The sequence below is a fragment of the Diaphorina citri genome, unplaced genomic scaffold, assembly GCF_000475195.1.
Source record: "Diaphorina citri unplaced genomic scaffold, Diaci psyllid genome assembly version 1.1 scaffold409, whole genome shotgun sequence".
NCBI lineage: Eukaryota > Metazoa > Arthropoda > Insecta > Hemiptera > Psyllidae > Diaphorina > Diaphorina citri.
The window spans coordinates 1-69,828 of NW_007377844.1; the positions used below are offsets into that span (position 1 = coordinate 1).

General features: G+C 40.5%; 7 protein-coding genes and 1 long non-coding RNA gene across 9 annotated transcripts in view; 5 read left to right on the forward strand and 3 right to left on the reverse strand.

Moving 5' to 3' along the window:
• Positions 1–785: 785 nt before the first annotated feature.
• Positions 786–15,330, forward strand: LOC103508552 (semaphorin-2A-like). The gene is made up of 13 exons (XM_008473107.2): positions 786–955; positions 5,418–5,550; positions 6,801–6,810; positions 7,078–7,308; positions 8,151–8,387; positions 9,088–9,264; positions 9,638–9,759; positions 10,850–11,016; positions 12,301–12,492; positions 12,896–13,022; positions 13,789–13,842; positions 14,260–14,322; positions 14,662–15,330. Exons 1-13 carry the CDS (start codon positions 786–788, stop codon positions 14,686–14,688), a joined length of 1,710 nt encoding a protein of 569 aa, XP_008471329.2. The 3' UTR covers positions 14,689–15,330.
• A 5,751-nt stretch (positions 15,331–21,081) lies between these two features.
• On the forward strand, positions 21,082–23,913 carry LOC103508554. Its single transcript, XM_026823126.1, has 4 exons — positions 21,082–21,217; positions 21,945–22,107; positions 22,700–23,033; positions 23,802–23,913. The coding sequence occupies exons 1-4, from the start codon at positions 21,155–21,157 to the stop codon at positions 23,911–23,913; spliced, it is 672 nt and encodes a 223-aa protein (XP_026678927.1). The 5' UTR covers positions 21,082–21,154.
• Positions 23,914–24,744: 831 nt separating this feature from the next.
• On the forward strand, positions 24,745–26,225 carry LOC113467131. Of its 2 annotated transcripts, none has more exons than XR_003391310.1 (3): positions 24,745–24,832; positions 25,325–25,469; positions 26,161–26,225. It is a non-coding gene; the product is annotated as an uncharacterized LOC113467131 (long non-coding RNA). The 2 variants fall into 2 exon arrangements; XR_003391309.1 differs by lacking the exon at positions 26,161–26,225 and adding an exon at positions 25,930–25,991.
• A 36-nt stretch (positions 26,226–26,261) lies between these two features.
• Positions 26,262–32,016, forward strand: LOC113467128 (TRAF3-interacting protein 1-like). Its single transcript, XM_026823127.1, has 11 exons — positions 26,262–26,280; positions 26,340–26,530; positions 27,491–27,761; positions 28,367–28,731; positions 28,868–29,369; positions 29,516–29,991; positions 30,172–30,442; positions 30,813–30,936; positions 31,046–31,424; positions 31,511–31,735; positions 31,948–32,016. Exons 1-11 carry the CDS (start codon positions 26,262–26,264, stop codon positions 32,014–32,016), a joined length of 2,892 nt encoding a protein of 963 aa, XP_026678928.1.
• Positions 32,017–33,206: 1,190 nt separating this feature from the next.
• On the reverse strand, positions 33,207–36,462 carry LOC103508556. Its single transcript, XM_017443810.2, has 4 exons — positions 36,328–36,462; positions 35,016–35,229; positions 33,353–33,932; positions 33,207–33,223 (listed from the first exon to the last, which is right to left on the reverse strand). The coding sequence occupies exons 2-4, from the start codon at positions 35,181–35,183 to the stop codon at positions 33,207–33,209; spliced, it is 765 nt and encodes a 254-aa protein (XP_017299299.1). The 5' UTR covers positions 35,184–35,229; positions 36,328–36,462.
• A 3,997-nt stretch (positions 36,463–40,459) lies between these two features.
• Positions 40,460–40,743, forward strand: LOC108252315 (acetyl-CoA acetyltransferase, cytosolic-like). The gene has a single exon (XM_017443811.1). The coding sequence runs from the start codon at positions 40,465–40,467 to the stop codon at positions 40,741–40,743; it is 279 nt and encodes a 92-aa protein (XP_017299300.1). The 5' UTR covers positions 40,460–40,464.
• A 16,747-nt stretch (positions 40,744–57,490) lies between these two features.
• Positions 57,491–65,568, reverse strand: LOC103508557 (protein CLEC16A-like). Its single transcript, XM_026823129.1, has 7 exons — positions 65,363–65,568; positions 64,230–64,358; positions 63,650–63,783; positions 62,525–62,738; positions 61,089–61,240; positions 58,633–58,828; positions 57,491–57,740 (listed from the first exon to the last, which is right to left on the reverse strand). The coding sequence occupies exons 1-7, from the start codon at positions 65,434–65,436 to the stop codon at positions 57,491–57,493; spliced, it is 1,149 nt and encodes a 382-aa protein (XP_026678930.1). The 5' UTR covers positions 65,437–65,568.
• Positions 65,569–66,840: 1,272 nt separating this feature from the next.
• LOC103508559 overlaps positions 66,841–69,828 on the reverse strand; it is a 4,057-nt gene continuing 1,069 nt past the window's right edge. The window contains exons 3-5 of the mRNA XM_026823130.1: positions 68,801–68,922; positions 68,554–68,616; positions 66,841–67,154 (exon numbers count right to left, since the gene is read on the reverse strand). Coding sequence (XP_026678931.1) covers positions 66,841–67,154; positions 68,554–68,616; positions 68,801–68,922 — 499 coding nt within the window. The remainder of the gene's footprint in view (positions 67,155–68,553; positions 68,617–68,800; positions 68,923–69,828) is intronic.

Genomic DNA, 69,828 nt, shown 5'->3' on the forward strand with positions numbered 1-69,828 from the left:
ACATTTACAGCTAAAAGTTTCTTTTTACTTTTTCCTCCCTTCCCTCTTTCACCCTTAAAAAATCCCTCTCTCCTCTCATCCTTCAAAAATCCCTCTCTCCTCTCACCCTTCAAAATTCCCTCTCTCCTGTCAAAAAAATCCCCCTTCCCCCAGAGAACTTTTCTCGTTTTTTCCCTCGGAGGGACGAAATTTACATATTGTCACCGCACTTCCTAGCTGGAGGCTAATTGAATTTTTACTTTCCCTAGGTCCCCCTCCCCTCAGTGTAATTCTTCCCTTCCTTGTTGTAATTTCTTACGCCCTCCAAGGGTTTAAAAAAAAAAAAAATATCCTGAATTCTTTAAAAAAATACCGTATTTCAGGAATAACTACCCTAAATTCTTCAAAAATCATTCTATTTCAGGGGAAAAAATACCCTAAATTCTTTTAAAAAATTACCCTATTTCAGGAAAAAAATTACCCTAAATTTACCTACCTTCTAATAGTTCTAATCCTCTCTCTTCTTCTCCTCCAGATACCGGCCGTGTATACAAGGTGGTTCAATGGTACGACGAATACGATGAGCCCCATTCGTCCCTTCTCGACATTTTCGACGTCACCCCTAACGAACCGGTTCGCGTGATGGAGATATCCCGTACGCATCGCTCCCTGTACGTCGCTAGCGACGAACGCATCAAGATACCGGCCGTGTATACAAGGTGGTTCAATGGTACGACGAATACGATGAGCCCCATTCGTCCCTTCTCGACATTTTCGACGTCACCCCGAACGAACCGGTTCGCGTGATGGAGATATCCCGTACGCATCGCTCCTTGTACGTCGCTAGCGACGAACGCATCAAACAGATTGCGCTCGTGATGTGCGCGCACCGCTACGACAACTGTTTGCGTTGCGTGCGCGACCCGTACTGCGGCTGGGACAAGGATAGCGGCACGTGTAAGCCGTACCAAGTCGGGTAAGTAAGACTAACTGTTTTTTGTTCGAATCTCCGCTAGGCCAGAATAGAAGGACCTTGCACCGTTCGGTCATAAATTCACAAAGAGATACAAAAACTTGCCTAGTGTGCGATTACCTTCAATATGTTCACTGTAGTGAGTTGGTATTCACACTTAGTCACTTCACCAATGCTATCTGAAAACGTACCTATACATAAGTAAAGTGTATGGACGTTTTATTTTTCGGGGATGAGAATTGAGTGTCATAAATTCACAAAGAGATACAAAAACTTGCCTAGTGTGCGATTACCTTCAATATGTTCACTGTAGTGAGTTGGTATAAAAAAAAACACTCGTATTTATGAACAAGAATGATCGTTCTTAGATCAGTCTCAAGTCAAAATTGACCAATCAAATGCCATTGAGCTTTGAAAAAAAGTACTTAAGTGCGCCTTTTTTCAATTTATCGAAAAGAAAATGCAAGCGTTTTCCACCCCCCTGAAGAAATTGTTGAAATGGTAATATACTTTCTAACTTCCCTTAATTCGAATGGTTGTAAGATGCAAGGGATCGATTTTTTTCTTGGTACTTTTTTTTACATATTTGGTTTTTTGAAGGGATATCATTGTTTTTCACACTGGATCCAAACACCAGAGGCGGATGTAGGTATGGCTCATAAAAAAAAAAACCGCTCTCTCTCTCTCTCTCTCTCTCTGTACCGTCTTCTTGAATGAATCTCTCCATTTTGTGATCATTTGTTTTCACTAGACTTCAGAATGAAGAGAGAGAGAGATTGTCTGAGGGGGAAGAAATAGGTATCTAATGGAAAGAGATGGGAAGACGTTAAACGTGAAATAACTAAGTACCCACTTAAATACCATCAGAGGCGGATGTAGCTATGGCTCATAAAAAAAACGCTCTCTCTCTCTCTCTCTCTGTACCGTCTTTTTGAATGAATCTCTCCATTTTGTGATCATTTGTTTTCACTAGACGTCAGAATGAAGAGATAGAGAGAGATTGTCTGAGGGGGAAGAAATAGGTATCTAATGGAAAGAGATGGGAAGACGTTAAACGTGAAATAACTAAGTACCCACTTTCATCCCCATCTCTCTCTCGCTCTCTCTCTCCCTCATCTCTCTCTCTATCATTCTTCGTTGTAAATGGCGGAGGATAGAAGATAAATCATAATATAAACCAGAGTGCAACGCCATTTCCCATCTCATCTTTTACTTAGTGTCTCAACCTCTCACCTTCTCTCTCCCTCTCTCTCTCCCGTACCCACTTTCATCCCCATCTCTCTCTCGCTCTCTCTCTCCCTCATCTCTCTCTCGCTCTCTCTCTCCCTCATCTCTCTCTCTTTCCCTCTCTCTATCATTCTTCGTTGTAAATGGCGGAGGATAGAAGATAAATCATAATATAAACCAGAGTGCAACGCCATTTCCCATCTCATCTTTTACTTAGTGTCTCAACCTCTCACCTTCTCTCTCCCTCTCTCTCTCCCTTCCTTTCTCCTTCTCTCTTTCTTCCTCCCTCTTTCGCAGTCTCTTACACTCTTACCAAAATACGACGTACAGAGAAGTAGGCAAAAGTGATGGAAGGGAGAGATTGGCCTTCCCTCCCTCTCTCTCTTCCCCTCTCTCTCCCTTCCTTTCTCCTTCTCTCTCTCTTCCTCCCTCTTTCGCAGTCTCTTACACTCTTACCAAAATACGACGTACAGAGAAGTAGGCAAAAGTGATGGAAGGGAGAGATTGGTTGGGAGGGGGAATAATGGGGAAAAGTGATAGGAGGGAGGAATTAGGTGGGAAATATGTCGTGAGAAAACAAAAGCTTTCTAAATCACCTCATATTAAACGAGAAACTGGAAGGAGAAAAAGGAGGGGAGGGGGAAACTAAAAGAAAATAGGAAAAGAAGAAGGTAGGAGGGAATGAAAAAGGAGGAAGGAAAAAAGCGAACTTGAATTTTTTTTTTTTTTTTTTTTAAAATCCAGGATTTTCTTTTCATTTTCTGAAGGACATTAAGAGCCATTCGGGTAGGTACCATCTACCTACATATATTCGGTTTCTGTGCTAGACTGGTAATACTGGTATAGAAATCATAGGTAGAAAGATATTCACTGAATACTGCTGTATCACTTCACTGAACTTAATATACAGAATACTGAAGAAGAAGAATCATTTTATCATTTCAGCTGAATATGTATCTGAATATCTAACTTACTTTGCTGTATTGCTGTCTCATAATTTTGTGCCCTCAATCTCTCATACATTGAATTTTCAAATTTTCAATTTTTCACCGAAAGCTGGAGCTATCAGACTGTCTGAGCTTTTCATTTTTTCCAGCTTTTTCTTTTACTGTAAATTTCTTTATATTGAATTCATTTTCTGACAATCATATAGAGATTACTGTAAGTTCTTCTTTATATATTGACTTCAATTTTTTTTTAATCAAAGCTTACTGTAAATTTCTTTATATGTATTCAAACTTCAAGATGTCCAGACTATTTCGAATGGTATTTTAAGAGAATATTTATTTAATTTATCTTTTGTTTGTTGCTTGTCAATTGTCATTTTCCCTGTTGTTAAAAATAAAACAAAGTATCTTGTTTTTTTTTTTTTTTTTTTTTTTTTTTTTTTTTTTTAAGAAAAAAAATTGAATTATTTTTCTGAAATTCATAAACTTTTGCTGCTTTTATGTTACCTGTTTATAATGATGAGGGCTTAAGTGTCAACTCAGCAAATTCACTCTTAGTTCATCTATTCCTTCCGAGATAATATATCGAAGGTAGGTAACTTCGATTACTACCTTTATAGCTTGTGACTTGCAATAACTTTTTTCAACACCTATGTACCTATAAATCTGTTTGCCATGATTGTCATGAACAATTTGAATCGCAAACGATTGCTCCGTTTTTGACATACGGTTGCCTGCCTGGGTGGTGTAGTGGTCAAGGCGCTCGCCTGGTAAACAGGAGGGCGTGGGTTCAATCCCAGCCGAGGTATGGAATACCTACCTCGGTGGTGTAGTGGTCAAGGCGCTCGCCTGGTAAACAGGAGGGCGTGGGTTCAATCCCAGCCGAGGTATGGAATACCTACCTCGGTGGTGTAGTGGTCAAGGCGCTACCTACCTCGGTGGTGTAGTGGTCAAGGCGCTACCTACCTCGGTGGTGTAGTGGTCAAGGCACACAGCCCAGGCAAATAGGGGAAGATTGCCCTCTTTGGCTCCTCTTGGGCGTTCTGGGGCCCCGTAAAAAAAAGGAGCTCTTTTTCTGATTTCTGAGCGAGATCTATAGAACTAGGTTTACACTGTAAACTTTACAGTTCTCTAAACTAGTAAAGACCGGGGCCGCAATCAGAGTTTCAAATTGGTTTAAGTTCACTTGATTCAGCAATCTGATTGGCTGAAATTTTTGAAATCAGCCAATCGGATTCCCCAATCAATGAGTTAAACTTGAACCGAGTTTAAACTCTGATTGTGGCCCTGGGCATAAATTGAAAATGCCAAGGGACCGCACAATTCCTCCTCTAGATATTCAAAACACATCTTCCTCGCTAATTTATTCCCGCGGGGAAGCACCACATAATGTGGTGTCGGTTGAGACTTCAGACCTTCAGAGGTTAAAACGTATAGTATTAGGGTGTACTGTATAAACTTATATATTATAGTGTATAAGTATTAGGGGATGAGTGGGTATAAGTGAGTTATGTATACTCTTGTAGATGTATATTTTAGGTGAAAATGGTTTTGTCAAACTAACCGAAACCGTGGAAATGTCTCCCTCTCTCTTCCCCCCTATCGCTCTATCTATCTCTCTCTATCTCTCTCTCCCCCTCTTTCCCTCTCTTTTGTTCTCTCTTTCTCTCTCTGCCTTTGCCTCTCTCCCTCTTATTGTCTCCCTCTCTCTCTCTCTCTCTCTCTTCCTCCATCAGTCCATCTCTCTCTCTTCCTCTCTCTCTATCTGCCTCTGCCTCCCATTTCTCTTTCTATCTTATTGCCTCTCTCTCTTCCTCCATCTCTCTCTTCCTCCCTCTCTCTCTCTCTTTCCCTCTCTCACACACTCTCTCTTTCTCTTCCCTCTCTCTCTCTCTCACACACACTCCCTCTCTTTCCCTTCCCTCTCTCTCCCCTCTCCGTCTCTCTCTCTCCCTCCCTCCTGTCTCACTCTCGTTGTGTAAAAGCTATTGTGTAACGAGAGAGGAAATGTGAGTCATATATTCCCCTGAGGGTTCCATAATGCACACCTTCCCCCTACTACTTCTACGTCATCTCAATTATAGAGAGAGGTGGAGATGAAAAGAAAGAGAAAAGAGAACGACATAAGAAAGATGGAGGGAGAAAAGGGACACAGAAAAGTAAGATAGAGCGAAAGAAAAAAGAGAGAAAGATAAGAAAAAAGAGAAGAAGGAAAAGAGAGAAGTTAAAAAGAGGGACAGGGAGAGAGAAGAAGAAAAAGAGAATCCGCCTTAGGCGAACTCTATCCTCAGGAATGGAATGGAGGTGAAAGGAGAGAAGAATAATGGAATGGAGGTGCAAGGAGAGAAGAAGAATGGAATGGAGGTGCAAGGAGAGAAGAATAATGGAATGGAGGTGAAAGGAGAGAAGAGGAATGGAATGGAGGTGAAAGGAGAGAAGAATAATGGAATGGAGGTGAAAGGAGAGAAGAGGAATGGAATGGAGGTGAAAGGAGAGAAGAATAATGGAATGGAGGTGAAAGGAGAGAAGAGGAATGGAATGGAGGTGCAAGGAGAGAAGAATAATGGAATGGAGGTGAAAGGAGAGAAGAGGAATGGAATGGAGGTGAAAGGAGAGAAGAATAATGGAATGGAGGTGAAAGGAGAGAAGAAGAATGGAATGGAGGTGCAAGGAGAGAAGAATAATGGAATGGAGGTGAAAGGAGAGAAGAAGAATTGAATGGAGGTGCAAGGAGAGGAGAGGAATGGGAATAATGGAATGTAGTGGCAAGGAAAGAAGAGGAATGTAGGGGTTTAAATGAAAAATGGGAGGGAGGAAGCATAGGAGGGAATGGTTTAGCATAGGAGGGAAGGGTTTAGCATAGAAGAGAAGAGGAAAGTAGTGGAGGTGCAAGAAGAGCAGACAGGTTTAAATGAAAAGTTGGAGGGAGCAGAGGAGTGCAAGGAAAGAAGGGGCTTAAATGAAAAATGGGAGGGAGGAAGCATAGGAGGGAATGGTTTAGCATAGGAGGGAATGGTTTAGCATAGGAGGGAATGGTTTAGCATAGGAGGAAAGGGTTTAGCATAGAAGAGAAGAGGAAAGTAGTGGAGGTGCAAGAAGAGCAGACAGGTTTAAATGAAAAGTTGGAGGGAGCAGAGGAGGGAAGGGGTTTAGAGTGGCAAAAGCTCTCGTCATATTAAAGGCTTTACTGTTTAGTGCTCTATATTTGCATACATCATATTACGTCCCTTATCCCTGGTATAATCCGCAATGATTGGCAGAGACTGGAGTTAGAGTGTTTGTTGTGTATGGGAAGACTCAACAACTCATACAGGGTAGACTCAACCAGATTTTTTCTTCCTAATTTTTTGCCGGAATTTAGTTTAGTTTTTTTTTTCGACAATTTTCCTGGAAAGCGGAAAATTCGAATGCCGAAAAAGCGCGATTTCGTGAACTTGTTAGGCCAGCCACTCACTATCAGGTAGACCTGACAGGTACCTACACTTGATGCCTGATGAGCACACAGACTATCAAGTAGACCTGACGGGTATCAGGTAGACCCGACAGGTACCTACACCTGATGAGCACACACTATCAGGTAGAGCTGACAGACGGACCTGATCAGGTGTATACCTTTCAGGTCTACCGGATAGTGAGTGGCTAGCCTGTCAGGTTCTTAGGGTTGAATTTTAGAGATTGCCCCAGGTAATTATTTCGCCCTTTGTTTGTAATTTCTTGTATTTGTGTACTTTAAAGAATCTAAAATCTAAGTAAATCTAAACTGTTTAAATAAGTAAATAAAAGAGTACTTTAAAGAATCTAAAATCTAAATCTAAACTGTCTAAATAAGTAAATAGAACAAGATATTATATCCTTCTTTTTCCTTGTTATGTAAAATTTAGTCTGTTGATCTTGTTCCATGCTATTTGATTTTTTCTCTAATTTCCCCGTCTGTTTTCATCTCTTCCGCAGAACCTGACTTCGTCGGCTCGTACGACATCGGCAAGTACGTCTTCTTCTTCTTCCGCGAGACCGCAGTCGAGTACATCAACTGCGGCAAAAGCGTGTTCTCCCGCGTGGCGCGCGTGTGTAAGCGCGACACGGGCGGCAAAAACATCCTCAGCCAGAACTGGGCGACGTATCTGAAGGCGCGCCTCAACTGTAGCATCCCTGGAGAGTTTCCGTTCTACTTCAATGAAATCCGTGAGTTTGAGTTTTAAGTTTTTATTACTTTCCTTATCCTATAGGAAGGAAAGTAATGTAATCGGGTCAAATTTTCGATGGTCAGATTTTAGTGCCAAAACACGTTTTGGGGTCCCTAGAACCTAAATCCAAAGTTTCAGCCATTGGTCCGTGTGTGTGTGTGTGTGTGTGTGTGTGTGTCTGTCTGTCTGTCTGTCTGTCTGTCTGTCTGTAAACAAAATATCTCGAGAACGGTAAGAGCTAGAGACTTGAAATTTGGTATGTGTAGTCTTTCAAATGTGATCATCATTATCATTATCATCATTATTATGATTTAAGAAAATCGTTAATAAAAAAAAAAAATGCTAGAGGGAACTGTAAAGGTGTGTCCAAACTAAGTCGACCCCGTCGATCGTCATCGACTGAAACCATACTCTGCCTCGACAACATAGATTCACCTCTTCACCTTGACGGAGACAGCTTAACAACGGAGATCTTATCATCCTAAAATCGAAGGGAATAGATGGAGAAAGTCAGCCGTTCCGAAAACGAACCTTATCTGTGTAAGAAAGTTCGCCCCGGACGAAAATCGAACCCTTCGTGTAGCGCTCACAAGGCAGACGCGCTACCCTCCAAGATAACTAGGCTGGTTCGTCGATTTTGGCAGAGCTTTTGAGAAGGTTCTCAGTTTTTTTTTTTTTTTCTCGATTACTTTTTGGGAATCATTTGTTTCTTCCTTTGTTTTGTTTTGTTTAGTTTTTTTTTTCTCGGTTATTTTTTGGGAATCATTTGTTTCTTCCTTTGTTTGTTTGTTTGTTTGTTTTTATTTATTTATCTAATGTTGTCTGTCTCTTTCTCTACAGAGGACATCTACAAGGTGCCCGGGGACGACACCAAGTTCTACGGGGTGTTCACGACGTCCACCACGGGGCTCATGGGGTCCGCCATCTGCTCCTTCTCCATCGAGGACATAGAGCGCGCCTTCGTCGGCAAGTTCAAGGAGCAGGCGACGTCAACGAGTGCGTGGCTCCCCGTGCTGAGCTCCCGCGTGCCGGAGCCCCGGCCCGGCCAATGTGTCAATGATACGGAGACCTTGCCTGGTGAGTAGATGTTTCGAACGGAGTGAGTTCTGAGTTTTAACTCGACGATTTTTCATTAGATTTTGATGATATTTGGAAATTTGGAAAAAAAGACAATTATTATTGATGCACTTCGGATTTTGGGATTGGTCCTTTTGGGTTCCCTTAAGATTTTTTTTTTTTTTGCCATAACTCGCGAACGGTTTGTGCGATTTTCATGCCATTTGGCAAACTTGTTCAAATACTCGATTAAAGTACCAAGTAACATTGTGAAGGTCCATTTCAAGTTCCTTCCAACGATGAAATTTTATGAAAAACAAATGAAAAAGGACCTTCTCAGCCGTGCTTGTCAAGTCTATCTGATAGTGAATGGTAGGCCTTGGGATTATTGAGATGTTTGGAAAATCCTACAATGCTGCAGTGAGCACCAAAAATTGTGACAAAATAACACAATGCATTTATTTATTTCCAAAGGTAGAAACACACTACCATCACGTCACGTCACTTCACCTGAAGTAATGGGGAGTCAGGAAGATGTAGTTCAAAATTTTCCCATTAAATTGTAGGTAATTACGTTCAGGACAACCACACTAATATCACGTTAAGTGACGCACCATCATGTTACGTACGACGTAATGTGATGGTAGTGTGTTTCTTACCTTAAAGATCACCGAATCTCCAAGTTAGGTATTATTTTCATCTCATCCATTTTCATTTCCAGACTCGGTTCTCAACTTCATCCGATCTCATCCGCTCATGGACGAGGCAGTCGCCCATAGGGACAACAAGCCCGTGTTCTATCGCCGAGATCTTCTATTCACTCATCTGGTAGTGGATGTGGTCCAATATGAAGTGTTTGGTACCACGTCCGAGTACATTGTCTATTTTGCCGCTACGAGTAAGTATCAGTGTTGCCACCGGTGGATGTGGTCCAATATGAAGTGTTTGGTACCACGTCCGAGTACATTGTCTATTTTGCCGCTACGAGTAAGTATCAGTGTTGCCACCAAGGTTAAAAATATATATATATATACACCTATATCCTGAATTCTTAAAAAAAATACCGTATTTCAGGAAAAACTACCCTAAATTCTTAAAAAATTACGTATTTCAGGAAAAAATACCCTAAATTCTTCAAAAATTGTTCTATTTCAGGGGAAAAAATAACCTAAATTCTTTAAAAAAAATTACCCCATTTCAGGAAAAATTACCCTAAATTTACCTACCTTCTAATAGTTCTAATCCTCTCTCTTCTTCTTCTTCTCCTCCAGATACCGGCCGTGTATACAAGGTGGTTCAATGGTACGACGAATACGATGAGCCCCATTCGTCCCTTCTCGACAATGAAGTGACTAAGTGTGAATACCAACTCACTACAGTGAACATATTGAAGGTAATCGCACACTAGGAAAGTTTTTGTATCTTTTTGTGAATTTATGACCGAACGGTGCAAGGTCCTTCTATTCTGGCCTAACGGAGATTCGAACAACAAACAGTTAGTCTTACTTACCCGACTTGGTACGGCTTACACGTGCCGCTATCCTTGTCCCAGCCGCAGTACGGGTCGCGCACGCAACGCAAACAGTTGTCGTAGCGGTGCGCGCACATCTACAGGTTATTATCATTATTTAATTATTTATTGTACCGAAGGAGAGCAAAAAAGGATCCAAGCACCCAAGTCAGCAAAAGGAAGGAACTATGAAGCCAGCCAGCCTAGTTGGCTTGGTTGGTAGCGCCTCTGCCTTGTAAGCGCTAGGCCGCGGGTTCAATTTATGCCCGGGGAGGATTTTATCCTCAACAGATAAAGTTCTTCCTCGGAACGGCTAAATTCTTTCAAAGGAACTTTCTCATCAAATTTCAGATTTGCAAGTTGTCTTTTCAGTTGCATCTGTTCTGTTAGTGATTTTCTAGCATAATTCTGTTTAAGTTTTTGATGATGTCGTATGCTGTTTCACATTCTTTTATGAGATCTAAGCACTCATCTGACATACATTGGATTAGGATTGATTTGGCAATAGCATTCTTCTTCTTACATTTGGCAGAATCACTTTCTTTCATAGGTTCCTCAATTGCCTCCTTACAATCATTTTCATCTAGAATTGCCTCAATTCTGTACAAGAAATAATTCTCTCTTCGATTTCGGGACGTTAAGACCTTAGCAGTTACAGTTCTCTCTATCAAACATCTTTTTTTTATAGCAGATCTACAGCAAGGTGGAGTTGTGTATGCATCCTAATACATCTATGTAAGTGTTATAATTTGACCGCTGCATTATACTTACCGCTTCTTTCTTCTCCCAGGTTTTCATGGCACTCTTGTACTTCTGGAACTCGTGACACCAGAGGGCGTACGCTTTCTGGTACTCTGTCTTCTGACCTGGGGGTGAACATCTGAGGAGGAGGAGGAGGAGAGATCAACTCACGGATTTCATTGAAGTAGAACGGAAACTCTCCAGGGATGCTACAGTTGAGGCGCGCCTTCAGATACGTCGCCCAGTTCTGGCTGAGGATGTTTTTGCCGCCCGTGTCGCGCTTACACACGCGCGCCACGCGGGAGAACACGCTTTTGCCGCAGTTGATGTACTCGACTGCGGTCTCGCGGAAGAAGAAGAAGACGTACTTGCCGATGTCGTACGAGCCGACGAAGTCAGGTTCTGCGGAAGAGATGAAAACAGACGGGGAAATTAGAGAAAAAATCAAATAGCATGGAACAAGATCAACAGACTAAATTTTACATAACAAGGAAAAAGAAGGATATAATATCTTGTTCTATTTACTTATTTAGACAGTTTAGATTTAGATTTTAGATTCTTTAAAGTACTCTTTTATTTACTTATTTAAACAGTTTAGATTTACTTAGATTTTAGATTCTTTAAAGTACACAAATACAAGAAATTACAAACAAAGGGCGAAATAATTACCTGGGGCAATCTCTAAAATTCAACCCTAAGAACCTGACAGGCTAGCCACTCACTATCCGGTAGACCTGAAAGGTATACACCTGATCAGGTCCGTCTGTCAGCTCTACCTGATAGTGTGTGCTCATCAGGTGTAGGTACCTGTCGGGTCTACCTGATACCCGTCAGGTCTACTTGATAGTCTGTGTGCTCATCAGGCATCAAGTGTAGGTACCTGTCAGGTCTACCTGATAGTGAGTGGCTGGCCTAACAAGTTCACGAAATCGCGCTTTTTCGGCATTCGAATTTTCCGCTTTCCAGGAAAATTGTCGAAAAAAAAAACTAAACTAAATTCCGGCAAAAAATTAGGAAGAAAAAATCTGGTTGAGTCTACCCTGTATGAGTTGTTGAGTCTTCCCATACACAACAAACACTCTAACTCCAGTCTCTGCCAATCATTGCGGATTATACCAGGGATAAGGGACGTAATATGATGTATGCAAATATAGAGCACTAAACAGTAAAGCCTTTAATATGACGAGAGCTTTTGCCACTCTAAACCCCTTCCCTCCTCTGCTCCCTCCAACTTTTCATTTAAACCTGTCTGCTCTTCTTGCACCTCCACTACTTTCCTCTTCTCTTCTATGCTAAACCCTTTCCTCCTATGCTAAACCATTCCCTCCTATGCTTCCTCCCTCCCATTTTTCATTTAAACCCCTACATTCCTCTTCTTTCCTTGCCACTACATTCCATTATTCCCATTCCTCTCCTCTCCTTGCACCTCCATTCAATTCTTCTTCTCTCCTTTCACCTCCATTCCATTATTCTTCTCTCCTTTCACCTCCATTCCATTCCTCTTCTCTCCTTTCACCTCCATTCCATTATTCTTCTCTCCTTTCGTCAGCAACACTTCGGACAGTATTTGTGAAAGTTCGGTGGGTCGTCTGAAGCAAACAGTCACTTGGGGTCAGAGTGTACATCTGAGTTGCTTTGTGATACACCCTGTATTTCATTCTATTCTTTTCTATTCTATTCCAGTCTCCTGCAAGACGTGAGCAACACTTCGGACAGTATTTGTGAAAGTTCGGTAGGTCGTCTGAAGCAAACAGTCACCTGGGGTCAGAGTGTACATTTGAGTTGCTTTGTAAAGCTTCCGGCTTCCATGGCCAACCAACCAATGTCCTGGTATCACTACAGCAAGGATAAAGGTCGTTACCAGATCAAATTCAGGTAAGAAGAACTTTGCCCCATTTTCTATTCGCCAATGCACATTAGCATTAAGTTAGTGGGGGTAAAAAAATGGTCGATTAAAATATCAGCTGGTAAAATTTTAAATTTTACCCAAAACTTCCTGTATTCCTAATGCGAAGCTCAACCTCGTAAGGAAAATGAGTATCTATGTAATATGACTGTCCATACGTCCATAGTGACCGGTGCCAACATGGAGCATGGTAGGTAAACATTACCTAGCTGTTATAGGATTTATTGAGATAGTTGGAAAATCCTACAATGCTGCAGTGAGCACCAAATTTGTGATATAATAACACAAAGAAACGGCATTTATTTAATTTATTTATTATTATTTTGGTTTTCCTACGGCTAAATTTATTTTTTTTTTCTCCTATGTTGCCAGATCGGACAAGTTCATAAGAACAGTGGATGGGGGCCTGGTGATCATGGCCGTGGAAGAGTTGGATGCCGGGAAATACGACTGCTGGCTTGGCAACACTGTATTGTGCACGCACAACCTCACTGTAGACGCTCATAGGTAAGCATTTGGTATGGTAGAGCCTGTACTAAACCATTGGACATCTGCCATCTTGAAAAGTAAAAATCGTTTCCGAAAGGAAATACACTTATTTTTTTTTTCATTTTATTATTATTATTATTATTATTTCTCTCCTTTCACCTCCATTCCATTCCTCTTCTCTCCTTTCATTCCTATGGTATCATCACCACCACTTTTCGTTTCCACTCGTCCGCTTTCCACTCCTCTTTCTAGTTTATTGTCTCATTTTCTTCGCACTATTTTCTTCATTATCATTCTTTCCATTTAGGGATTTTAGGGCATCAGTTTGAGCGAAATTAAAAAATAAAATGGGCGGATGAGTGCAGTGCGAAGGGCGTTCACTCGTCCAAATTTTTGGAGCCAAAGCCAAATGTCAACCCAAAGCAATCACCCTAGTTAGGGCTGATTGAAAGGCTGACGATACACGCCGACCCCGTCCGAACACGGGAAAAGGCGAGGAAGAAGAAGAACAAGAAGAGGAGGAGGAAGATGAAGAAGACAAAAGGGTGTCATTTACTCCCCTTGAGATCAAGGACCATCGGTGAAAGATAAAGGAATGGAGGTATTTTAGATAAGAAAGAGGAGGAGGAGGAGGAAGAGGAGGAGGCAGAGGGAAAGGAATAGGAAAAAGAGAGGTATAAAAATTAAAATGTAAATTTGGTGTCTCCGGTGTTTTTTTTTTTTTTTTCTTTTCCTCTTGAAATAAAAAATAAAATATCAAATAATTCCAATAATAGCGTAATAATCAGAAGTACAAGAGTGCCATGAAAACCTGGGAGAAGAAAGAAGCGGTAAGCATAATGCAGCGGTAAATTTATAACATAGATGTATTAGGATGCGTACACAACTCCACATTGCTGTAGATCTGCTTGTAAAAAAAAGATGTTTGATAGAGAGAACTGTAACTGCTAAGGTCTTAACGTCCCGAAATCGAAGAGAGAATTCAGACAGGATAGGAGAAAGCCAGCCGTTCCGAGGAAGAACTTTATCTGTTGAGGATAAAATCCTCCCCGGGCATAAATTGAACCCGCGGCCTAGCGCTTACAAGGCAGACGCGCTACCAACCAAGCCAACTAGGCTGGCTGGCTTTATAGTTCCTTCCTTTTGCTGACTTGGGTGCTTGGATCCTGTTTTTGCTCTCCTTCGGTACAATAAATAATTAAAGAAATAATGATAATAACCTGTATTTATTTTTTTTTCTTTTCCAGCAATGTGGCCGACGCACCAACGAGACTCTGACAATAGGCGGCCAAAACACGCACCCCAACGAGATCTTGATCATCAAAACACTTAAACAGAATTATGCTAGAAAATCACTAACAGAACAGATGCAACTGAAAAGACAACTTGCAAATCTGAATTTGACGAGAAAGTTCCTTTGAAAGAATTCTTCATCCGATTTGATGCATTGATCAGAGATCTCAGAGTGGTATTCCTAAGGAAATGTGGCATGAAACCCTGATAACAGCCACATACTTATTGAACCGGAGCCCTACAACTTCAAATTGCTAAAATCTCCATAAGAAATACACAGAGTGCAGACTTGCAGAGACTGCGGGAGAGAAAACTTTTCCTCGCTCGCCTAATATTTGAGTTTTGTTTATGACGAGATCTTTCACGGGAGTCCGATAGTGTAAATGCTTCCCCTAATGGGGGTCCGATAGTGTAAACACTTCCCCTATTATTCCTCCCGCTACGAATGAATCCTTCGGCTGATTCCGACTGAAAACGAAGTGTAGTTCCGAGTTTAAGCGAAACGTTTTTCCGAGTTTAAACGAGGCCTAGTTCCGAGTTTTAACGAGGCCTTTTGGACACCGCCCTTATGAGGAATAGGGTAAAATATTCATGTAGTTATGAAAGTTCTATATTGTATTTCTATGCAGGACTGTTTATTCTCTATGTATACTATTTGATAAAGGGACTACATGTCCTAATTCGACAGTCTAAATAAATACTCGTACTATGTTTTGCAAACTCGTGTGATCACTACAGCCGATGTCCCCAGACGGGCACCCATCTAGATAGCAACCACGTACGACGTTGCTTAACCTAGGTGATCCGTCTGGAACTGGTGATGCGTTTTATTTGACATAGCTCATGACTTTGTAATACTTTGTATGGTTCAAACGAATACATACATAATTGAATACTCAATAAACTTTATTAATGGCCGGTTCCACAAATCTGAGTTTAAACTCGGTTTAACTCTTGGGTTAAGCAATAAATACAAATGCAGTTTCTTTGTGTTATTATATCACAACTTTGGTACACACTGCAGCATCGTAGGATTTTCCCAATATCTCAATAAGTAATCCTAAAATCCAATGTTTACCTACCATGCTGGCACCGGTCGCTATGCGCATTATATTTAGGTTTGATAGAGGGAATTGTAACTGCCAAGGTCTTATCGTCCCGAAATCTAAGAGAGAAGGAAGACAGGATAGGAGAAAGCCAGCCGTTCCGAGATATGCGCATTATATTACATAGCTATTCATTTTTCTCACGAGGCTGAGTGGGCCCCGCAACAGCCAGGCACGGAGTCAATCATTTGCATGATGCAAATTTCTTGACCCCGCCGGGAATCGACTGAATTAAGCAATATAATTGGTTGATTTCAATAATTTCAACCAATCAGAATACTTAATCCAAGAGTTAAAGTTAAACCGAGTTTAACTCAGATTGTGGTCCTCATGGCTATTTTACAATATTTTATTTTTTATCTCTGTGTAAATTTGTACGATTCAGATAATCCACATGGAAAAACATCTCATATAAAATAATATTATTTATATCTGTGATAAATATTAAATCATTTTCAGTTCATTATGATTTCTCGATTTTTTAAAGTATTTTTTTTTTATATATAATTTCATTTGATTTGATTTTTTTTTTTTTTAGTTAAAAAAAAGTAGGTACTTTGTGCGAATTATAGGTACTAATAGAGAATTCTCAATTCTGGATGTTGACTAAATATTGTTAAATAGGTAGGTACCTATACCTAACCGTTTTGAAATTGCAAGACGGAATGACGGAAATGAAATTTGACAGATTTTCATTGATTTTTGAAGGTAAAAATGTTCACCAATTCACACCAGAATTTTACAATCATTGGACAAAATAGTTTTTTTTTTTTTCGTATTAATTTATTTGGTTTTTCTAATTTTTAGACGACAAATGTAATTTTTTCCATGTTCGATTTTTTTTTATTTTATTTATTTATTTTTTTTTTTGCCATTTTTTATACGTTTTCGAAGTGTACAAAATGTTAACTTTTAGTTTAATTTTGACTTACTTAATTTTATTTTTGTATTTTTTATTTTTAAATTAATTATTACATTTCTTAATGTGAATCCTAATTTTGTATTTTACAAATAAATATTTTTAAGCTTGTATAAAGTTATTTTTAAGGATCCCTAAATAAAGTATTAAGTATCTACTCGTATTGTAAAGGTATACAAGCGGACAAAATTAGAGGAACACTATTAATACTAAACTTATGCAATAAGTGTACTTAGAATTTGTATAGCATTTCTCCCACCTTTATGGCATTTCCTCCATTGTTGTAAAATTTTAAATCAATCACCAGTGTTTCGTAAAAAAAAAAGATTTTTAAAGATAAAAAGATTCGTAAAAAAAGAATAAAACAGAAGAATCAATTATTTTTCACATCACAGACTCGACTATTTATTCTAATGTGAAAATCAAGAAAACCGATACAACCCTGATAAAATCTGAGCTTTCTGCTAATTTTGTCTCGCAGCTGTGTAGTATTTTAAGAAAATCATCAATATTTGAATATACCTACCCATCTAGGTTTTTATCGTTTAGCCTTTTTTTGAATCATTTTATACAAACATCTGAAGAAATTAGCCTTTTAGTTGTCTAATTTACGTAGTGTATTTAATCTGAAATGGTCGTTCTGTTAGTCGTTTTGATGAAAGGTGCTTTTGTAAAACAGAGAAATCGAATTTTCCTTGTGGAAGATAAGTTGAATTTTCCTAAGGCGGAAAGCGCCAGACACCATTTTTTTTGCCATCGTGGGTGTCTTAAAACCCCGAGTCTGTCTCAAAGTAAAGGAGAAAAATGAAGCTTGAGGGGGAGGGGGGTCACGAAATCTCGCGAGTTCTAAAAAAACGCTTCCACACACTCTGTTTTTTTTTTCACACTCCTTCCTCGGGCCCCCTCGCCCCCCTCCCTAAATACGACCCTGATAAAGCCGTATTTCCCTTTCGCAATTTCCCCTCTTCTGGAGTGGGGAAATCGTTCCCCCTTCCGTGAAAAGAAAATACACCTTAACTCAAGTTACAGAAGAAGAATCCGACCAGACACGGCAGCCTCATTGGAGTCGTGGTTATGTACAGGGTTAGGCGTAGACATGCCTGTCCCGGTGGAGCACACTAAAGAGATAGGAGCCTCTCATATCATATGAGGGGCTCCTATCTCTTTTGTGTGATGCACCAGGACAGGCGTGTTCACACCTAACCACTGGCGTAGCGTGGTCTAAATTCAAGTGTAGGGCCTTGTAGGGCTCATGCACAGGTCTACCAAGTCCCATCACAGTACATGCCATCAATATTTATGACTTATGAGCATTAGAGTGAACTTTTGAGTTGTATGGCCGCCATACATACACGCTACGCCACTGCACCTAACCCTGTACATAACCACGACGGAATCCACGATTTCCATTCTTTTTTATAGTAATAAACTTTTAAACAACTTTATCCAATCCAACTTTGTTCTGATTTTTACTACTTTTCTTAGTCCCGACGTGTTAGACAAGCAATTAGAATGCACATAGAAAAAACAAACCTTCTTTCCTTAACCGAGTGTTCTAAATGTTGCCATTTCTTTTTTTGGTGTTTTTCTAAGGGGCCACAATAAGAATTTAAACTTCAATCTGATTGGTCCACTTCAAAGTTGTCAGCCAATCAGATTGCTTGATTCAAGAGTTAAACCGAGTTTAACCCTTGATTGTGGCCCCGGCCATAGATGTCTTCAGTCTTTTAAATCCCCAAAAATACGAGGAAATCGACCTCTTTTTCCACCCCATTTAAACTCTTCTTTAGCCAGGACCTCTATGTGAGGTTAAGTTTAACTCTTTAATGAAGCAATCATATTGGCTGAAAAGTTTGAAATCAAGCAATCAGATTCCTTGATCCAAGAGTTAAACTTAGGGCTATAGTGAACAAAATATCTACCTTTACAAAATGGGGTGTAAAAGTAAGTTTAAATTCAGTTTGTAGTCCCGGCCATTCGTCTCCCTCGTTTATTTATTTTTTAAAACTCTTTATTGAATATAAATGATAAATAATTATAACTATATTGTACATTTTTATAGTGAAAAGATGAAATTGCCTAAGATAATGACTAGATACCTACCATAATCCTCCTTACGACATCGGACGAAGTTGGGGCTGACAGGTACACCTGATCAGGTCCGCCTGTCAGGTCTACCTGATGGTGAGTTGGTGAGTGGCTGGTCTATCTAAAAGGAAAGTGATAAACCGTTAGATTTTGTTTTTGTCTGAAAGGGAAAGAAAGGACAGAAAAAAGAAGAAGGAACAAAGAAGGAAATTGGTTTTTGTGACTGAAATAAATGAAAAGTTGCCAGCCTAGTTAGCTTGGTTGGTGGCGCGTCTGCCTTGTAAGCGCTAGGCCGCGGGTTCGATTCTCGCCCGGGGCGGATTTTATCCTGATGGGATAATGTTCGTTCTCGGAACGGCTGGCTTTCCTCCTATCCTGTCTTCCTTTTCTCTCTTCGATTTCGGGACGATAAGACCCTAGCAGTTACAGTTCCCTCTGTCAAACCTCTTAAAAAAAGGAAAGTATTCTTTAAGAGAGAAACAAAGAAAGAAAGGGAAAAGGAGAAGAAGGAAAAAAGAAAAGTTGCCAGAAGACGAAGGGTTTTGCTCTGTCCCACCACTGCGTGTTTGGAACAAGACTTTGTTGATTTGCTCCAAATTTACATAAGATGTCATTGTAGATATTGTGTAGGCCCTTACTCTAATAACTATTTTATATTATAACTACCCAAATCAATCATTTTTAGAAATAAATTGAAAAAAAAAACATCGTTTGTTAATGTAGAGTTATCTATGCTAAAAAGTATCGAATATTGCCGCAGAGCGCAGCACCGTACGGAGGAGGTTTTTTCATTTCTTGTTTTGATTATAATTTTGAAGATGGCGGAGATGGCCGCTTGTTCTTTGTGTGTGACTGTGCGGCATAACCTGTTGTGAATACCTATAATTAAAATAACCAAAGGCCAGATTAAACTTCAGAACTTTCAACTTTATTTTAGAAAGACACAATTCAAATTACACAAAAATCAAACGCTATCATGACGCACAGTCACACACAAAGAACAAGCGGCCATCTCCGCCATCTTCAAAATTATAATCAAAACAAGAAATGAAAAAACCTCCTCCGTACGGTGCTGCGCTCTGCGGCAATATTCGATACTTTTTAGCATAGATAACTCTACATTAACAAACGATGTTTTTTTTTTCAATTTATTTCTAAAAATGATTGATTTGGGTAGTTATAATATAAAATAGTTATTAGAGTAAGGGCCTACACAATATCTAGAAGGACATCTTATCAAATCTTATGTAAATTTGGAGCAAATCAACAAAGTCTTGTTCCAAACACGCAGTGGTGGGACAGAGCAAAACCCTTCGTCTTCTGGCAACTCACCCTGTATAAAATTCCAAAATGAACACCCTGTATGTTTTCAAGATTTCCATAAATGAATAATTAAAAATAGGTACATTAATCTTACTTGTACAATAAAAATGAACTTAATTTGGTAGTTAATAGTTAACAAAATACAAAAAATATTATAAAATAAGCTGAACAAACAATCAAAAAATATCTATCAAAAGATATTAATTCTTGATTATAGAATTTCTTACTTGATATTTTCTACACCCAACATATTTCTAAATTTCACAAAGTTTGCAATGGATAATCCCTTGAATTCTCAAAAATATCTCAGATACCTATTGAACCAAAGCTTAACTTTACTAATATTGAAAAGTCATCTGGAAAACCCTATAGAGAACTTATAGGATCTCTTTTGATTGGGGAATCCGATTGGCTGATTTCAAAAATTTCAGCCAATCAGATTGCTGAATCAAGTGAACTTAAACCATTGGTATTGGTACAGGTATTAAACTCTGATTGCGGCCCCGGCCGGCCTTTACTAGTTTAGAGAACTAAGTTTACAGTGTAAACCTAGTTCTATAGATCTCGCTCAGAAATCAGAAAAAAGAGCTCCTTTTTTTACGGGGCCCCAGAACGCCCAAGAGGAGCCAAAGAGGGCAATATTCCCCTATTTGCCTGGGCTGTGTAATAATAATAGTAGTAGTGCTTATTTATACTGCTCGCATGGGACTGAAAAGTCCCTTTACTCCAGCAGTAGGCTACCACTATTATTGTGGTCAAATTCTCAAATTATATTGAGGATAAAATTCCATACCTCGGCTGGGATTGAACCCACGCCCTCCTGTTTACCAGGCGAGCGCCTTGACCACTACACCACCCAGGCAGGCAACCGTATGTCAAAAACGGAGCAATCGTTTGCGATTCAAATTGTTCATGACAATCATGGCAAACAGATTTATAGGTACATAGGTGTTGAAAAAAGTTATTGCAAGTCACAAGCTATAAAGGTAGTAATCGAAGTTACCTACCTTCGATATATTATCTCGGAAGGAATAGATGAACTAAGAGTGAATTTGCTGAGTTGACACTTAAGCCCTCATCATTATAAACAGGTAACATAAAAGCAGCAAAAGTTTATGAATTTCAGAAAAATAATTCAATTTTTTTTCTTAAAAAAAAAAAAAAAAAAAAAAAAAAAAAAAAAAAAAAAAAAAAAAAATTACATTAGATGCACGTGGCCTGTGTTGTAGCATGCCCATCCCGTAAAATATTCCAACTAAGGAGCGGGATTTATCTTTGAGGTATTCTATTGTATCCAACTTATTCCATGTTCTAATCTTTCCTTTTTGTCCAACATTACAGATAGTAAAAGAGTTTCTCAAGACGTGTGCTCCTCTCAATTTTGACGCCAGCTATCGAATTATCGAAACCACTATGAAATTGTTCTACACTGGCAACATATCCTCTCTCAAATACGAACCTGACATATGTTACAATGTAAGTTATAGTTTTATTTTCCTTACGTATCTGGCTGGGGGACGTTAAACAGGGAGTAGACTAGCTTAGTCTGGCTGGTGGATGTTAAACAGGGAGTAGACTAGCTTAGTCTGGCTGGGGGACTTTAAACAGGGAGAACAGGGAGTAGACTAGCTTATTCTGGCTGGGGGACTTTAAACAGGGAGTAGACTAGCTTAGTCTGGCTGGGGGACATTAAACAGGGAGTAGACTAGCTTAGTCTGGCTGGGGGACTTTAAACAGGGAGTAGACTAGCTTAGTCTGGCTGGGGGACATTAAACAGGGAGTAGACTAGCTTAGTCTGCCTGGGGGACGTTAAACAGGGAGTAGACCAGCTTAGTCTGGCTGGGGGACGTTAAACAGGGAGTAGACCAGCTTAGTCTGGCTGGGGGACGTTAAACAGGGAGTAGACTAGCTTAGTCTGGCTGGGGGACGTTAAACAGGGAGTAGGCCAGCTTAGTCTGGCTGGGGGACGTTAAACAGGAAATATACCAGCCTGAATTTCCCTTGCTAAAGAAATAGCAAAGATTGAGTGCAAAGGACATCCTCTCGTAAAATGTATAGACAAATTTAACCAAATGTCAGCCCACAGCAATCACCCTAGTTAGAGGGCTGATTGAGAGGCTGACGAAAAACGCCAACCCCCGTCTGAACACGGGAAAAGGCGGGGAAAAAGAAGGAGATTGAACCCTTTATTATCTTCTTCCAGATAACGGAAGTATACCTGGACATGCTACAGCACTCCGAGGCGTCTTCCTGTACTGTATTGCTTACCAATGGACTGGACAAGGTCATAGCATGTCTACTTCATAGTATGTCCCACAGCGAGCGAAGGGACGAGTTGCTCCTTCGAGTGTGGCAGAAAACCTGTCGTAAGTTGAACATTACATTATTTGTTTGTTAAGGCAACATTTGGATTTTTGACCGAACAAAGTGAAGGTCTACGTTTTAACTCGACCGTTTTGCATTTAGTTTGGATGTTTGTTGGTCCCGCTATAACTCGCGATTGTCTGCACCGATTTTGATGAAATTTGTTACACTTCTGAATTGTTAATGCTGCTCGTTAGGGCATGTCTACTTCATAGTATGTCCCACAGCGAGCGAAGGGACGAGTTGCTCCTTCGAGTGTGGCAGAAAACCTGTCGTAAGTTGAACATTACATTATTTGTTTGTTAAGGCAACATTTGGATTTTTGACCGAACAAAGTGAAGGTCTACGTTTTAACTCGACCGTTTTGCATTTAGTTTGGATGTTTGTTGGTCCCGCTATAACTCGCGATTGTCTGCACCGATTTTGATGAAATTTGTTACACTTCTGAAATATTAATGGTGCTTGTTAGGGCCGCTTGGATGCCCGTAATTGACTCAAAAAGGGTTCTTGTGACAATGTGACCACCGATTTTGCTCTAGGGAAGAAAACTCAGCTTGTGGTTCCGGTCATAACACGAACGTTCTTCTCTTGCAGATCACTTCAAGGACATCCGCTGTCCCACCCTGTTCATGGACACGATCCGTTCCGAAATGGTCACCCTGTACACGTCCTTCTCTCCCCTCCTCTCCTCCGCCTGTCCCTCTTCCCCCGGGTCCACGGTAAACCGGGACTTTATCCCGATGAAACTCTTACTCGCGTTGGACTTGACGTGGGACGGTGACGCGGGACGGACCCTGGGGAATGTCCCGTGGGACGTGGTACTTAGGATGGTGCAGATGTATTTGGCTGAGCATGAGATGACCAAGTATCATGTGCTCCTGTTCCCGATGCTCATGCGGGGAGACCTTCTCGCTACCGAGGACAAAGCGTAAGTGTCTTTTTAATCTTTGTGTCAGTATACTTTTAATCTTTGCGTCATTATATGTATTGTTCTTCTATTTTCTTATTATTTTTTTTTTTTCATATCAAATCTAACTGTGAAATAAACATAGGGCTTGTCCTCAAAATTAGTCAAGTCTGTTTCTTATCGGTAAAAGGAACCTATGTAATGCAATGAGAAAGTATTTCAATAGGTTCAAATTTTCAAATTAGGAAAATGAGTGGAAATATTCGTTTCAGGGTCCCTTGATATCAAAAGTGGTAAGTGGTTTTTTAGTCCATGGTCTGTGCCCTAAATCACCAAAGTATGGAAAAGTATTTACAATTCCATATTTTGATATGATTTGTCCAAATTCAAAATTCTGCTTTTCCATTGGCTATTACACTTGTAAGATACTTTTCCATACTTTGGTGATTTAGGGCACAGTTCGTATGTTTGTTCTTGTTCTTGTTTTTATTTATTTTTTTTTTTAACTTCTACGTATTTTCATTTTTCCTTCCGAATCTGAAACGATTTTCCCTCTTCTGAAGCCCAAATCCCCGCCCTATATATTTAAGGGTTGGGAAGATGGTGCTCATCCGAAATGAGTTTCATCCTGAACAGATAGAGTTCGTTCTCGGAACGGCTGGCTTTCTGCTATCATGACTTTTTTTTAATTTTGGGACTACAAGAACTCCGTTACAATTTTCTCTATCAAATGTCTTAAAATTAAAGAAAAAAAAAACTCAAGTCAAACTTTTTTATTTTGTTTTCCAGTGTCCTAACAACTCTCGTCCAACTCAAGAATCAGTTCCCCGCTGAGTTTATCACTACCAGTCTGTTCAAATCTTGTCTGGATCTTCTTCAACAAGGAGCCCAACAGGGGTAAGTAATAACTTCATCATTAATTATGGAAGCTGTCTGCATAATTTGAGCGACCTGTGGCTAAAGGTGAAGTCGTGAGAGGCGCTAGTTCCTTTTGATCTTTTTCCCTGTATAGCCCTAAATAGCGAAACTTTGGTCCGGAATAACGGCCGAACCGTACCTTCTGGAAACAGGGCCCAAGGATATTTTTGATCTACATAATTTATCGAATCTCTGTGCCAAGTTTGAGGGATTTGACGGAAATTTAAAGGCCTGAGCATTGCGAACTCTTTTTGAGCTTTTTCGAAGTTTTCGCGTTAAATAGCGGCCGAACCGTACATTTCTCAAGGTCCGGCCCGCGGACACTTTTGATCATCATTAACTATGGAAGCTGTCTGCAAAATTTGAGCGATCTGTGGCTAAAGGTAAAGTCGTGAGAAGCGCTAGTTCCTTTTGAGCTTTTTCCCTGTATCATGGAAGCTGTCTGCAAAATTTGAGCGACCTGTGGCCAAAGGTAAAGTCGTGAGAAGCGCTAGTTCCTTTTGAGCGTTTTCCCTGTATAGCCGTAAATAGCGGAACTTTGGTCCGGAATAACGGCTTAACCGTACCTTCTGGAAACAGGGCCCAAGGATATTTTTGTTCTGCATAATTTATCGAATCTCTGTGCCAAGTTCGAGCGACTTTGGCTGAAATCTAAAGGCTTGAGCATTGCGAACTTGGAATACAACTTCACCGAGTGGTTGAACTGTATAGAGTTAGAACCAGACTTGGAGTACTATGAAGGATTCATTAACCACCTTGAAGGGTAAGCCATTCAGGGTTTTACTTTTCTTCTCCTATAACAGAGTTTATTCTCCGGAATACAACTTCACCGAGTGGTTGAACTGTATAGAGTTAGAACCAGACTCGGAGTACTATGAAGGATTCATTAACCACCTTGAAGGGTAAGCCATTCAGGGTTTTACTTTTCTTCTCCTATAACAGAGTTTATTCTCCCCTTAGTCAGTGACAAATAGCCCACTATAGACACATATGTAATAATGAGTGTCATTTTGCTCCTCAAAAAGAGAGAGTAAGAAAAGGGAGAGAAAAAGAAAAAAGGAGGGAGGGAGAGAGATTTCTCATTTTTTGCTTTTTCTAAAATGTAGGTATCAGATGTTTTGGATACTGTAAAAGTTGTGAAAATGCTCTGGTTTACCACAAAATAATTCACAATTGATATTGATTTGTTTCAGGCTGCTCCTCAAAAAGAGGGAGTAAGAAAAGGGAGAGAAAAAGAAAAAGGGAGGCAGGGAGAGAGAGATTTCTCATTTATTATTTTCTCATTTTTTGCTTTTTCTAAAATGTAAGTATCAGATGTTTTGGATACTGTAAAAGTTGTGAAAATGCTCTGGTTTACCACAAAATAATTCACAATCGATATTGATTTGTTTCAGGTATTGCAGACAGATTGGTACAATCCCTATTGATCATCCATCATGGTCTCCACTTGTCAAAACGGTGATCCGACTAAGTGGTTCGAGTATCCTTCAGAAAGAAAAGTTTGTGTCAGTTATAAAAATCTTCCAGTCAGGCTTAACGGTAAGTTCTTTTATACACATGAACAGTTTCTCAAGATATTTCTTTCCAAGCTAATAATTCTGTTGCATGTTCAAGCATATTTCACTCGACTCTCTCTGATTTACTCGTCAAAACAGTGATCCGACTAAGTGGTTCGAGTATCCTTCAGAAAGAAAAGTTTGTGTCAGTTATAAAAATCTTCCAGTCAGGATTAACGGTAAGTTCTTTTATACTCATGAACAGTTTCTCAAGATATTTCTTTCCAAGCTAATAATTCTGTTGCATGTTCAAGCATATTTCACTCGACTCTCTCTGATTTACTTCCTTTCTTTCCCTTATTTCTCTCCCAATTATCTTTCTCCCCCTCCTTTTTCTTTGTTCCTACCCCCTCTCCCCTTTCTCCTCCCTCTTTGTCTCTTCCTTTTTCTTCCTCCTTTTTTTTAAAAAAAGCTAATCAGGCAGGGAAAACCCCCATTTTCAGAGTTCCAATCACAATGTTCGTTTCATCACATGGTCCCACTGGCTGTACTTGAGTCAGAGATCGATTTACTTCCTTTCTTTCCCTTATTTCTCTCCCAATTATCTTTCTCCCCCTCCTTTTTCTTTGTTCCTACCCCCTCTCCCCTTTCTCCTCCCTCTTTGTCTCTTCCTTTTTCTTCCTCCTTTTTTTTTAAAAAAAAGCTAACCAGGCAGGGAAAACCCCCATTTTCAGAGTTCCAATCACAATGTTCGTTTCATCACATGGTCCCACTGGCTGTACTTGAGTCAGCACACATTTTGTGTAAATGTTTATGTAAACGTTTACTCATATAAATGGGTAACTGGAATACAAGTAAAAACATCTATAATAGGTATGCAAGCAAAAAATCATTTATTTATAATTAATTTCAGTATTCAAACAATGTCAAGAGTTCCTCATCTCGCTAGTAGGGTGCACCCACTCCCGCGCTATACTGGACCTAATAGTGAACCTGTGCAACTCCAATGCTACTCGTGGTGTTCTCATTTCACCCATTGTGAATGAACTGAGTGCGAGAATCACCTCGGATTCTACCCTGCTGGATCTTGCACTTACTACCAAGGTGAGTCACAATCCCACCTCTGTGGTAGACTCTTAACCCGTTCGAATCCTAGCCAGGGCGGAATTTTTTTTTAACCAAACTTTTCCGTTCTTGGATAGCTTAACTCCATACACAAAAAGCCCACTCCGAGGCTTAGGTGAAGGGCAACAGCCCCAAAGGATGGGTTAAGTTTATACGAACCTGCGAATCTTCCGTTCTTGGATAGGCATAGATTTAAGGGGCGTTTGTCGATTCCCCCGAATTTTTGCTTTGTTTCTATTTCCGGTGTTCTATTCCCCCGATGAAATATTTGGGTAGCCATGGACTGGATGTTCTATTCCCCCGATCTTGTGTGTATTCTAATCCCACATTTTCTAATCCTAATCCTGTATTTTTATTCTTATAAAAAAAAAATGTAAATGCAGTTTCTTTGTGTTATTATATCACATCTTTGGTGCTCACTGCAGCATTGTAGGATTTTCCCAATACATATCTCAATAATCCTAAAATTCAATGTTTACCTACCATGCTGGCACCGGTCGCTATGCGCATTTACATGTCATAGCTACTCATTTTCCTCACGAGGCTGAGTGGGCCCCGCAACAGCCAGTCACGGAACCAATCATTTGCATGATACAAAATTTCTTGACCCCGCCGGGAATCGAATCCGGGTCTCCCGAGTGCAAGGCGAGCGCAGTGACCACTACACCATGGGAGCTGACTTAAAATTCAATGTTTACCTACCATGCTGGCACCGGTCGCTATGCGCATTTACATGTCATAGCTACTCATTTTCCTCACGAGGCTGAGTGGGCCCCGCAACAGCCAGTCACGGAACCAATCATTTGCATGATACAAATTTCTTGACCCCGCCGGGAATCGAACCCGGGTCTCCCGCGTGCAACGCGAGTGCAGTAACCACTATGCCATGGGAGCTGACTCCGATTTCCAATTGTAATCCCCTAATTCTAATATTCCCAGGAGGAAGGCGACACGCAGGACTACGTGTTCATAGCGCCCTCCGCCGAGTCCATGGTCATTCCGCTCACTCAACACCAGAAGGAGAAGCTCCGATCCCGTCCCGAGAACATCCCGGCCCTGTACCAGGACCTGTCCCAGAGCTCGATGAACTCACAGAACAGTCAGGACTGTATAGTCCTTACTGCGGGACATCCAATGGATTGTGAGGGACTGGACATTGACATGGTCGGGACTAAGAAAGGGAATGTGGGACTGAATATAATGGACATTGGTAAGATTATTTTTAAACAATTTACCTAATCAAACTTTTTTTCCAGAGTTTTTTTTTATTATTTAAAGATGAGTGTTTCACCGCCGTTTTTATTTCGTAGCAATGAAACAACTGCTACATTAGAATTGTGTGTGTCGTATTGTGTCTCGTGTAATATTTCCTATTTAGTTGCTGGGTTAACACAAGAACATCAGAAAGTAACCCATTGAAATATTAGAAGGAACAGTAACTGCCAAGGTCTTATAGTCCCGAAAGCGAAAAGCAAAGGAAGACAAGATAGTAGAAAGCCAATCTTTCCGAGAAAGAAATTTATTTGATAGCGAAAAAATCCGTCCCGAACGGGAATCGAACCCGCGACCTAACGCTTACAAGGCAGACGCTCTACTCTCCAAGCTAACTAGGCTGGCGTTAATCATTTTATTATTAGCCAGCCAGGCCGCGGGTTCGATTCCCGCCCAGGCCCCGGGGCGGATTTTATCCTGTCTTCTTATCTCTTAAATTTCGGGGTGAAAAGACCTTAGCAGAACCTCTTTTTTTAATTTCTTTATTTTTGAATAACAAGCTCCTTCATTATCTATTTACAGATAATTTTGTGTATTTTACAGACAACACAACTGGTAAAGCCAACAAAAAGGAGTCCGCCGCTCGCACCGTGCCTGCTGCATTAGACATGGACGAAAATGCCAGCGATGTGTTCTCTCTAGACGCACCCCCTGTCGAGGAAACCCTGAACGAAATCAACATCGAGAATCAAATTAATCGCCTGCGAGAAGACCTCGTGCCGTTGAGGAAAATCAAGGCTGGTGGGGACTTGAAAGAGGCGGGAAAAGAGCCTGTCCCGCCGAGGAAAATCAAGGCTGGTGCGGACTTGAAGGAAGGCGGAAATGAGGAGCTCGTGACGCTGAATGATGAAAACCAAATGATGAAAGTGAGCGCCAAGAAAAACGCCGAAAGTGCGCGGACTGATGAGGTAAAAACTTAATGTTTTTTTTTAGGTTTGAAGTTTTGCTATTGGAATTATGATAAACAAAGTGCGCCTATCTTGTCCATGATAAAATAAGTCTAATCACTTAAGTATATTTAACACAGCTTTCTTTTCTTTCCAGGTCCCTCGAAAATCTCGTCGTCGGGACAGCGATAGCGAGAGATCGGATCGAGACCATTCCGACGAGAGCCGAAAATCCACGAAGCTAATCCCCATCGATGAGCGAGAGGTTCCTCGGACACGTAAATCCCTCGGAAAGCTAAAGGAAAACGAAGCGAAAAGCGAGAGTCCGAACCGGCGAAAACAGTCTTTTAGCGACAAGCGAAATGATAGCGAGGGAATCGAGAGAGGCCGAAAGCAGCTACGAAGCGAAGAACTGCGAAGCGAAGTTGGGAAGCGAAGAAATGATAGCGAAGAGCGCGAGAGAGACCAATCGCCAAGAAGGCAATTGATCGGCGGTAGCGAGAGCCCTAGTAGGAGAAAGAAATTGCTGAAGCGAAACGCTCAGGAAGAACGGCCGGAAGAAGATAGCAAACGGAAGAGGGTGGAAGAAACGGCGAAGGGCGATAGAAACGGCAAGGAAAAGGAAGATAAAAGTGAAAAAGAAAAGGACGTCGATAAAAATGGCAAGGAAAAAGAAGCTGATAAAACCGGCAAAGAAGCAGACAAAAGCGGCAAAATTTCGAAAGCCAGCAACGAAACTGCCGACCGGAAAGAAGAGCTGAAAACACCCACCCGTCGTCAAAGCGAACGAAAATGCCCGATAAAAATGGCAAGGAAAAAGAAGCTGATAAAACCGGCAAAGAAGCAGACAAAAACGGCAAAATTTCGAAAGCCAGCAACGAAACTGCCGACCGGAAAGAAGAGCTGAAAACACCCACCCGTCGTCAAAGCGAACGAAAATGCTCCAGCCCGTTTAACACAAAGGATTTCATTGTGGATTTGCCAACGCGGCGAAAATCTGCGCCCGCCCTGGCTATGCCTTCGAAAGCGGTAAATACAGCTGCAGAAGATGCTGAAATGGACGCTCCAAAGGCCGAAGAAGAAGTGGAGGATGTTAATGTGGCAAAGGGTAAAGGAGATGCTAGAAGAAAGTCTGCACCAACTGAGACACTTCTAAATGAATCTGACAAACAGACAAATGTCGAAGAAGAAGTGGAAGAAGTTAATGTGGCAAAGGGTAAAGGATATGCTAGGAGAAAGTCGGCACCAGCTGAGGCACTTCCGAATGAATCTGATGATAAAATTAAGAATGTGCCTTGAAATATTGCAAAACGATAGGAGAAAAATGAACCTCGACCCCCCTCCTAACAACAGAAGTCATAACAGAAAAGTTTTCCCGAAGTCATAACAGAAAAGTTCCGGGACCAAGAAAGAAGAGCGGGGAGGTTTTTTAGCGGGTTGAGCGGCCAATCTGATGATAAACAGACAAGATCTGATGAGAATGTGAAAAATGATGAAGTTAATGCTACAAAAACTAAAGGAGACGCTAGAAGAAAATCTGCACCAACTGAGACTTATCCTGATGAATCTGACAAGACAAGATCTTCTGATGAGAATGTTAAAGAAGATGAGGCTTCTCAAACTAATGAACAAACGGAGAAGAAGGAGAGACCTACTAGGAAATCCATTCTGAAAGCAAGCAAAGTGCAAACACAAGTAGAGGAATCTTCTTCGGAAGCAAATGAAGCTACAGGTAATTTAGATATATGACTTTTTTTATTTACATTTACACTATTAATTTTATCCATTCCTTTATCTTATGTTTGTTCTAAAGATCAAATCAAATCCTGAATCTTTGGTAAAGCAGAGCTTTTTCACAACTTTTGTGGGTATCACAGCATTACTAAGTGCCTCCTTTACTGTTAATTTTCATCTACTCGTATCATCAATTTACACAGGTAAAGTAGCTACTTAATTGTCCTCACGAGGCTGAGTGCACCCCGAACTCCAAGCACAGAGCCGAAAAACCACGGAGGTTGCTTATCAGTTTTACTCTTTTCCCTCCAATTCTCCTTTATACCTTTTGAAACTACCTACCTATTTAATGTTATCTTTTCTTTCAGGTGATAAGCCGCAGCGGTCCACCCGGCAATCCATCCGGACCTGCGGCAAACTCGACCCCCTTGAATTGTCAGGTGGCTTTAGAGGATGTGGCAGTTTCAGCTGTCAGGGAATTCAGAAGGAGTCGTAATGTGGAGACCCCAGACAGAGAGCTAGGTAGGGATAGTACTTTGAAGACCCCAGACAGAGAGCTGGCAGCAAAAACTGTCAAATATGAAAGAAATGCGTCCCACAGGGAGACAAACCCAGCCGTCGAGTGTGAAAAGGATAATGGTTCTCAAGCATCAAACAACTCAACGTTTGAGAAGCACCACGACACCGCTTCATACGTTGAGCCGAGTGTGTTGGAAACTCTCCAAGGCACGCTGGAAACGGACGCTCAACGGTTGCAATCGTTGGTGAATTCGATGGAAGACGAATACGATGAAGAGTTCGATAGTCTGGTCGACGAGATTGAAGAAATCATAACGTTTGAGAAGCACCTCGACACCGCTTCATACGTTGAGCCGAGTGTGTTGGAAACTCTCCAAGGCACGTTGGAAACGGAAGCTCAACGGTTGCAATCGTTGGTGAATTCGATGGAAGACGAATACGATGAAGAGTTCGATAGTCTGGTCGACGAGATTGAAGAAATCAGTTGACCCACAGAACTTATATATAATGACTGCTGAAACCCTCCAAGAGTCTCTCATATCCTCAGGTTTGCATATCTAGTTCGAGCGAGTTCGTGGACATATTCAGATGCGACGAGAACCTCAGTTTTCGCTACACGTACGCTCAGTTCAAACCTATCATTAAGTTCCTACAGGTTGCTATCAAAGCAAACCTACGCGGTACGAGTGAGGGACTCCTGTGCTTCCATTTCGTTATCTGTTTGGATATGAACAGCTCGCAGGAACGCCAGTACAACTATATTGAATATTTCGTAAGTATTACCCACCTCACTGGTGTAGTTTTTAGTATGTCATCAAAAATGTATATAAAACCATCGCCCATTGCAGAAAAAAATTCTAGGCTCAATTTCTTCATGTTATGGTCAATGCTTAGCTGAGGACGCTGATATCCTTGACGACTACTAAAGCACCTATGGTCGGTTTCACCAATAGTTTCTCTGGATCTGGAGGTTGGTGGTTTGAGAGCAAAGGAGTAGCCTCCCTGTGTGTAGGAGGGGGCATGGGTATTGCTATAGCCATTGAGAGACTTTAGTACGAGTCAAAATAGGGCTGCCATTTTTGAGACTATATCAGGGTAAAATTTCACAGGTCTTATGAAAGAGGGACTCGGTCTTGAAAATCAAACAACTCCAAACTCCAGTTTTTCCAACAGTATTTATGACAGAGTACTTTTAGATTTATTTACTATTTTATTGACGTAATTATTTAGAGGTGGGATATGTGAATGTGCCCCAGCGGTCTGGCTGGGGGACTATAAACAGTGAGTATACCAGCCAGAATTTCCTTTGCTAAAGAAATAGCAAAGGGCATCCCAATCATAAAATTCTGTAGCCAAAACCAAATGTCAGCCCAAAAGTGATCACCTTAGGGCTGATTGAGGGCTGACAAAAAACACAGACCCCATCTATACACGGGAAAAGGCAAAGAAAAAGAAGAAGAGTATATGTAAAGAGAAGAGATGAGAACACTTTGGAAAATAAAGTTGACAGAGTAGAAGAGCATGGTGTGATAGAGGTAGACCCAGTACAATACTGGGGAAAATTGTGTAAAAAATCTGGAGAAAGGATTAACAGAGGAGAATAAAGGCTGACACATTAGGGGTGATTTTTCCAAACTAAAAGATGTCAACAAGCTGAACCATTACCACGACATTGAGTGGAAAGCAAAATAGTTGATAAAGTATGATTTTTCACAATTATGTTCTATTTTAATGGGATAGGATATGTGAAGAGGTGGGATATGTGAATGTCCCCCAGCCGTCTGGCTGGGGGACGTTAAACAGGGGGTAGACCAGCTTAGTCTGGCTGGGAGACTATAAATGGTGAGTATACCAGCCGGAATTTCCTTTGCTAAAGAAATAGCAAAGGTTGAGTGCAAAGGGCATCCCACTCGTAAAATTCTGTAGCCAAAACCAAATGTCAGCCCAAAAGTGATCACCTTAGGGCTGATTGAGGGCTGACAAAAAACACCGACCCCATCTGTACACAGGAAAAGGCGAAGAAGAAGAAGACGAAGAAGAAGAAGAAGACGAAGAAGAAGAAGAAGAAGAAGAAGAAGAAGAAGAAGAAGAAGAAGAGGATATGTAAAGAGAAGAGATGAGAACACTTTGGAAAATAAAGTTAACAGAATAGAAGAGCATGGTGTGAGAGAGATAGACCCAGGACAATACTGGGGAAAATTGTGTAAAAAATCTGGAGAAAGGATTAACAGAGGAGAAAAAAATTACAAAATACGAATGACTGGAAAAGGATGACACATTAGGGGTGATTTTTCCAAACTAAAAGATGTCAACAAGCTGAAACATTACCACGACATTGAGTGGAAAGCAAAATAGTTGATAGAGTATGAAAAATTGTACAAGAACTCACCCTGGTCATTAGGAGGTGCTGGTGATGTAAATATGTCCGGAAGTTCACTTGGATCTGTTGGAACATCCCTAGGGGGACTTGGTGGCACATACTTCTTATATCCGGGAAGATTGTTGCAAGCATAGGTTTCACATTCATAAGAGTATGAAAAATTGTACAAGAACTCACCCTGGTCATTAGGAGGTGCTGGTGATGTAAATATGTCCGGAAGTTCACTCGGATCTGTTGGAACATCCCTAGGGGGACTTGGTGGCACATACTTCTTATATCCGGGAAGATTGTTGCAAGCATAGGTTTCACATTCATTAAAGTATGAAAAAATGTACAAGAACTCACCTTGGTCATTAGGAGGTGCTGGTGATGTAAATATGTCCGGAAGTTCACTCGGATCTGTCGGAACATCCCTAGGGGGACTTGGTGGCACATACTTCTTATATCCGGGAAGATTGTTGCAAGCATAGGTTTCACATTCATCCAACTGTGATTGACCATCTGTCAGAAACTTTTTGTAATCCTGATTACTCGCCTCAAGTTCTTTGATTTCATCTTCCAGCAACTTTGAGATCTCTTGTTGTTCTTCCTAGAGAAAGAAAGGGAATAAGTTTAATATTGGTTAGCCTTGCTAACTTGCTTTCTTCCAATAAATTTAGTGGTGAAGAATATCATTGGCATTGTCTACCTATCATAGGTAGAGGTACATATAGGTACCTATGTCTTATGAATCTCATCATCACCATCATCTTCTTCTTCCTTGTCTTTTCCCACGTTCAGACAAAGTCAGCATTTTTTGTCAGCCTCACAATCAGCACTAGCTAGGGTGTTTGCTTTGGGCCGATATTAGGTTTTGGCTAGAAAAATATTATGAGTGGATGGCCCATGCACTCAACCTTTGCTATTTCTTTAGAAAGAGGAATTTCAGGCTGCTATCTTCCCTGTTTAAAGTGGTTGAAAAAAGAAGGAAATTTTGAAAATTTATTAAACCTTTTCTCATCAGAACAACACTCAAACTTACCACCATCTCATCCATTTCTTTCATTAGATTGTTCACAATTTTCTCTGCCTCCTGAGCTGGTTCATTGTTAGAACTTTGAGATCTCTTCTTGTTCTTCCTAGAGAAAGAAAGGGAATAAGTTTTATATTAGTTAGCCTTGCTAACTTGCTTTCTTCCAATAAATTTAGTGGTGAAGAATAGCATTGGCATTGTCTACCCATCATAGGTAGAGCTAGATATACCTATGTCTTGTGAATCTCATCATCATCATCATCATCATCTTCTTCTTCCTTGTCTTTTCCCACGTTCAGACAAAGTCACCATTTTTTGTCAGCCTCTCAATCAGCACTAGCTAGGGTGTTTGCTTTGGGCTGATATTTGGTTTTGGCTAGAAAAATATTATCAGTGGATGCCCTTTGCACTTAACCTTTGCTATTTCTTTAGAAAGGGGAATTTCAGGCTGCTATCCTCCCTGTTTAAAGTGGTTGAAAAAAGAAGGAAATTTTGAAAATTTATTAAACCTTTTCTCATCAAAACAACACTCAAACTTACCACCATCTCATCCATTTCTTTCATTAGATTGTTCACAATTTTCTCTGCCTCCTGAGCTGGTTCAGACTCAGAGAATATTTACCCATCCCTATTTCACATCAAAACAACACTCAAACTTACCACCATCTCATCCATTTCTTTCATTAGATTGTTCACAATTTTCTCTGCCTCCTGAGCTGGTTCATTGTTATGGTTAAATCCTATGAGATATGGCTTTTCCAACTTTGATTCTATGTATTTGATTTTCTCGTCGATTGCACGAGCAATCAAAATCAAATCACTTTCCATGATGCTGCTTTTCTTGTGCTGATTCTTGTTATATCATCTGAAAAGACTAACAAAATGAGGGTTTTTTTATAGTAAGAATAGCCTATGCCCAGAAAAAAAAAGCTTGGAATCAATTTATTAATCAAATGAATATGAACATCCAGGTTTTGTTAACATAGGTCCCATCATTTTGCCTTGACTAGTTTGTTGTTCATCCCTTTGTTGTCTGATGATTGCAGAATATTTCATCCAATTTATGTGAAAGGGGCATTCTAATTGAGGTGTTCAATTCACGCAACCATGAAGGTTTAGGTTTTTTTTTAGAGCTACACCTAAAAGTCCTAAATAAAATTTTGAATGATGGCTTCCCTGAAATTGATTTACTTAGTTGTTCTTGATCTTGAAGAACAACGTAACAGACTAGAGTTTCCTTCTCCTTCTTGCATTTGATCAAGTTCAAGCTTAATTAATTCTTCGTGTGTGAATAAACTGGTTTTCTACTTACATACGTCCAAGTTTGTTTTGTTCCTTTCAGAATTCAGATTCATTAACTTTATTATTATTAATTTAAATTTTACTTTTTTATTCCACTTTTGGCCATTTTCATTTTCCGTTTTTGTTCAAAAATTTGAAATAGCATGCGAAATATTGCGAAAAATGTATTTGAGCTTTTCTCAACATCCGCTAGAGTGCGTCAAAAATTGGGATAAGGAAAGAGCATCGTGTGCACTGACCTTTTACACGTTGATAAAAAAGTTGGCACGAAAATTTAAATTTGAAGAAGTGCACTGTTATCAGATCAAAGTCAGACTTCAGAGGGGTTTTCCGATTTTCCTCTTTTTTTTAAAGTAAGAATAGTCTATGCCCAGAAAAAAAAGCTTGGAATCAATTTATTAATCAAATAAATATGAACATCCAGGTTTTGTTAACATAGGTCCCATCATTTTGCCTTGACTAGTTTGTTGTTCATCCCTTTGTTGTCTGATAATCACAGAATATTTAATCCAATTTATGTGAAAGGGGCATTCTAATTGAGGTGTTCAATTCACGCAACAAAGAAGCTTTAGGTTTTTTTTAGAGCTACACCAAAGTTTGTTGCTCTAAAAGTCCTAAATAAAATTTTGAATTATGGCTTCCCTGAAATTGATTTACTTCATTTACTTACTATGATCTTGAAGAACAACATAACAGACTAGAGTTTCCTTCTCCAGTTCTCCTTCTTGGATTTGATCAAGTTCAAGCTTAATTAATTCTTCGTGTGTGAATAAACTGGTTTTCTACTTACATACGTCCAAGTTTGATTTGTTCCTTTCAGAATTCAGATTCATTAACTTTATTATTTTAATTTAAATTTTAATTTTTTATTCCACTTTTGGCCATTTTCATTTTCCGTTTTTGTTCAAAAATTTGAAATAGCATGCGAAAAATGTATTTGAGCTTTTCTCTAAGGCAGACGCACTACCAACTAAGCTAACTAGGCTGGCGCTCAACTTCAGTCATCTATTGACAACTGGTGCACCATTCAACAAACCGCCAGCCTAGTTAGCTTGGAGATAGCGCGTCTGCGTTGCTAGCGCTACGTCGCGGGTTCGATTCCCGTCTGGGGCGTATTTTATCCTAAACAGATAAGGTTCTTTCTCGGAACGGCTGGCTTTCTCCTATCCTGCCTTGCTTCTCTCTTCGATTTCAGGGCGATAAGACCTCAGTAGTTAGACTTCCCTCCATCAAACCTCTTGAAAAAAAAAAAAAACCTATAGGTGTAGGTACCTAAAGAAATGATAAATAAAATAAAAATAAAGCTGCGTCACTTTCAGTAATATTTTCATTTTTATTTACAAAATATAACAGTCCATTATAAGTTATTAGTTTAATCACAATTTATGTTCAATAAAAAGATATACATTAGGCCCAGGACTACATGGCCATGTTAACATGAATGTTGACATCTGAGTATGCTCGGATACCGTCACAATTAATGTTCAATAAAAAGATATACATTAGGCACAGGACTACATGGCCATGTTAACATGAATGTTTTTGTTTAATAAGAAGATAAACATTAGGCTCAGGACTACATACATGTCCATGTTAAAATGAATGTTGACATCTGAGCATACTTGGATACCGTCGGGCACGCGTGCGGAGACTAACATCCCTGTCAACATGAGGTTATAGTCCCAGAAGTTAGCTACACCAGAAATAGTCACATTTTATGTTCAATAAAAAGACATTACTTAAAGCTAATAATAGTCAATAATTACAAAACAACAAGAAAACCAAAATCACTCCTCCATTTTCATTTTCCCCTCGATAAGGCGCTTTATTTAACATGTTCATTCTCTTTATAACATATTCATTTTGTATTTATCTAAAAGGTAAATTAATTTAAGTTTTTAAACTAGATTTTTTTTTTTTTTTTAACAAGTTTCCATTTATTTTTGATCGATAAAAAACTCAGAACATACATTTTTTTTATAAATGGTATACCCATCCGAGCACACGGATTCTAGGTATGTGCTGGAGCAGTGTTAACGATGAATTAGCCTTTGATGTTAATATTGAAGAAAGCACATGCACCAAACGTAATGTACTGTCTAATTTGGCTAAAATATGGGACCCCCTGGGTCTTATTAGTCCCATCACTGTATTTTGCAAGATCTTATTGCAATTACAAGTGATGTTGCGTATACTTCCATTTACTACACCCTATATAATTTTCTTTCTCTCTCTTTTTTTCTTTCAAAGTAGTCCCTTTATCCACCCCTGGTGGGTGTTTGAAAGGGGGGCACCTGTCGGCTTTCGCCCCTATATCTCCCTCCTATTATCCTTGACGAAATCACACCGAATCATATCTAGTAGCTACTAATCTGACAACCAAACAAATAGATACACTCACTCACTCCCTCTCTTCAACTCTAGAATCTTCCTCTCTCACGTAATTTATTTTATTTTATTTTATTTTATAAGTTTCCATTTATTGGTTTTTCAGAACAACTCTCTCATCAAAATAAATTGTTAACAAATGGTATACCCATCAACCTTTTACACGTTGATAAAAAAAGTTGGCACGAAAATTTAAATTTGAAGAAGTGCTGAAGTGCACTGTTATCAGATCAAAGTCAGACTTCAGAGGGGTTTTCCGATTTTCCTCATTTTCTAGAAGTGTTTTGATTTTATTTCAAATTTTTCTTTCCCTCTCATCTATCTCTCTCTCTCCCTCTCCTTCTCTCTCTCTCTCTCTCTCTCTCCTTCTCTCTCTCCCTCTCCTTCTCTCTCCAACGATACACGGGGCCTCGCATCTTTACTGCAGGTTATTTATGATAAGAACAGATAGGTACTGCACTTGATCTGGAGTGAGGATGGGAGGGGGGGGAGGGCACTGCAGATCAGTGACCGCCTCTCCGGGAGTGGGAGGGGGCCGCCGCATCTATCCCAATTAGGAGGAATTTTCAATTGTGTTAAGCATATTTAAATGCTTGTCACAAATATCGTTCCCCGATTATTACACCTAGATAAATTTTATGACGTGACTGAGACTCGAACCACGAACCTCCAGATAAGTGCAACACGTTAACAACTGGACCACTGAGGTTGGTATCTATCCCAATTTTCAACCAGAGGCACCGCTGTCACACAGGTTGAGACTGCGATCAACCCCCAGTAAGGCTCCTTTCACATCTAGACTGCAACTTGTAGCACACTGCAAACCTCAAGTTTGAAGTTTTGTTTTCTATTCACATCTGTACTGCGGATCAAGTTCTTTAGAATGAAATTTGACATTTAGTGCCAGCTCTGGCCACTACGCGTTCATTCATTTTCATTTATTGCGTTTAACCTCTTCTCGGGCAGAGGCCTCACCTGAGGCCAGTGCCCTGTTCCAATATTGTATAATTTTTTTTGTTGTTGTTGAAAAATTTGAAAACTTTGTGAATAAAAACTTTAGCCCTTGCTACTTTTCCAATTAATACAGTCCACTTTCTTAGCTTTCTTTCTTTCTTTTTAGTCTATAAAACCCCACATAAACACTTGTAAAACTACAGTAGTAATTTACCAAGGTAGAATCCGTGAATATTCTGTGGAGGTGTTTCTGTCCCAATATATAATAAATGTTAAGTATTCTCTTATTACGCCTAGTAACTTTTCTGCGTATAGGCATCCTGCTTGATTTTGACCCCTTATCTGATCATTTTCTTGCTATCTTCACATCATCATTTTTTACCCGTATTGTAGCTAACTTCACCTTTTGTAATTTTTTTTTGTTGTTGTTGAAAAATTGAAAACTTTGTGAATAAAAACTTTAGCCCTTGCTACTTTTCCAATTAATACAGTCCACTTTCTTAGCTTTCTTTCTTTCTTTTTAGTCTATAAAACCCCACATAAACACTTGTAAAACTACAGTAGTAATTTACCAAGGTAGAATCCGTGAATATTCTGTGGAGGTGTTTCTGTCCCAATATATAATAAAATATTTTTACTAGATTTGTAAATTGTAAGATTTTTTCTACCAATGAATCTACTTTGGTAAACCATACTATGGAAGTATTTTCTTTCTTTTTTTTTTAATTTTAATATTGGATTTTATTTTTTATTTTAAGATTAGATTTCATTACTTTTAGTTATAATACATGATAGTGTTGTTTATAATTTAAGTTACTTAATTGAACTTAATTTTATTTTTTATTGAACTTATTTTTAACAATGAACAACTTACTAAATCCTCTATGGAGTGATAGTGAGGAGGATGGACCCCAAGAAGAGGGAATAAGACATCAAGTTTTTCGGGCCAGAGTAAATTTCAATACAGCAAATGATTTCATTTTTGTTGAGAGGTTCAGGGTTTCAAGGGATGTGGTGGAACAAATTTTAACTACAGTTTCACCCTTCCTTGAACACCCAACCAACAGAAGGCATGCCCTAACATCAAGGCAACAAGTCCTCTTGACATTACATTGGCTGGGCAATGGTGCTCAGTACCACATAACCGCTGATGCTCATGGGGTTTCAAAGTCAACAGTACAACGTACTGTGCATAAAGTAAGTACTTACTGAGATAAGATAGATACATGTTAATTAAGGGGCTCAGAAGTAAAATGATCTAGGTATGTTACATTTTTGGTCAAATTGAGTTATGTACATACTACATATATAGGATGTAGTGAACACTAGACAATGGGAGCCGGGTGTGTATTCCAAACAATTTTATCATCTTTTCTAACATTTTATTGTGTGCCACTTTTTTTTTTTTTTTTTTTTTTTTTCGGGTTGTTGGGGGGTGGGTTTTGTACCAATTTAGCCTACCCTGATGGGCACAGGTCCTATCCCTGCTGTCAATGCTGTTCTGGCTAAGGCAGGTTGGAGTAAAGAGGAAGTAGATCTGTTTGAACTGAATGAAGCATTTGCAGCTCAGTCTATTGCTTGTTTGAGAGAGCTAGGTCTGGATGAAGCCAAAGTGAATGTGTCTGGTGGTGCCATAGCATTAGGTCACCCTATAGGAGCATCAGGCACTCGTGTCCTGGTTACACTGCTTTATGCTCTCAAGAGACTTAACAAAAGCAAAGGATGTGCTGTTGATGAGTTATAAAACAGCCCAGGCACGGAACATTCAACCTCTTGCTAGAATAGTAGCTATGAGTTCTGCTGGTGTAGAGCCTACCCTGATGGGCACAGGTCCTCCCGAGAACATGGCAGCAATTGTTGAAAAGTTCAGTGAAATAGCTGGGATGTAATGTGTGATTGGGGCCATTGATGGCACCCTAATTAACATTGATGCCCCCACAGAGAATGAAGGACAATTTGTTGACCGGCATGGAAAACATTCTCTAAATTGCATGGTGGTCTGCGGACCCCAGAGGGAGTTTTTTTTATGTTTCTGCTAGATGGCCAGGGAGTCTTCATGATGCAAGGGTATTGAGAAATAGCTCCCTGTGGGGGGATATGGAAGAAGGTTGGTGACCTTTTCCAAATGGGATAATCCTAGGTGAGTGTAGATCAAATAAACATGTTTAGAAGTTTTTTTTTTTTCTACAGTGACTACACCCTCACAGATATGAGGTCACATAGCTCCTCTTAGCTTCTGCTAGAGTTTCTCCTGTGTGGTAGTGTGGTACTTAACCACATTACCCACATAGCTAGAGTTTCTCTTTAATTGAATTATTTAATGTTTCTAAGTATTATATTTTAACCCCTTATGTTTGTACCCCCTATGTTTTGTTTAATTATTATTTTATTGATGTATGAATAAAGTGTTGTTTTATCATTTCTTAATGCAGAATTGTTGATTATATTCATTGGAACTTTGGGTTCATATATGAAATTGATTCTTCATCAGTATCCAATAATTGAACGCCCCTCTAGCGTGTTCAACTATTCATGCAACAAAAAATCCCATTATTGTTTCAGAAAATGGCATCCAACAGAGATACAAGAAAGCGATTGTTTTTCAAATACAGTCAGGAGGATCTCCAGAAAGCAATAGCTGAGTATGAAAAAAGGAGTTTCAATGAGAATGGCTGCAAAAAAGTTTCAAATCCCTCTTGGCACATTGTTCAATAAAGTCAGAGGACTTGTTCCTAATCAGAGGAGGATGGGTCCAAGCACCATCCTCAGTGACACTGAGGATGGTGCTTGGAGGAAAGCAAGTGCAAAGAAAGGTATTCCGATCATCAAAAGAACATTGCTGGAAACAGTGAAGGACATCGTGAAGCAAGATAAAAGAGAAAATGCTTTCACAAATGATATGCCAGGTAGAGCTTGGTTGAAGGTTTTTTGAAAAGACATCCTGATATATCTCATAGATATGCAAGGAATTAACAATGCAAGAGCTACTGTTATTGAAGCCAATATCAGAAATTGGTTTGAGGAATTGGAGGGTTTTTTGACTGAGACCAATTGTGCAGACATATTAAAAGATCCCTCTCGCATTTTTAATGCAGATGAGAGTTCTTTCCAAACATGTCCAAAAACTGGGAAAGTTCTTGGTCTCATATCGTTCGACAACTTTTATGAGATCAAGTCTGGCAATGAAAAAGAGGCAATTACAGTTATGGCTAATTTTTCTGCTGATGGTAAAACAGTATGTCCAATGGTTATATACCGTTCTGCCTGTTCACAGATGACTACCCTTGGGGCACTGTTCGACCAACCCACAAAGGACCCATTCTTAAATAAAGTCAAGAATATCATCAAGAACACGCTTCCAGATGGCTGGAGAAACTGGGCCCTGAACGAGTGCGCCCCCCCCCTTCTCACAAGCGCACAGAAATAAGCTGCGATTCGCCCTCCCTTCATTGGAGGTAGTGAGAGCGTTCACCAAAGAGGATCACATTTCTGAACGCTCTTATAAGAAAATGCTATCATCACTTTTGGACTGGCCTGTGGGCCAAGCTCCCATCCTCGCTCCTTCAAACCTATCATCCGCCTACCGTCCGTCAAAGGAGTCATACGAACAGTTTCTGGCGGACACATCTGGCCTAAAGTCCTTGATCCTATCAAGGAAGGAAATCAATGCCGCGCTGGAAAATTCCCAAGATCATGGACGCAAATCGTTAAGTCCTGAGACCGACATCAGCTCCCCACCCTTTGAGCCCCTCACCCCCACACTGCGTGAATACCGATCCCTTTCATCTTAGCTCACTTCCGGACATCCCCGCTGCTGGCGAATACCACGATCTGGACGTCGATTCGATAACCTCATCTGACAAAGAAGTTGCCCTCTCAGAAGGTGAAACAGGCGACCCCTGGAACCCCCCCCGTCCCTGAGCAAACTCAGCTGAACATTGATACCTCTGACTTCGACCCAGTAACCATCGAACAGGAACCCGATATCCCTGAACCATCCGAACTCCTTCGGAAACAACTACTCAAATGCCAGGCCTTGAACACTACCAACTGGAACAGAATTCGCTACGCAGAAGCCGAGGCTGAGCTCAAACACGCCGCTTCCTTCCAATCCCTCTCAGGAAACCTTGCGTTACAATGCTCCAATAAGGATGCTGATTTCTTCACTAGAAAAATAGAACGCATGGCCTGCAATTTTCAATACGGCCTGCTCGCTCAGAGAGAGGAATTTCAGGCAGCCAGGAGAGAAATGATAAAACTCTGCCCTGCCTCGGAACCCTTCTTCCGATCACTTCCTACAGGAAGGTTTATGCGGCCTTACTGGAGTGCCCTCTTGGTAGGGCGTTGATCTGCTCGCCAAGTGAAGTCGTGAACGCTATCCGATGAAACAGAGGATGGGCCTATCTTGAAAAATTGCAAGGGAGTTATTGCTCGTCACCTCCCTAAGGACTGGCGGACCTGGAAAATAAAGGTGGAAGGACTGAATCTCCCCATCAGGGAAGCACTGCGGAACAAGATACGTTTTGCCATTCCTTCTCTCGAGCTCTTCAAAGCCGTTTTACCAAAGGAGGATCAGATCTCAGAGAAATCCTACAGGAAGGTTTATGCGGCCTTACTGGAGTGCCCTCTTGGTAGGGCGTTGATCTGCTCGCCAAGTGAAGTCGTGAACGCTATCCAAGAAGACGTGGAGGGATTCCTGAACAAGGTGGAGCCCATAAAGGATCTGTTGCTGTCTAGATCAGAGTTGAACAACTCTCTAAGGAGCCTAATAAGGACGGAATGTTCACCTGAACCGGAATCACCTCTGTTTTCCCCTCATCCTTCACCTAGACTATCTCAGGCTCATCACCACAGATCTCGGGATCTTCCTCAGAGAGTGGGGGCTCAGGAAGGAAGATTAGCCTCCATTGAGGAGACTCTGGCAAAAATTTCAAAATCACTGGACAGAATATCAACGTCTCGCCGTTCCCCGTCATATGATAGCTGGGAGGCCTCGGGAGAAGACGCGAGAGGAGAGGAGAGTGACTGCTCGGAATTTTCTGCTCAGGAACAGCCTTTGGAGGAAGCTGTGATTGGGCGTCAGCTCTGGAACTCGGCCCCTTCGGACCCCACACTGCAGGAGACTGGCAAAAATTTCAAATTCACTGGACAGAAGATCAACGTCTCGCCGTTTTCCCCGTCATATGAGCTGGGAGGCCCGTGTGTCCTTACTCGACTTCAAGATAAATATTGCAGAGTCACTTATACTGTCAGGTTCAACTAATTCTTCTGATTCAAACAGTGAGAGCACTGAAAGCAGTGATGAAGATGAAATTCCAAATCATGATGCTAATGGAAGGAGAAATAATATCCCTGCCCTAGCAGAGCGTACAAGAGGAGCTAGACATATGCCTTCTTATTTTGCAGCTCGGGGGAAGACGCGAGAGAAGAGGAGAGTGACTACTCGGAATTTTCTGCTCAGGAACAGCCTTTGGAGGAAGCTGTGATTGGGCGTCAGCTCTGGAACTCGGCCCCTTCGGACCCCACACTGGATTCATTTCTAGATCCGTCCACAGCTGTGAAGGAGGCAAGCGAGCACTTCACAATATCCCTCCGTCATGTATTTGATGAAGAGAAGTTCGCCAAGTTGTCTGCTGATCCGCATATCAAACTTCACCGTTCGTTTAACTTTCGAGGCAAGAAGCGTTTCTCCGAGGGCGATTTTGTCAAGGGCTCTCCAATGAAACGCATTCGCCTCTCTAATCCTAGACCCGTGGAAAACTCTCTTCCCACTACGCGTTCCCGCCCGTTCCAGTCTGTTGCTTCTAAGACAGAGTTTGCCTCCAGATCTCAGAGTTTATCCCAGAAGCATTTTAAGACTCCCAATCGTGCCTCTAATCCGCCCCAGGGGATCCTATGACCTGAGGAGATCTTGGAACAGGAAACCTGGACCACCCAGGAATCAAGGAAGAAGAACAAGAAGGAAAACACTGCGCCACAACCTGGACAACGTGGCCCCAAGCAGAAAAACAGGGAGCCGAAGAAACCACCTCCCATCAAAGTGGAATCAAATGACGTCAAATCAATCACCCAATTAGCAAATGTATCCTCAGGGGAGGAACTACGCGTTCCCGCCCGTTCCAGTCTGTTGCTTCTAAGACGGAGTTTGCCTCCAGATCTCAGAGTTTATCCCAGAAGCATTTTAAGACTCCCAATCGTGCCTCTAATCCGCCCCAGGGGATCCTATGACAGATAACTGTCATTGGCAGTTAGAGGAGGTTATTTCCATATCTTAGTTTTTTTGAAATTAGAAATGAGATGATTAGAAAAAAGACAAGAGTTTCAGAAATTGTGAAAAAAATACAAGAAAGCAGACTGTGATGGTATAGTCACCTGATGAGATGAGACAAGGACTTTTTTTTTTGTTTTTGTTTTGTATTGTAGAATCAAGTCAAAAAATGTCCATCCGTGATCAAAGTTAAAAAAGAAAATGGAGGTATCAGTGTATGGTATTTGTCTTCCCACAGTCACCCATTGGACAAAAGTGACTTGAAACAAGAGGTATCAGTGTATGGTATTTGTCTTCCCACAGTCACCCATTGGACTAAAGTGACTTGAAACACCAACCTCTGTCAACTGAATGCAATGGCTATGTAAATAACCTGATGCGCCTTGGAATTTCTCCAAGAAAAATGAGCAAAGATTTAAAAGGGGACAAGTTCTCAAGAGAAAAAAGAAGTGAAGAACTTGATTACTCACGAGAACACCATTGCTTTGATATGTAAATAACCTGATACGCCTTGGAATTTCTCCAAGGAAAATGAGCAAAGATTTAAAAGGGGACAAGTTCTCAAGAGAAAAAAGAAGTGAAGAACTTGATTACTCACGAGAACACCATTGCTTTGCCATATTTTGACAAACTAGATGCAGATGAGCCAAAAGTACTCATTGGTGACAACTTATCAAGCCATATTTCAAATGATGTAATAAGAATGTGTAATGAAAAGAAGATGAGATTTGTTTTGTTGCCACCAAATTCAACTAACCTTACACAACCCCTAGATGTTGCTGTCTTCAAAAGCCTCAAAACTGGATGGAGATCAACTCTGACCGAGTGGAAAATGAAAAACAGAGGCACAATCCCTAACTGACAACTTATCAAGCCATATTTCAAATGATGTAATAAGAATGTGTAATGAGAAGAAGATGAGATTTGTTTTGTTGCCACTAAATTCAACTAACCTTACACAACCCCTAGATGTTGCTGTCTTCAGAAGCCTCAAGACTGGATGGAGATCAACTCTGACCGAGTGGAAAATGAAAAACAGAGGCACAATCCCTAAAGAACAATTCCCAAGACTCCTGAGACAATGTTTGGACCAAATGATGACTAACATTGAACAGAATCACATTGCTGGTTTCAAAGCTACTGGCATTGTCTCATTGGATGCAGAACAGGTACTGAAGCAAATGAAAGGTACCGGAAGAGAAACTGAGGTTGGGGTTGAGAATGTGAACAAATCCTTTGATGATGACTAACATTGAACAGAATCTCATTGCTGGTTTCAAAGCTACAGGCATTGTCCCATTGGATGCAGAACAGGTACTGAAGCAAATTCATTGCTGGTTTCAAAGCTACAGGCATTGTCCCATTGGATGCAGAACAGGTACTGAAGCAAATGAAAGGTACCGGAAGAGAAACTGAGGTTGGGGTTGAGAATGTGAACAAATCCTTTGAGTGACAACTTATCAAGTCATATTTCAAATGATATAATAAGATGGTGTAATGAAAAGAAGATGAGATTTGTTTTGTTGCCACCAAATTCAACTAACCTTACACAACCCCTAGATGTTGCTGTCTTCAGAAGCCTGTTGCCAAGGCCAGAGGGTTAAGTTTTGCAACTTTGGGCCGATATGTCAAGAAGACCAAGTCAAACAGTGAAGGTCTGGTAAGCTATACACCAAATTATAAAACGTGTCAGATTTTCCATGATGAGCTGGAAAAATGCATGGTTGAGTACATCATCAAATGTGCAAAAATGTTCTATGGTCTCACCTATGAACATATCAAAGTGAGAGCGTACAAATTGGCTATTGCCAATGATCTCGAAATTCCAGCCCAATGGCATGTTGATAAAAAAGCTGGGAAATTCTGGCTACAGGCTACTGGACTTCATGAAAAGACATAAGGAAGACCTGTCTTTAAGAACCCCTGAAGGGTGTAGCCTCTCTAGAGCAACCAAATAAGGTAAGCCAACATCTTTCAACTTTAATAATGTAGAGCTCTTCTATGACGATCTCAAAAAGATATTGGAGAGGTCAGAGGTACCCAGCTTTTAAAGATGGGTCCAGAAATTTCAACCTTGATGAGACTGGTACGACCACAGTGCCAGATTGCTCCAAAGTTGTTGTTGCTGCCAAGGGAAGTAAAAAAGTCAATAGCATGACCAGTGGTGAGAGAGGAACCCTTGTAACAACTTGTTGTGTCATTGGTAACTTTTTACCACCTGTGATGGTCTTCCCGAGAACGCACTTCAAGGGATACATGTTGAGTGAAGGATTTCCAGGGACCTTGGGTCTTGCCACACCCAGTGGGTGGATGAACCAGGAACTGTTCATTTTATAACGTGGTCCATAAACTATAATTTTTATGAGGTCTATGGATAGACTTTTTGATTTTCTAAACAGCCGCAACCCTCTAGAAAGAGGATTTAAAAGACCAATCAATGCTACAGACCTTTCTTTCTTGGAGAGGGAAGTGAATAAGATATTGGAATACTTGTTTACCTTGAAAACTGTAAACAATCAGCTTTTGTTCACCTCCGGAAGAAAGACATTTATAGTAGGATTTGCTTGTGCAGTAAAATCAGTTCTTGCTACTCTTTCCGTTCCTATTTAAGGTACCTATTTTTACTCTTTCCTGAACTAAATTGACAGATGTGAGATGAGTAGTGCTGCTAGAAAGAGCCCACTCTGGTAATTTTTCAATTTGGTTAATAACAATAGAAATATCGTCAAATGTAAGAAGTGTGGAAAAATCCTGAAAATTAGTGGAAATACCACAAATCTAAAGAATCACCTTAAACAAAAGCACCCAGAGGTTCTTGGAAACGAGGATGGAGAACCTATTTTGGATTTAGATGGTTTATAGCGTTCATAATTAATATAAGATATAATTTTAACCTGAAGCCTGGGTCAGAACCGAGAACTTCAAGCACGACTAAAGGAGGTGAACCAAAATCTGTAGGTTTTTGGCTACATTTTTTAGAGGTTTTATATCTGTGTCTGGATGCTATATAAATCTCTCAGTTGTCGAGAAAGCCCTAGAGATGGCAAAAAAAGGAGAAAAATGACTTGGTCTGCCTTTTCTTGGATATAAACCAAGCTTACGATAATGTTGGCCACAAATTGAAAAATCAATCGTACAAAGGCTCCATCTAGTGTGAATAATATCATCATGGACTGTGAAACTAATGACATTCTTTGAGGTTAGTATCTAGATGCTATTGTATAAATCTCTCAGTTGTCGAGAAAGCCCTAGAGATGGCAAAAAGGGAGAAAAATGACTTGGTCTACCTTTTCTTGGATATAAACCAAGCTTACGATGTTGGCCACAAACAAATTGAAAAATCAATCGTACAAAGGCTCCATCTAGTGTGAATAATATCATCATGGACTGTGAAACTAATGACATCTGGATGCTATTGTATAAATCTCTCAGTTGTCGAGAAAGCCCTAGAGATGGCAAAAAAGGGAGAAAAATGACTTGGTCTGCCTTTTCTTGGATATAAACCAAGCTTACGATAATGTTGGCCACAAACAAATTGAAAAATCAATCGTACAAAGGCTCCATCTAGTGTGAATAATATCATCATGGACTGTGAAACTAATGACATTCTTTGAGGTTGGAGTGGACACATCATCATCCATCACAAGAAGAAGGGGCGTAACGCAGGGAGCTCCCCTGTGCCCTCATCTGTACAATCTTGGCTACCAACCATATCTAATAGATGAAATTACCGAGGATGAACTCACCAGCAATTATGGGTCTCTTTCCATCCTTATATTCGCACATGGAGGGATCATAATTAAAAAAAAAATTCCATGGAGGGATCATAATTCGGGCCACAAAGGGTTAAACCATTCAGACCTCATTGAAGTTTGATCTTTCTCTCTTCAGGTACCTAGTTTGAGTTTCTGACTTGAAGTTTTTACAAATTTTTAATGACTGTGTTATTAAATAGTTTTGCTGGGAAACATTGACATACTAAATAATATATTATAACTAAAAGGATGACTCCCTTACATCTTCTAGTTGCCTCGAATCGAGCGGAGCATAGCACGGTTGGAAGCCTACGTACCAATGTTACCGCCGTATCAATGAGGAACATAAATTTTAGAATTTCATCTCCAGTTGACGTTTCTCATATTGATGGAGTGATCTCTGCTGCTTTTGTCCCATTTCGGACTGATAGGGATGAGGAGTTGTGGAAAACCCGCCAGTATATGCCATCGCCCCAATATATGATTGGCTTACCAGGAGTACGGACTGGACGTCTTTCTCAACCAATATCTGTTGGGACGTCTTTCACTTTCCGCGACCGCCCTGGACGAAACATTGGGCTTGATACGCAAGAAAGGAGAAACATCAGCAGCAAATACAGTTTGACAAAGAGCTGAATTCGAAAAGATTACAAGAGGCTGATTTAAGAAAACAAGAGGCTGATTTAAGAAAACAAATTGCTCAGGTTGAATCACAGATGATACTTTATAGAAAGGGTGTAGAGAAAAGGAAGCTGGATATGGAAGCGGAAGCACTGGAAGCAGAGGCAAAGAAGTTGGGTAAAAACTAAAAAATGAAGACTACCAAGGCATGCTATTGGTTAGTGTGCATATTTCTGCCCAAATCCCGCAGCCCGCCCAGCAGAATGAGTTGCTCATTCAAATGAACGCCCCGCTCAAATATGCATTTGAGAATAGAATAGAATATACCCTGTTTATACTGCCAGAATGAGACTGAAAAGTCCCTTTACTCCCGCAGTCTAAACAAGGTTTTATGTATTTGGAACAAAATAGGTGTAATTTTTATAAATTAAAACCTTGCTTAAATTAAAAATTGGAGCTTGGAAATCTTGGAAGCAAAGCTTGGAAGCAAAAAATTGAGCTTGGAAATCAGGCCCTTAAGACCTGGAAGATACCAAACAATCCTCAAGGACTTCGGCTTTCGGGCCTGAACTACAAGTATACTAGTGATAAAGGTATAGAGTTCAGACTAAGCTTTTCTAATGATGACTTTCAAATAATACCTCAAAGGAGACACTGAACTACAAGTATACTAGTGATAAAGGTATAGAGTTCAGAACTAAGCTTTTCTAATGATGACTTTCAAATAATACCTCAAAGGAGACAAGGAATGTTCAATGCTAGCATTCCGTACAAACCTTTGTATACAACTAGGTTAAAAATTAAGAAACCGAAATGGTTACACCTACAAGAATTAAAGGCAGTGTTGCCTCGAGGCTCAAGCTGTTCATTCTTTCTATGATAACATTTATGTCTGTAGTTGTTCTGATATACACCCAATATGTAAGCATATTCATAAATTACATTCTTTCAATTAACAGAGATGTGCCTTGCCCAATGGTTGAAAATACTAGAGAAACAAATGAAGTCAAATTGTATACAGCAAATGATACAATTTCAATCCCATGTCAGAATCCTTGTGAAGCCACAATTGGGGCAATCAAAACAAAACTTCGGATTCGGATCCTTTTCGATGGCACGGCGACACACACAAATCCTGGGACGAAAAGCTTCCTATTCGTCCTTAGAAACGCCCACCCATGTCAGAATCCTTGTGAAGCCACAATTGGGGCAATGAAAACCAAACTTCGGATTCGGATCCTTTTCGATGGCACGGCGACACACACAAATCCTGGGACGAAAAGCTTCCTATTCGTCCTTAGAAACGCCCATTGACACAGTTGACACCATTGACACTGTCAATGGAAATTTGTGATATTGTGACAAAATGTTCTTTACTTGCTGGAAGCTGTGACAGTCTTTCACAGCTGTCACACAAGTGGTTGATGTTCCTAATAGGTTGCAAAGGATTATGCTAAAGTTGCAGTTGTATGACTTGAATGTAACATACAAAGCCGGTAGAGAAATGTCAATTTTGGTAGAAACAGACCATAAACCTTTAATTACTTTGTTCAAAAAACCATTATGTATTGTGATGTTCCTAATAGGTTGCAAAGGATTATGCTAAAGTTGCAGTTGTATGACTTGAATGTAACATACAAAGCCGGTAGAGAAATGTAGAAACGCCCGGAACGAATCCATACGCTTTGTCCCAAACGAGCTCTTTGGCTCGATAGCGTAAGAGAGGCTGCTATACTGCGAGACGCCACTCTCTCCATTCCGGATCCCCAACCCGTCGATCCTTCAGTTGCACCGTCTGAGACCGTGCCGCCTCTCCCACTCGTGCCGTTTCCGCCACAACTCTCGGTACTAGTAGTACTAGTACTCACCCCGTCAAAGGTCCCGGCCACTCAACCTACTTTCCAGAGAAATTATAAGTGAAAACATCAAAGTGAAAGTGATCAAAATTCAAACTTCAAAGTGATCAAAGTTTAAACTTTAACAATTAACTTCTTCTGTCAAAAAATCAAAGTGGCAAGTGGCTATACTTTCTGGCCTACATTTCTCTCTGGATTCGAGGCCGTAAGATGGTTCTTTTGACATTTATTTTCAAAATTGACTAGAAATACATGCAAATCAATCACGGGGAAAGAAAAGAAAACCAAATATTATGTACAGAAATTCAAGACAGCCTGGCAAACTTCCAGGGCGTTGCCTTACCAACTGCTCTAATAAATCTCATTCAGCTTGAGTGGGGCCGGGAAAGGCCAACATCACGTCGTGAGAGTAGGTCCCAGACGGTCACCCGTCCAATTACTAACCACGCTCGACGTTGCTTAACTTCCATGGACCAAGAGTACTAAGATTTTTTGAATTTCGCGGTCCGCGGTCGTTTTGAGTGAATTAGTATAATTTTTCAAATTTTAGTATAATTTTAGCACGAATCTAGAGTATAATTTCACTGAAGCCATCTGACAATCGGTTGGCAAATGCCAGTACATGGTTTTTCACGGAAGCCTGGATAGGCCTCCCACGGTCAAGTACCGAGGAGCCAACCTGCAGCGCGTACATGAGGTAAGATACCTCGGCGTGCTGTGGGATGATAAGCTCTCATTCGTGAAGCATATTCAGGAAGTTTGTCAAGCGGCCAAGGCGCTTTATTTCGGCCTCCGGCAGGTTATTAGGCACAATTGGGGTTCACCCCCTGACTGCATGCTGAAAATCTACCGCGGCGCTATACTGCCCAAAGTTCTATATGCCATAGGCATTTGGGGTGACCGGCTGACCGCCTCGGCCACTCGGCGGAAGTTAAGGGCTCTGCAACGGCTCTGTTTACTGGGGGTGACGGCAGCTGGCCACTGTGTCAGCCACTCGGCGCTCCAGGTTTTAGCGGGAGAACCTCCAATTGAGATGGTAGCAAGTGAGTGGTACGTGAGGGATAACCTGCGAAGGAACATCCCAGAGAGGACCACTCACCTTGGCACCCGGATACCGGCTGATGTTGACCGGTCTGAGATCCCCGACCGCCTCAGATCCCTAACACTAGATCTGTGGCAGCATCAGTGGGACACCGAGACCACAGGACGCGTCACCTATTCGTTCATACCGAGCATTCGTGCACGGTTAGAGGTTCGTTTAAGGCACGACAAACACCTCACGGCGGTGCTAACGGGTCACGGGAGTTTCCGCTCCCACAACCCGTTACGATATACCTACGGCGACCCTGACGACCCGACGGGTGACGTCGATGAGGCTTGTCCTTCTTGCGGCATTCTAGACGATCCACGCCATAGGATTTTGGAATGTCCGCGTTTCGACGAGGAAAGAAACGCCCTCAGGGGGGCACTTGCACGGGCGCATAGTCCGGTGGCCTGGCCTCCGCGCCTGGACTCACTGGGCCTAATGACGGCGATACATAAACCGCTTGGGCGGTTCGATCCCGAGGTGGCTGTTGCCTCGGAGACGAACTCTGGGCTGGCTCGGCTTCGGCTGGGCCCCCAAGGGGGTGCCTCTTAAGGTACGGACGGGAAAAGATGGTCTCCCGGTCGGGCTTCTGGCTGTGGCGAGCGCTAGATAGGTCGGTCGAGGAAGACCCATTCATGAACAGTGATGATACGCCCCGAGCTGATTTAAAGGAAACTTCTTCCTAGGTACGGCACGGCCCAGCGAGGGCCGTGTTCTTATAGCTCAAATGGCGCCCTTCCATCTGACGCAACGTACGCTCAATGCGACTGAGTTCATGTCTGAACCACTTTTACTCTCCGCGATCGAGCTCCGAGATGGAGTCTATGCACTCACAGCCCAAGAGGCGGTAGTGAGAATTCTTAACGGACTTATACCCACCGGCCCGCGGGCCCCCGACGTAGATCGGGAAGTGTTAGCGGGTGTAAACCACGCGGATGTCCGTATCGAGACAAACGAGGTTGAGCGCGCCCTGCAGGCGATAAAAGCGAACAAGGCCCCGGGGTCCGACAGGATTCCGGGTAAGGCCCTGAAAGTCGCGTCGAACGCAAGACTCTTGGCAGGCCTTCTTCAGGATTGCGTTTCCAATGGGTACTTCCCGGACGCATGGAAGAACGGTCTGTTGAGATACATACTGAAGGACCCGGAAAAGACCCTAGTCTGCTGAAATCCTACCGCCCACTCACGATATTGCCCGAGCTCTCAAAGGTTTTCGAGCGCGTGCTCCGGGAGAAGATCCAAGAAAATCTGGGTGAAGGCCGTATCTTCTCTGCTAAGCAGTTCGGCTTTGTGGAGGGCCAAGATACCGCACCATCGGTATCAGCATCAGCACCGGCACCTGTTCCGGCCTCAGCACAGGCTACCGCCTCAACTCTGGCAACTACACCGTCTAAGTCCCCAGTCTCAGCACCTGCCTCAGCACAGGGTGCTCCGGGAGAAGATCCAAGAAAATCTGGGTGAAGGCCGTATCTTCTCTGCTAAGCAGTTCGGCTTTGTGGAGGGCCAAGATACCGGACAGTAATGAAACACAAAATGGACACAAGAGGCATGATTCGCATGATAGGAGAAACCGACCAGTAGGCAGTAAATAGGTAACCAAGCACAAAATGGGCATAAGAGGCAAAACACAATGACGTATATCTCTGGCCCCAAACGGACATTTAAAAAAAAAAATATCTGGTGTGAACATCACACGACTTTCCTTATCCTATTGGATGATGCTTATTTGAGTGTTCTTTTACCCTAACTTTTACAATATCTCTCAAGATACCGTAGCCTGTATGCACGACTTGAAGCGGCAAATAGTGTCTAGCCGCTCGAAGTACGTGCTGGTGATTTTCCTGGACATCGCTGGTGCCCTTGACAATGTGCAGTAAGACGTTGCCATCCGGAGGTTGGCCGAGAGGAATATCCCTGTAGACCTCCTCCGGGTCATGGCGTCGTATTTTACCTGTCGGAAGGTTTCGCTGCAGGCTGGTGGAAAAGCTCACAAGCGAGAAACCAGCCATTTCAACACAATGCAAAGTAAGGGGCTAATACTCCCTCGCAATACAAATCAGACAAACACACGACTTTAACCCATTGGTGTCTTACCTTTTCCTGAAACCATGTGAAGTCATGGGTGTCCTAAAATGTGAATTCACATATGGCACAGAGTCAGGATGATGGGTTGATGGGCGGGGCCACACGCAAAGATAATCAATTATTAATCAACCAATCAGAAAGCAGCATTACTTTGATCAAAATATTGCTGTATTCTTATTGGTTGATTAACTTTGATCGCTGATCATCTCAAAGTGTGGCACAGGCCTGATTTTTGTAAAAAAAAAAATCTTACTTTGAAAGAAAGCAGCATTACTTTGATCAAAATATGGCTGCATTCTTATTGGTTGATTAACTTTGATCCCTGATTATCTCAAAGTGTGGCACAGGCCTGAAAATGGAGACTAGGTTCGAGTCATACCTAGCTCACTTGTTAAATTCTAAGTTCAAGAGCAAGTTTGTAATCAATCGTACAAGGTTCCCACTTACATAGAAAGATCAACCGAGATAGAAAGTCCGGCTTTCAAGCGCAGCAACCATCTCAACCAAACGTTTTGTGTTGCATCTTTGTCACATTTTTGAACTACATACCAAATTTCAAGTCTCTAGCTCTTACCGTTCTCGAGATATTTTGTTTACAGACAGACAGACACACACACGGACCAATGGCTGAAACTTTGGATTTAGGCTCTAGGGATCTCAAAATGTGTTTTGGCACTAAAATCTGACCATCGAAAATTTGACCCGATTACATTACTTTCCTTCTTATAGGATAAGGAAAGTAAAAATATCTGCCTATAATTTGGAGTTTTGGAGCATTCCCGATGAAGTCATTGCAAAAGCCCGCCATCACTTTTGCGAAAACAACAGATCGTGGACGACAATATGACAAATTTCTTCCCACAAAATAATCTCAGAAATATAAAGCTGTGTCCAAACTTAGTCGACAGCCGTCGATCGATGTGAAAATAATAATAATAATAATAATAATAATAATAATAATATCACAAGTGGGAACGTCTAGAAGTCGTAGAAGAAAAAGAAAAATTCCGTAGGTCCTCATTTTTCCTGCTCTATGACTTTGAAACATCACCCAAGTAAGCGCAAAGTATTTTTTAAATCGATTTATCTCGGGGTCTAGAAGTCGTAGAAGAAAAAGAAAAATTCCGTTGGTCCTCATTTTTCCTTCTCTTTGACTTTGAAACATCACCCAAGTAAGCGCAACTGATCTATTGGATGAAAAAAAGGTATCGGTACCAAATACAGGGTCACTCGGGTGTCTGGCCGTTCATCACTTACCTCTTAGCGTATACAGGGGCGGGGAAGGACAAGGCTGTACACTACTGGGCAGGTCCAGTAGTTTGGCTATCTGCTGCATCGGTCTGAGATCCCCGACCGCCTCAGATCCTTAACACTAGATCTGTGGCAGCATCAGTGGGACACCGAGACCACAGGACGCGTCACTTATTCGTTCATACCGAGCATTCGTGCGCGGTTAGAGGTTCGTTCAAGGCACGAAAAACACCTCACGGCGGTGCTAACGGGTCATGGGAGTTTCCGCTCCCACAACCCGTTACGATATACCTACGGCGACTCTGACGACCCGACGGGGGACTTCTCATGCCCTTCAACCTCTTGATGTAGGGGTATTTGGCTATTTGGTCCCATGAAAAATGCCTCGAAAGATATCCTAAAAGTATGGTACAGAGAAAGTCGATTGAAAAATATTGACAAAGCAATATTGCCAAGTCTGATGCTAAAAAAGCTTATCAATTCATCGTACAAGCCAGAGCATATCATTGGAGGTTTCAAAGGGTCTGGTTTATTTCCAGTAAACAAGGAAGTGTTACAAGACCGAATTGTGAATGTAGACACATGTCAAAATGAAGTTTCAAACACAGATTGTTGTCAACCAGCTACACAACAAGATTCACAACCAGCTACAACTGAGAGCTTCAGCGTCCCACCTAAATCTCCCTCAACTTCAATCACTTCTAATCAGAACATCACCCATGAGGAAACTTAGACTTGCAATTTTGAAAACCATTTCACCAGAGCCAACTCAGGAAGATGACTCCAGCAAAACAGTCATGACTTCATCTCTAATGCCCGCAAACAAAGTGCACTCTCGCTCTCTCTATCCTTCATTCCCTTTTTTCTCCTAGTCATACCAGCTCACTCTCTCCTTCACTTCCTTCTCTCTCTTTCTCCCTTCTCTCCCCTTTCCTCCCTCCTACCTCTTGCTCCCTCTCTCTCTCTCTCGCTCTTCTACAGTCATACCGTCTCAATTTGGCTCTCTCTCTCTCTCTCAGCTTAGGAAGTGCTGTGTTGTATTAATTCTAATTTGATGTCAATAAAGCAACCATTCACTCTTCTCTCTCCCCTGCCTTCCCCCCTCCCCAAATAAATAAATAAATAAATCTGTCATTTTCAATCAATCAGTTAAGATCTGCTTTTACGGATGAGTATACCATTTATACGATTTTTTTTTATGTTCCGAGAGTTATGTTGTAAAAATAATAAAAGGAAACTTGATAATGAATAATCAATCAATTCCCTCCTACCTCTCTCGCTCTCCTACAGTCATACCGTTTCAATTTGGCCGCGGTTCTTCTTCTTTTTCCGACTCAGGGGTGGGTGGGGGTTGTGGGCCGCAGCTCCGACACTGGACGGCAAGGGGTTGGGGCCGTCTTCACACGACCCCAGAGAGGAGGCGCCACTGCTTTTCCGAGAGAGGGACGAACCAGTGCCCAAGACGTTGGAATTAGTGCCCAGGATATTTGAAGTGTTGCCCAATTTTTCAAGACTCCCTCTATCAAACCTCAAAAAAAAAAAATCCAAAATTAATGTGTCCCAAGAAAATGTCAAGTGATTTCATTACCAGTTAGTGCTGTTAGTGGATTATTACCAGTTAGTGGGGTTCCGGCAGGGGGCAGCAACATCTTGGAGTCCATCATGAGATATTCAACATTGAGCGGTTTCTTCTGTATTTGATCGTACTCAAATTGAAACATATCCAGAAATATGTCCTCACTCTTGTAGAAGTTACGTAGGAGTGATGTACTCTCTTCCTTGGCATTTACTATTGCTGCTAGATGGGCATCACTCAAGATACTGTATACTCAAATTGAAACATATCCAGAAATATGTCTTCACTCTTGTAGAAGTTACGTAGGAGTGATGTACTCTCTTCCTTGGCATTTACTATTGCTGCTAGATGGGCATCACTCAAGATACTGTGGAAACAGAGAAATATTCTAACTTTGAACGAGAAATAGTCAAAAATAATTGAAACATAGCCAGAAATATGTCCTCACTCTTGTAGAAGTTACGTAGGAGTGATGTACTCTTCCTTGGCATTTACTATTGTTGCTAGATGGGCATCACTCAAGATACTGTGGAAACAGAGGTGGTTTCTAATTTAGAAGGAGAAAAAGTTGAAGGTGCTAGCCTAATCCTGGGTTTGATTCCCAGACTTCATATAAAAAAAAGGTGAAAAGTAGCCTCCGTGGCCTAGTGGGTATCACACTAGGCTTGCACGCAGGAAGCCCGGGTTCGATTCCCGACGGGGCCAAAAAAAAGGTGAAAAGAAGACGAAGAAGAAAAAGAAAAAGAAGAAGAAGAAAAAGAAGAAGAAGAAAATGAAGAAAAAGAAGAAGACGAAGAAGAAAAACATGACTCAAACTGCAGTCAAGTTAGTTTAGAGGGTGGTACTCCCTTGTAAGCGCCAGGTACGATTTCCGCCCGGGGCAAACTTTATCCTACACAAATAAGGTTCGTTCTCGGAACAGTTTACCTTTCTTCTATCTCGTCTTCCTTATTTCTGCGCTTTCTGGACGATAAGGTCTCAGCAAATACAGTTCCCTCTATCAAACCTCTTAAAAAATAAAAAAAAAAAAAACATACATGATATCTTAAGGCTAAAAAATTGAGAAATCACTTTGATTGATCTCAGGTACCGTAAGCTTTGTAGAAAACACACAAAAAAAATCTGAAAAAATCTTACCTGGTCTGGTCTCGAACCACCAGCTTCTTGAGGAGGAGTATGGTCACCTCCAGGGTCACCAGGCGTACCCGACATCCCGGTTGACAAGATAGGGTGACAATGTCAATCAGTTTATCCACTAGGCTGGAGTTATAGCTAGGCTTGTCACTGGCTGAGTCCGTAGCAGGAGCTAGGATAGACTGAGTTAGCTCAGTACCTGGATAAGAGGACGAAAGATTGATGATGAATGAGAGTTTATAATAAAGAAGGCACTTACACCCATATTTATGAACAAAATGCTGGCTCTTAAGTTCGTGCTAAGCATAGTCTCAAGGCATTGGATTGGTCACAAAAACAGGTCTATTAGCATAACAGATGGACATATGTATAGAACGAAAAATTTCCGACGTTATACCAGTATTTGGGTGCTTCTTAACGGGAAATTGATCATACCTTGAGATCAATTTAGAATTCGGAAAAATCCCATCTTATAGCACATCTAGAATATATTGGGAATATTCCTACCAAATTTCAGCTTTCCAGGTGTTGGGGTTCTGGAGATAGAGCGATCAGTGTGTGAATGAATCTCGCTTTTTTTTTTTTTTTTTTTTAGTTCGGCTACCAGATCAGCCAGACGGTTTTCGTTATTGTGACTGAAATTAAGAAAAAGAAAAGAGGAAACTTTATAGCAAAACTGGAAAAAAAGTTCAGTGTCTTCTCTTACTTCCAAAAAGTCACTAGTTTACTTTGAAAAAAGTCTATGATAATAGTCCCTGAAATGTAGCAGTAGCTTTAAAAAAAATTGGGTCGTGTGTAGTGGGAGCACTCTAATTTGAATCACATTACCTTAGTGGGAGCACTCTAATTTGAATCACATTACCTACAGGACATTCAGAAAAAAAATCGGAGACTGAAATTAAAAAGAGGAAAACTTACAGCAAAACTGGAAAAAAAGTTCAGTGTCTTCTCTTACTTGCAAAAAGTCACTAGTTTACTTTGAAAAAAGTCTCTGATAATAGTCCCTGAAATGTAGCAGTAGCTTGAAAAAAAATCGGGTCGTGTGTAGTGGGAGAGATTAGAGATTTGAATCACATTACCTTAGTGGGAGCACTCTAATTTGAATCACATTACCTACAGGACATTCAGAAAAAAAATCGGATGAAATTCACGACATGTGGGACATGAGCCTTTAGTTATTTTGGAGGATTCCAAGTAATCACTAGGTCACGGTTTCAATTCTGGGCCAGGGTGATCTTTATCCTAAACGGAATCGTCGATTTCGGGCTGATAAGACCTTGGTAGTCACAAAAGATTTTTTTTTTTTTTTTTTTTTTTTTTGTATGTACTTATACTTATTATTATTTTATGTTATGACACCCAGACATGAGACCTTCTTTAGACTGCTGGGGTAAAGGAATGAAAGACGCATAATAAAAAATAATTTATCATGCGCTTTTCATTACTGTGTTACTTACAATGTCAAACAATATAAAAAGTGGCAATGAAAAAAAGGAAAAAAAATCCCATTAATGTTATTTACAATCTCAAAAAAATTTTAAATGATAATAAAATAAATTAAAATAATAAATCATCTCCCAACCTTAAGTCCAGATTTCAACTAACCATCTCCGTTTGACAAATGAAGTTTTACAAAGAGAAATTCAAGCAGGAAACCAGGACGCAGAAGGAAGGAAAAATGCACACAATACCACAATAGGCAAGATAGGAGAGAAACCAGCTAGCTGCTATGTACATTGTACATATGTAGACAGTAATGAAACACAAAATGGACATAAGAGGCATGATAGGAGAAACCGATTAGTAGAAAGTAAATAGGTAACCAAGCACAAAATGGGCATAAGAGACTAAACACACTGACGTATATACGTCAGTGATATATATCTCTGGCCCCAAACCCCAAACGGACAATTTGGGGTACCTAAAAGTAGTGATGAGCTAAAAAATATCTGCCTATAATGGAGGAGTTGCAATTGGGAAAATATTATTAAAAAAAGGTCGATTCCTACGTAAAATGTTGTGAAAAATCCAAATCTGAGGTCAAAACTCCGAAAAAGTAACTTTAAAAGGTCGAATATTCAATTAATTGCCGTTCTAATGAAAAAGTTCAAAGAGTTGTGACGTCAGATTTCACGTCAAAATGCGCAGAAACGCTTGCCCACAACTCTCTTCTTCTTTTAATGCAGCTTTTCCCAATCTTATTCGGGGTTCAGAGTTACCCTCCTTTATCCTACCCCTTCATACCCTCCTATCTAATGCCTCCTCCCTTCTCCATCCGTCTTCTCTCAGGTCTTCCTCAACCTTATCTGTGCTTTACCACAAATAAATGATTTGATTTTTTTTCTCCTTAATACACTACACTGGGTTCTCTGATCCATCAAAATGAATTACATTTAAACAATAAATCAAAGATATATAATGTTATTTCCACACAAAACAGGGATTAATTATTTACTTACCCACACCCTTGTTGATGGCGATAGCATAGAGAAGACAGAGTGAGAACAGGGCTGTGTAGTCGTTCTCAAAACACACCAGCGTGGACACGATAGTTTCCAGGAAAATGCCCGGAGTAGTTCTCACGATGGATGCGTTCTCACGATGGATGCGTCTACGCCGCGGGACCACTTGGAGTCTTCAAAACTTCAACCAAAGGCCATCACCCCCCCTCAGTCTCCCAACTTCAAATGTTATGTCTACTTACCTGCCTATGATAAGATATGAGATTAAAATATTAATAAGTTCACACAAGTTGTTTCATGGCAAGATGAGTGGTGAAACACTCATCTTGAAATAAAATAAATATCTCATCAATCAGGAATCAGGAACTCGAACTGTTTTAACATGCTTGTTTGTCATATTCTGACTCATCTGATGACCTGGAGTTCTTCCTGTGGTAATATGACAGCAGTTGAAATAGTAACCCCTCAGCTAAAACACTAATGGTGGATTTCACCAATGACATAATGAGAGATTTCACTGATGGGAGAATTTTTAATGGTCCAAAAAGGAGTTTTTAATGATCCAAAAAGGATTAATAAAAACTCCTCTTCTTTGGATCATTTAAACTACTTTTTTGGTTGTTAAAAATTTAGTTAAATTGACCTGTTTTAACATGCTTGTTTGTCATATTCTAACTCATCTGATGACGGAGTTCTTCATGTGGTAATATGACAGCAGTTGAAATAGTAACCCCTCAGCTAAAACATAATGGTGAATTTCACTAATGACTTAATGAGAGATTTCACTGATGGGAGAATTTTTAATGATCCAAAAAGGATTAATAAAAACTCCTCTTCTTTGGATCATTTAAACTACTTTTTTGGTTGTTAAAAATTTAGTTAAATATCTCATTAAGTCATTGGTAAAATCCACCAGAACAACCTCATAATATAAAAAAAACTTTTGATGTTTCCTTGTTCATACTTACTTCGTTATAAAAGAAATGTATCGTATGAGAGTTCAGCTTAAGGGACAGGGTTTCTAATGAGATATTTCACTGATGGGAGAATTTTTAATGGTCCAAAAAGGAATTTTAAAAACTCCTCCTCTTTGGATCATTTAAACTACTTTTTTGGTTGTTAAAAATTTAGTTAAATATCTCATTAAGTCATTGGTAAAATCCACCAGAACAACCTCATAATATAAAAAAACTTTTGATGTTTCCTTGTTCATACTTACTTCGTTATAAAAGAAATGTATCGTATGAGAGTTCAGCTTAAGGGACAGAGTTTCCCGTGTGGGGCTGTGGGGTTGTTTCTGGTCCTCCATCGGGTGCCTCCTTGGGTTGCGGATAAGGGAATGTCTCCTAGATATAGGTGATACTGGCAAAATCAAATAGTCAGGGTGGACAAAAACCAGTCTCAGAATGAGCGGCTACAAACAGCGTCTGTACCCAGAATCCACCAGAACAACCTCATAATATAAAAAAACTTTTGATGTTTCCTTGTTCATACTTACTTCATTATAAAAGAAATGTATCGTATGAGAGTTCAGCTTAAGGGACAGAGTTTTCAAGAAGGAAATATAGTAGGCCATCACTTCTTCGTCGGAGAAATCAAACTTGTGTACAATGATTGAGTTGACGTGATTGTTACTGAGCAGGTAGTCTGAAAAATTAACAAGAAAAGTGGAGATTGTGAGCTTGCTGAATATGGCATTTCTCATTTTATTTTCATTTCCTATTTAAGAACTATCACGAAATATTGGCCCTAAGGAAAATGACCTGAGAGGCAGTGGCGTAGCATGGTCTAACTCCAAGTGTAGGGCGGACACTAATTTCTATCACAATATATATCTAATAAGAATACAATAATTATTTAAAGTCAATATTTAAGGGTATTTGAGTGGAATTTTCGAGTGTATGGCTGCCATACACGCCCTACATGGACGCTACGCCACTGCTGAGAGGCAATTCCTTTTCAAATAAGATTTTATTCAGACTGCAGGGGTAAAGGGACTTCCCAGTCACTTACTAAAAATATAGGTAAATAAGGTACCTGTGAAGGTACTATTCTATAATTATTTTATTTTTTTCATCTGGCAATTGACAACCCTGTACTGAAAATATCAAATTTCTTACTCCCTTCTGACCATGTGTTGCAGATACTACTCTAGTATGGAAGAGTCGGAACTACTTACATAGTGACGTTTCATTACGGATGTTCTCAAACAGAATGTTGAGTGTCTGCAGCAGTTGTACACATACATAGGAGCCACACCATTTTATTTTCATTTTCTATTTAAAAACTCTCACGAAATATTGCCCCTAAGGAAAATGACCTGAGAGGCAATTCCTTTTCAAATAAGATTTTATTCAGACTGCAGGGGTAAAGGGACTTCCCAGTCACTTACTAAAAATATAGGTAAATAAGGTACCTGTGAAGGTACTATTCTATAATTATTTTATTTTTTTCATCTGGCAATTGACAACCCTGTACTGAAAATATCAAATTTCTTACTCCCTTCTGACCATGTGTTGCAGATACTACTCTAGTATGGAAGAGTCAGAGCTACTTACATAGTGACGTTTCATTACGGATGTTCTCAAACAGAATGTTGAGTGTCTGCAGCAGTTGTACGCATACATAGGAGCCACACCTCTGCTTCAAGATATTCAGGAAGAAGGATAGCATGTTCTTTTCCAAGAAGAAACTGGAACAAAACACAAATTTTAGATTGAATTGTCATATCAAGTCCTTTCAAAAATATAGTTATCTTTAATTAGTAAAGAGGTGAGAGAAAAACATCACCCAGGACAAGGGCTTTTAGTGAGCCTAGCCTGAAACTTGTAAAATGACTATTAGATTTTTTAAAATACATTTAATTTATATCTACTTACTCGAACACACTGCTGTCATTTTGGTCACCCCAGATCAAAATTTCTGCAATAGAACGTAGAGAAAGAAACTGGAACAAAACACAAATTTTAGATTTAATTGTCATATCAAGTCCTTTCAAAAATATAATTATCTTTGATTAGTAAAGAGGTGAGAGAAAAACATCACCCAGGACAAGGGCTTTTAGTGAGCCTAGCCTGAAACTTGTACTTAAAATGACTATTGGATTTTTTTAAATACATTTAATTTATATCTACTTACTCGAACACACTGCTGTCATTTTGGTCACCCCAGATCAAAATTTCTGCAATAGAACGTAGAGATTCCACCAGTAGACCTCTATTGCTTTCTGAGACAGTCTGGTTTTTGGACAATACATTGTAAAGGTACCTGGAGGAAACAAAGAAAACAGATGTAATGAAGACCTATTTGAACCAAATATGTTTTTTATTACCCGTGTTGTTATGGAAATTTTGCACCAATTGCTATCTGTATAATGGATCAGGATTCAATACTCTAAGATACAAATGCCTGGTAAAAATATTGGAGCCTGATATTGTTACCTGATTTCATGTGAATTGCACTTGAGTCTTTTTGGGCTGTCCATGTTGATTTTAAGAAGGTACCTAATTCTCCAACTGATTGATTGAAAACACATTTAATGAAATCTTGTCACTATAATACATTGTAAAGGTACCTGGAGGGAACAAAGAAAACAGATGTAATGAAGACCTATTTGAACCAAATATGTTTTTTATTACCTGTGTTGTTATGGAAATTTTGCACCAATTGCTATCTGTATAATGGATCAGGATTCAATACTCTAAGATACAAATGCCTGGTAAAAATATAGGAGCCTGATATTGTTACCTGATTTCATGAGAATTGCTCTTGAGTCTTTTTGTTGGGCTGTCCATATTGATTTTAAGAAGGTAGGTACCTAATTCTCCAACTGATTGATTGAAAACACATTTAATGAAATCTTGTCACTATAATCACAGACAACTTGAGATAAGGCCTTTCATTGGAGCCTGATATTGTTACCTGATTTCATGTGAATTGCTCTTGAGTCTTTTTGTTGGGCTGTCCATGTTGATTTTAAGAAGGTACCTAATTCTCCAACTGATTGATTGAAAACACATTTAATGAAATCTTGTCACTATAATCACAGACAACTTGAGATAAGGCCTTTATTTTTTGACGTGAGAAACACTTGACAAAACTTGTTGAGCTCTTGTTAAACAGCAGATCACTGTTGAAACTAAATTCTACATATCCCAATGAACGTAAGACCTAGGTTACTGATTTCGAGACGTAATACATGAGAGCAATCTGGAACCATTTGTGCTAATCGCTATCCTAGGAACCCGACAGGTCTGTCTGTTTGTACTTACTTCAGTGTTTCCAGGGAATGCGGATTCTTGGGTTTCCACATCCCACCACCGAACCAACTGCGACTTCTAAACATTTTCAACACCTATGCCATTGATCACAGTCAAATGTGGGACGAAACTTGGTAAAAAAATCCAAGTTTTCACAAAAATTTCACGAGAACTCTATTTTACGCTTTACAATACTTTACCATTTTAACCATTAACAGTTTTTCTTTTTTTCCTTTTGATAAAAGAGAATTTTCAACTGCGCATGCGCGAGAAAACAAAGGCTTTTAGCGCCCTCTAGCGGTCAAACTTTTGAACCCTCCAAGTCTTTTTCACACGGTGCAAAAATCTGTTTGTCGGAGCTAGCTGAATTCCTACGCGTTAACATTTTCAACACCTATGCCATTGATCACAGTCAAATTTGGGACGAAACTTGTTAAAAAAATACAAGTTTTCACAATATTTTCACGAGAATTCTATTTTACACTTGAATTTATTAAACAAAGTTTTTCGTTTCGTTTTTTTCAGGTTTTTCTTTTTTTCCTTTTGATAAAGAGAATTTTCAACTGCGCATGCGCGAGAAAACAAAGGCTTTCAGCGCTCTCTAGCGGTCAAACTTTTGAACCCTCCAAGTCTTTTTCACACGGTGCAAAAATCTGTTTGTCGGAGCTAGCTGAATTCCTACGCGTTCATGAGATCCATAAAAGTATCACCTATCACGCCCCTGAAAGAATATCATGGCCTGAGTTTTTATTTTAGTTCAACTTTTCAGTTATAACTTATACTAGCCCAGATGAATTTCCTTTATTGCCCTCAGAGTCTATAAAACAAAGCTTTTTATACAAAAAAAAAAAATATATCTGGTGTGAACATCACACGACTTTCCTTATCCTATTAAATTACGCTTATTTAGGTGTTTTTCTATTGTTACTTTTACAATATATCTCTAACCGTTTAGTCAGTATAGCTGAAAACCGCCAAAAGTTGTCGAAAAGCGCCAAAAATCGGCCAAAATACCGCCAACCGCAGCACCTATGGTAACCTTGTCACTTTTGTGAATTTGCGTGGACTACATACAAAATTTCAAGTCTCTAGCTCATACCGTTCCCGAGATAATAATAAATTACGCCAAAAAGCGGCAAAATACCGCCAAGCGTTGCACCGACTTTTGTTCTTTGTTACAACTTTTTTGTTCTTTGTTAGTTGTTACCCATATTTATGAACCAGCATTTTGTTCATAAATATGGGTGTTACAGTTTCCTCAATCAAACCTCTTAAAATAAATCAAATTAAATATCAAATTTTTTGTGGTAAAGCAGAGCTTTGTCACCACTTTTGTGGATATCACAGCATTACCAAGCATCTTTTGCAATCAATGTCTATATTTCAATAAATCTTTTTACACTGGTAATGTCGGTCCTGATCTCTACTCTATCAAAGTAGGTGCTCGATTGTACTCACGAGGCTGAGTACACCCCTCAAGGCGAAAAGATCTACTCACAAGGTTTGAGCGGGGTGGACAGGTACGTCTTTTTGCCGGCAGCATTCACGCCCAGCGTTTCCTCGCTCCCGGGCAACACTTTCTTGGTGGCCCGACTCTTATTACTGGCGGCATAGTACGCTCCGCTCCCGCCCAGTGAGGATGGCTTGGCGGGCTTGTCGGCCAGGGTCGGGTTGGAGGCTAGGCCGGGAATGATAGAGCCTACGGAGGAGGGAGGGGCAGGCGCGTCCGAGGCGGGAGGGGGGTTGGTGTCGGGGAAAGTGATCGAGTGGGGCGGGGCCTTGCTGTTTAGCACCGAGTCCGCACCTGGTGACGGGTGAAAGAATTACGTTTAGTAGACAGCCTGGTTAGCTTGAAAGGGGCTGCTTTATGAGCGCTCGATTGCGAGTTCGATTTCCGCCCGGACAGTATGTAGGAATGGAGCAGTTGCAAATGGGTAAAAATTATTAATAAAAGGTCGATTCCTACGTAAAAAGTTGTGAAAAATGTAAATATGAGGCCGAAACTCCGAAAAAGTAACTTTAAAAGGTCGAAAATTCAACTTTTAATTGCCGTTCTAATGAAAAAAAGTTAAAAGAGTTGTGACGTCAGATTTCACGTCAAAATGCGCAGAAACGTTTGCGCACAAACAAATGAAGCGGGAGTCGAAAATTATGACGTCATCGCTTACGGGAGCGTATGCCGTGACGTCAAAGTTCACGATTAACCGGTATTTTTTAAATTTATGTCGGGCTCTAGAAGTCGTAGAAGAAAAAGAAAAAATTCGTTGGTCCTCATTTTTCCTGCTCTATGACTTTGCAATATCATCCAAGTAATAATAATAATAGTGCTTATTTATACTGCTCGCATAGGACTGAAAAGTCCCTTTACTCCAGCAGTAGGCTACTACTATTATTGACAAGCAGATAATATTACAGTACAGACCTTGTAGTCATTTCCCCGTCTTAGAGCGTCTGCCTTGTAAGCGCTAGGTCGCGGGTTCGATTTCCGCCCGGGACGAACTTTATCCAAAACTGATGAAGTTCGTTCTCGGAACGGCTGGCTTTCTCCTATCCTATCAATTCCTGTCTTGCTTTTCTCATCGATTTATGGGCGATAAGACCTCAGAAGTTACAGTTCTCTCTGTCAAACCACTTTAAGTAAAAATAATGTAAAAAAGTGAAAAAAAAAGCGTTATGAGCCAGACTAGTTAGCTTGAAGTGTAGCGCATCCGCCTTGCATGCTCTATGCCCTTGTAGTCAAAGGACTAAAAAATAATAATAAATAAATAAACTCACCTGAACTATCCAGGGGTATGAACTTCCTCGCTAAGGTGACAATGTCTCCCTCCTCACAACACTGCCCGCAACTGATCTATTGTAGGAGAATCGAGCAGAATCAATCAAAGAAATAAATAGCCAGATTACGTATATAGTCCAGAGAGCTTGGAAGATAGCGCGCATGCCTTGTAAGCGCTAGGTCGCGGGTTCGAGTCCCGCCCGATGCGAACTTTATCCTTAATAGATACGTAAGGGTCTGTTCGCAGAAGAGCTAGCCTTCGCATATCCTGTCCTCCTTTTTGATAACCCAACCTTTAGGGCTGTTTGTTCCTACACCCAAGCGTCAGAGTGGGCTTTTTGTGTTTGATGACTTCTGTTAACAACCGTATATGTATCTTTGTGAATAAATAAATAAAAGTACAAAATTCAAACAAAATTGTCCTCACCTTCGAAGGCAAACGGTGATACTGTAGAGGACAAGGATCGTTTGGGTCTCAACTCGTCAACACCATTCTCATCAGCCGGTAGTAGAATAAATAAGCACTATTATTATTATGACTTCTGTTAACAACCGTATAACTTTGTGAATAAATAAATAAAAGTACAAAATTCAAACAAAATTGTCCTTACCTTCGAAGGCAAACGGTGATACTGTAGAGGACAAGGATCGTTTGGGTCTCAACTCGTCAACACCATTCTCATCAGCCGGTAGTAGATAAAGTTCCAGAGGTACTGAAGAGCTCAAATCGTGACCGCCCACAGTATGGTACGCATATCCTGCAACAGGGAATAAGAGGGAAATTAGAAATATTTGACTAACTAATAAAAAAAGCGTTGGGTCGCGGGTTCGATTCCCGCTATTTTTATCCCAAAAAGATAAAGTTCGTTGTTTGATAAAAAGATAAGGAACGGCTGACTTTCTCCTATCATGTCCTTTGTCCTCGTCCTCTCTTTGATACGATAAGATCTCCGCTGGTACAGTTCTCTCTATCAAACCTCTTTGATACAATAAGACCTCCGCTGGTACAGTTCTCTCTATCAAACCTCTTTGATGCGATAACCCAAAAGGATAAAGTTCGTTGTTTGATAAAAAGATATAGCTGCCTTTTGGTTCTCCTTATCAAGTTAAAAAAAGATAAGGAACGGCTGACTTTCTCCTATCATGTCCTCGCCCTCTCTTTGATACGATAAGACCTCCGCTGGTACAGTTCTCTCTATCAAACCTCTTTGATACGATAAGACATCCGCTGGTACAGTTCTCTCTAACAAATCTCTTTGATACGATAAGATCTCCGCTGGTACAGTTCTCTCTATCAAACCTCTTTGATACGATAAGACCTCCGCTGGTACAGTTCTCTCTAACAAATCTCTTTGATACGATAAGATCTCCGCTGGTACAGTTCTCTCTATCAAACCTCTTTGATACGATAAGACCTCCGCTGGTACAGTTCTCTCTATCAAACCTCTTTGATACGATAAGACCTCCGCTGGTACAGTTCTCTCTATCAAACCTCTTTGATGCGATAAGACCTCCGCTGGTACAGTTCTCTCCATCAAACCTCTTTGATACGATAAGACCTCCGCTGGTACAGTTCTCTCTATCAAACCTCTTTGATACGATAAGACCTCCGCTGGTACAGTTCTCTCTATCAAACCTCTTTGATACGATAAGACCTTCGCTGGTACAGTTCTATCAAACCTCTTTGATACGATAAGACCTC

Coding starts and splice junctions, on each gene's coding strand:
- LOC103508552 (XM_008473107.2), top strand. CDS start 786: ATGGAGATATCCCGTACGCATCGCTCCTTGTACGTCGCTAGCGACGAA. Junction 13,023..13,788: donor CGCACAACCTCACTGTAGAC/GCTCATAGGTAA, acceptor TTCCAATAATAG/CGTAATAATCAGAAGTACAA. Junction 13,843..14,259: donor CCTGGGAGAAGAAAGAAGCG/GTAAGCATAATG, acceptor TTTCTTTTCCAG/CAATGTGGCCGACGCACCAA.
- LOC113467128 (XM_026823127.1), top strand. Junction 26,531..27,490: donor ATCTTGCACTTACTACCAAG/GTGAGTCACAAT, acceptor TAATATTCCCAG/GAGGAAGGCGACACGCAGGA. Junction 28,732..28,867: donor AAAGTGCGCGGACTGATGAG/GTAAAAACTTAA, acceptor TTTTCTTTCCAG/GTCCCTCGAAAATCTCGTCG.
- LOC108252315 (XM_017443811.1), top strand. CDS start 40,465: ATGGGCACAGGTCCTATCCCTGCTGTCAATGCTGTTCTGGCTAAGGCA.
- LOC103508556 (XM_017443810.2), bottom strand. CDS start 35,183: ATGGAAAGTGATTTGATTTTGATTGCTCGTGCAATCGACGAGAAAATC. Junction 33,933..35,015: donor AAGAAATGGATGAGATGGTG/GTAAGTTTGAGT, acceptor TTCTTTCTCTAG/GAAGAACAACAAGAGATCTC.
- LOC103508554 (XM_026823126.1), top strand. CDS start 21,155: ATGAAATTGTTCTACACTGGCAACATATCCTCTCTCAAATACGAACCT. Junction 21,218..21,944: donor AACCTGACATATGTTACAAT/GTAAGTTATAGT, acceptor ATCTTCTTCCAG/ATAACGGAAGTATACCTGGA. Junction 22,108..22,699: donor AGTGTGGCAGAAAACCTGTC/GTAAGTTGAACA, acceptor CTTCTCTTGCAG/ATCACTTCAAGGACATCCGC.
- LOC103508557 (XM_026823129.1), bottom strand. CDS start 65,436: ATGTTTAGAAGTCGCAGTTGGTTCGGTGGTGGGATGTGGAAACCCAAG. Junction 64,359..65,362: donor CATTCCCTGGAAACACTGAA/GTAAGTACAAAC, acceptor TGTTTCCTCCAG/GTACCTTTACAATGTATTGT. Junction 57,741..58,632: donor GTGGTTCGAGACCAGACCAG/GTAAGATTTTTT, acceptor TTGAGTATACAG/TATCTTGAGTGATGCCCATC.